General features: G+C 41.3%; 2 protein-coding genes and 2 pseudogenes across 10 annotated transcripts; all 4 read left to right on the forward strand.

Moving 5' to 3' along the window:
- Positions 1-1,444: 1,444 nt before the first annotated feature.
- On the forward strand, positions 1,445-2,638 carry LOC148804500 (pentatricopeptide repeat-containing protein At4g21065-like; annotated as a pseudogene).
- A 6-nt stretch (positions 2,639-2,644) lies between these two features.
- On the forward strand, positions 2,645-3,185 carry LOC148804501 (pentatricopeptide repeat-containing protein At5g08510-like; annotated as a pseudogene).
- A 1,472-nt stretch (positions 3,186-4,657) lies between these two features.
- On the forward strand, positions 4,658-21,700 carry LOC104604672 (DHHC-type zinc finger family protein). 6 transcript variants are annotated; one of them, XR_736444.3, is made up of 9 exons: positions 4,688-5,195; positions 6,022-6,265; positions 6,849-6,940; positions 18,999-19,125; positions 19,226-19,311; positions 19,434-19,499; positions 19,593-19,715; positions 20,657-20,779; positions 20,899-21,232. XR_736444.3 is itself a non-coding variant. In XM_010269123.3 (8 exons), exons 1-7 carry the CDS (start codon positions 5,007-5,009, stop codon positions 19,707-19,709), a joined length of 921 nt encoding a protein of 306 aa, XP_010267425.1. In that variant the 5' UTR covers positions 4,658-5,006; the 3' UTR covers positions 19,710-19,715; positions 21,239-21,700. The 6 variants fall into 6 exon arrangements, 5 of the variants coding, with proteins under 5 accessions (XP_010267425.1, XP_019054548.1, XP_010267427.1 ...); XM_010269123.3 differs by lacking the exons at positions 20,657-20,779; positions 20,899-21,232 and adding an exon at positions 21,239-21,700 and having other exon boundaries at positions 4,658-5,195; XM_019199003.2 differs by lacking the exons at positions 20,657-20,779; positions 20,899-21,232 and adding an exon at positions 21,239-21,700 and having other exon boundaries at positions 4,687-5,195; positions 18,999-19,095.
- A 10,244-nt stretch (positions 21,701-31,944) lies between these two features.
- LOC104604670 (beta-carotene isomerase D27) lies at positions 31,945-54,016 on the forward strand. 4 transcript variants are annotated; one of them, XR_016081085.1, is made up of 8 exons: positions 31,945-32,689; positions 33,131-33,223; positions 33,554-33,615; positions 36,843-36,949; positions 37,190-37,285; positions 37,377-37,523; positions 41,235-41,624; positions 41,709-42,347. XR_016081085.1 is itself a non-coding variant. In XM_010269121.3 (6 exons), the coding sequence occupies exons 1-6, from the start codon at positions 32,306-32,308 to the stop codon at positions 37,424-37,426; spliced, it is 792 nt and encodes a 263-aa protein (XP_010267423.1). In that variant the 5' UTR covers positions 31,945-32,305; the 3' UTR covers positions 37,427-37,713. The 4 variants fall into 4 exon arrangements, 1 of the variants encoding a protein (XP_010267423.1); XR_016081083.1 differs by lacking the exons at positions 41,235-41,624; positions 41,709-42,347 and adding an exon at positions 53,851-54,016; XR_016081084.1 differs by having other exon boundaries at positions 41,235-42,347.
- The last annotated feature ends 17,855 nt before the right edge of the window (positions 54,017-71,871 follow it).

The following is a 71,871-nucleotide window of genomic DNA, read 5'->3' on the forward strand; positions in this document are numbered from 1 at the left end:
AACTGATTCAATGGTTTTTGGCCAGGGACCGAAATTGGGATAAAATGGAACCGGTTGTCTGGATGGTTCCCAATTAAAAATAAAATAAAAAGAAGCCAAAAACCATTGAACGGATCAAAGGGTTAATGGTTTGACCATCCGGGTCAATGGGTTGTTGACCGATTCAACGGTTTTTGGCCAAGGACCGGGATTGGGGTAAAATGGAACCAGACTGAAGTGTCCGTCCATCTAGGTCAATGACGGTTCGAAAACCATGGTTTTTTATGCTTTTGGATTTTCACTATTCAAAGGTTTCTTCTGCTGTAGGCTTTATTCGAGCATGTGTGGTATGTTCCTTTTTTTTTCATTTTCTGCTTTTTCTTTTTTGTGTTTGGTCTTCTTCTTCAAGATCCTCTAAAGCGGTCTAAGTTTTACTGCCATTTTATTTCTTCCCTTTTATTTTTTCTTTGGGTTTTCTTGTGCAATGTTTTCTTTTTTTTTTTATTTTCTTACAAGATGATATGCTTTGCCTCTTTCTTTGATTGCATATATGTTTAACTCCGTCTCAAAGCAGAACTTTGGACTCGATTTTTTTATTTTTTTTCCTTGGTTTTTCCAATTTGATGGATTTACCACCAATTTTTTTCTCTGTTTAAGGTTACTTTGGATTTATCTTTCAAGGTTTTGGAATCCCTTGCAATGTCCACCCTTCCCATGACTATGACTACAAAGTTATTTCATTTAATTATATACATCTAGAAAAATCAACTCGGAAAACAGAATTGTTCTGACCACCGGTTTCTAGGTTGATAGTTCGACCGTTCGATTCAAACGAATGGCCTGTTCTGACAACAAAAATTAAAAAAATAAAAAATGGCCAAAAACCGTTGAACGGGTCGACGGGTCAATGGTTCGACCGCCCGAATCAACGGGTCGTTGACTGTTTCAATGATTTTTGGCCAAGTACTGGGTTTGGAGTAAAATGGAACCGATTGCTTGGATGGTTCCTGGGCTGAATGGTCCTACTATCTCAGTCAACTATGAGTTCTCGATGTGAAACAAAGGACAACTATGAAGTAGAACTTAGAACTATCACTGTACAATTGTGTTCTTTTATATGAGATGCTTTGTTGAAGCAATATTTAAAAAACAAGCACATGATGATCTCTTTTAAGTCTTTATATGAGTTTTAAGACATGAGTACATATAATTGCAAGTTTCTTATTAAGAAATCATCATCTCTTTTTAATGTAGCAAATAGCAATGTTACAATTCCATTCCAACCCCTGCGGATCAGGGGCCCCTTCGTTAGTCCATTTAAATTGATTTGAATACTTACTGTGATGAGCCCCATGATTTGTACAACTTCAGTAGGAACAACAATGTTGTTTAGCAGAAGGGGAGGCCTAGGGCTAGCATGCTCAAGTAGGGGAGGGCGTATATGTTGGAGATTTATCGTTTATCACTTTCTAATTAGTTCGGTTTTATTTTGAAAATTTGAAAAATAGTGGAGGGTAAATTTGATGTTTTGCTTTTTTATGTCAATATTTAACTATGATGACAATTGTTAAAAAACTTGGGGGTACTTTAAGACAATATGAAATTATAAGGGTAGAGTTGGTCAATTTCCTAAACCTTAGAGATACTTTAAGAAATTTGCACAAGTCGTTAATTTTGTATATTTTTTGGGGTGGAAAGTTAGTTTTTTATTTACTCTTTACTCTTTTTATTTTTATAATATAAATTATTTTAGGGAAAATTCCCGATAGGTACCCTGTACTTTAGGTCAAGTGCCAATTTAATACTTGAACTTTAAAATGCAACAATCTAGTACCCAAACTTTTAAAACGTGACAATCTGGTACTTGCCATTAATCAATCGTTAAATGGCACATGAAAAGACACAAATACCCTTGAAATATAATCTAATTTTCTTTATCAACCTATCTACTAAAATCAAAACCAAAGGCGCTTACAATTGCAAGCAATGCGATTGCAAACAAGAAGTCTATTAAGCTTTGCTTGATCGATTGTCGTCGTTGTTATACCAAAAGCAACAACCCGAGCTTCTTTCTCTTCTGCTTTACTGGAGCTGGATGGAAGTTATCACGTGGGTGTGTTCTCCTGCAACCAAATGATCGATAACTTGATCAAATGTGGCCGTCTTGATTCAGCCGTTGAGATATTTGAAGCAATGCCCGTCCGTGACATTGTCTCCTAGAACTTGGTAATAGTCGGTCACGCTCGCCATGGGTTTCCAGAGATGGCCCTTGATCTCTTCTAAGAAATGGTTTCTAAAGGCATTAGAGAAAGCCCGTCCACATGTTCTTCAGGTTTGGGCATTTTGCAGTGATGCTAGGTTCTACTAAGAAGGCCTTCAAGTTCATTGCAGAGTGGTTTTGCTTGGGTTCAATGCAAACTTGTTTGTTGGGTTCGCATTGATTGATCTGTACCTACAAGCTTCTTATCTTAACCCTGCTATGTGGTTGTTCAATGAATTGCTTGGTAGAAGTTTAACAACATGGAATTTGGTTCTTCGTGGGTTCTGTCAATTAGGTTGATCATATGAGGTGCTAGGATTCTACTTGAAGATGAAATCAAATGTTGGGGTTGATCCAAATGGTGTTACTTTCTGCTATTTGATATATGCCTGTGCTTGACATAGAATGGGTAGAGAAGGCCTCAAGATGCTTGAGACCATGATCCAGGAGGGCCTGATGCCAGATGTTGTAACATTCTTGTCTGTGTTAATGGGTTGCAGTCACTCAGGTTTGGTGGGAGAAGGGCAATTAATATTTGAATCAATGGAAACCATCCATGCTGTTTACCTAGATAAGAGGCTTGTTAGAGGAAGCAGAATCGTTGCTAAAATGCTCACCAGTTAAGGGTGATTCGGTAATGTAGGGCTCCCTATTACGTAGTTGTATAGTACACCGAAATGAGAAAGTAGGAAGAAGAGATGCAATAGCTTTGCTGGAGCTCGACCCAGACAATCCTGCAGTGTTGTTGCAAGCATCAAGCTTCTATTCTAAAATTGGTGATATAGAGATGCCCATGAAAATTAGAGAATACAAGGAAACAAGTGAAATGAGAAAGGGGACAAGTTACAACTTTATTGAGTCAATCAATCATGGTTACTCTTGGCATCATGTGCAACCACTTACTCTCAGTAGGTTCACATTATTTTGCTGCAGATATACTTATTAATCTGTACAGTCAATCACAACCCAAAAATCATACTAATGACGTACGGTATCGTTAGGGGGGACCCAAGGGAGCCATGCCCCCCCCCCCCCTATGGTTAAGAAAATCTTCATAGTAATACAAGTTTTTATGTAAAACTTCCCCTCCCCCCACTATCCACCTCAATGGTTGGCCCCCCCTATGGGTCCATCTATATTTCATTTAGGTTTTGGCCCCCCTTATAAAAATTTCCTGGCTCCGCCCTTAGGTATCGTCATATATCTGTGTTTTAGCTCATTCAACCTCAAGCAAAATCTAGATGACCCACCAGAACCATTTCCCTCTGCTGACCCAGAAGTTGGCGTTTACTGTGATGATAATGGAGTCGATGCCAACAAATAAGATATTCCAAAATCTATAACAAGGGAAGAATTTGTTGTGTTGCGATACAGAGGTGGGAGTTTGATAGACAATGGCCACCACACCAAAGGTCACCTTTTGTTCTTCAAGCCTTCATCATCTATGCAGAAAGGCACCACCTGCTCTCCCATCGAGATCTCTATATACCAATTCCTCGACGTGCTTCCAGTTCAGAACCTTAATGTCTATCTCTAATGGCCATCATTTCTTCATTCCGTGCCGGCGGTTTACAGTTCGGGCAGAGGATAGTGAGCGACAAGCAGACGCTTCGATTTTTGTCTGGACTTTTGAGAGCTTGAGAACTGTTTTATTTTTGTGAGAAAGAAGATAATGAACAATGTATTTTATTTTAAGGGTAATTTTGACATTTTAAAAATATTAAATCGCACATGAGGTCATGTGATATACATAACTAACAGTCCATTAACGGTAGGTACTAAATTGTTGCATTTCGAAAGTTCAGGTACTAGATTGTCGCATTATAAAGTTTGGGTACTAAATTGGCACTCGCCCTAAAGTACAGGGTACCTATCTGGAATTTTCCCATAATTTTATTATATATTTATAATTTAAATTCTAAAATACTTGATATATATGTATATAATATATAATATTATATTAATACAATTTACGGTTTGGTTCAGTTTGATTTTACGGTTTGAACCCTACAATGAACACCCTTAATTCTGCCTATCAGTGTTTTCAAAACTGGACCGGATGGTCAGACTGGAAAAAACAGGAATTGGTCACCTACCCGTTTCACACCAAAACCACTTTTTGGCCAAAACTGTTGGTTTGGTCAATGAACCACTGGCCGAGTGGTCAAACCATCAAACCATTGACCTGGACAATGATTTTTGTTTTTGTTTTTATTTTTTATTTTTTTGTCAAAGCAGGCCACCCATTCAGACCGGATAGTCGGACCATTCGACCCGGGAACCGGACCCAGAATGGTTCCCTGTCCGGTCCGGTTTTAAAAACCTTGCTGAGTTGCTGTCTATAGTTTGGTCCACACAAGTCAAGAAGTGAATTCCGTTAGTGAATAGTGATCCGACCGAGTTCAGGTGAGTTATCGAGTAAACGCCTTTCTTTTTCTTTTACCCTTCTTTTTTTAAGCGAGAATCAAATAAACGTTTCCATGAGTTTCCATGGTCGAGGTAATGAGGCAAATCGTTATGCCCTAATTTTTTTTCAAATTCAGCTCCAAGCAGTAAGAAGCAACCGCTTTCTCTATTTCTTGTTCCATCCGGTCGAACAAAGTTTGACATTATTTGTTCAATTATCATAATCCTAAGAAGAGATCGTGGTCTGTGGGTTCTGTTAAACCTGGCTTCGGATATCTGGAAACGGTTATTTCCGCCACGAAGCCGAAGGCCTGTTGGGGTTGCCCCTTACATCAGGTTCAATCGAGGAAGTAATTCTGGAATGGCTTTGAATCCGTTCAAGTACTGCTCTGGCCTTAGAGTTCTCGGTTATTTCATGATCCTCCTTGTCGCAGCGATAATCGCTGTGTCGTATTATGCAGTCGTTGTCCTCATTTGGGGGCCTCAGTTGCTTCATGGTGGCCTTCGATCGGTTCTCTCTATTTCCATAGTCACCACATTTCATCTTCTGGTAATTTTATGTTACACTTTCCTTCTTTGTTTTTCTTCTATAAACCATCTCCCCCCTTCAGTCTTTTAGTTCATGTACGTTAGAGCTCAATTAAAAAAAAGAAAAAAAAAATAAACTCATTTCACTGCAACCGAACTTAGATCATACGGTACCAAATGGAACTGATGTCTTTCATGCGAGTAAATTGCATTTGTACCGGGCTTAACAAGTGTTGGCTACTCCGTGTTACCAATTTAGGCATAAAATTCCTCCTGGAGTATGTACCTAATTGAATGATATCCATCATAAACTTTTACTCAGTTTTTCCATTATAAATTTTCTTGTCATGGAAATTTGGAGAATGATTATTTTCTCCACTGTTTCATCTAGACCAAGTCGTGCAATCAGAAGGCATGTCTTATCATATCATAGGGTCAGTGCATTGCCAGACTCATTCTGAGTAAATCCTCTATTCATCTTTATTTATAGACAATTGTACCAATCTTTGTATGCCTGCAAAGATCTTTTCTTTGTTAGGTGTGTCTAGTTGCGTTGGTTCCTTGAGTGGTTGACTTCTAGAATATTTGGATGCGCAAACCCGGGAAAGAGATCCTATGAATCCTTTATTTTGAATTGCCATCTCAAGCCCAGGCAAAGGAAAAAGGTTGTGTTAGGTTAGCTGCTAGTATATCCTTCCAGTAAACCATTTAAATATGATGCTGACCCATTCTTTCAAGCTCATACTTGGGGATCAAGAATTTTCCTTTATCTCCTCTTGGGTTTGGTTAATTTCTCTATGTTAGATCTCTTCTCATATTCTGCATTTCTTTTACCTTTGTCATTGCAGCTTATACTGTTAACTTGGAGCTACCTTATGGTAGTCTTTCAGGATCCTGGTTCTGTTCCAGAAAATTGGAGACCTGTGATGCAGGAAGAGAACATGGAAACTAGTTCTATGGCATTATCAGGATATGTTGATCCAGAATCTAGAAACTCCACAGCATCTCCATCGGAGGGGGGAAGGCAAGCTGTTGGATACTGTAGTCGCTGCCAGAATAGCAAGCCTCCACGCTGCCATCATTGTTCTGTTTGTAAGCTTATCCTGCTTTGTCTTTTTCTGTTTAGCTAATAGTTAAGTATTTTTCTTTGATTTCTATATTTTGTCAGTTAGTAATCATAACTATAAAATGATAAATCCATGTTTGGAGGAATGTGTTTTACCTATCTATTTTCTCCGAAATATTAACTGGAGTGGCTACTGAGATATGTTTGCCAACTTAAAGTATGGCTTTTTGAAGATAGAGATCACAAAAGTACCAAACTATGAAATGATCATGATATACAAAATAAAAGTAATTTTTAGTTCATTTTATCAATAATATATAATATTTTGATCATTTAAGGTTTATCAATAATATATATGTTTTGCCTTCACTATATCTTTGATCATTAATAAAATTCTATTCATTTATAAAAACAAAGTTTAATTTATTTATGCTATTCAATATCTGATTGCAATCCAATATAATCCAATGGATAAGAATCGATTTGAATCTGGATTTTAATGAATCAATTTTGAATTTAGGTATATCCATTCGATCCATTCTGTTTGAGTCCTAGATTTTAAGTCTACTTGATGGAGTAACTCTTTTACATGCATTGTGTTTCTTGTAGGCCAGAGATGTGTCCTTAAGATGGATCACCATTGCGTATGGGTTGTCAATTGCGTTGGGGCACAAAACTACAAATTCTTTCTTCTGTTTCTAGTATGTTCACTTTATTCTTTTTTGGCTTATATTTTGTAATTTGGTTATTCAAAAGATAGTGTACAGGGAATCTATTTTTACTTGGAGTTTATATGATTTCTAATGCTAGACTTGTGATATATTGTTTTCCATAAGAATTCATGTGGATGGTGTGACTAAAGATTACTTGCAATGTAACCTCCATATTTCTAACATTGCCAGAAATGGTACTTTCTTTTAAGATGGCTAACAATCCTAATCTTCTTTTCTTCCCCCTCGTTTTAAACACTTTCAAAAGCAGAGGTTTTACTTGTCCCATCCTTTTAGAAATGCATACAGATAATGTTAGGGTTATGCTAGATGTGTTTATTCCCTTGCTACTAGGTCATAATTATTTTTTCCATGAGGCTGTAAGCTATGTTCTATGTTCTATGAATCCTCTCTCTTGTCACAAGGATCATTCACCTAAGAGGCTAGCTGTTTGGAAGAAAATCCAAATTTCCTTGGGAGGTTGCATAACTCTGATAATCCGTCATAGCAAACCTAACTATTAGTCAGAGAAAGGTTAGAAAAGATGATGAGGGACGAATGGAAACCAGGGGAAAACCAAAAAAGACCACTGCAACAATTGAGTCATGGCAAGAGTAAGAAAGAGCAAGGGTTAGGATTAGATAGGTTGGTGGAAAGGAACTTTGCTTTGCTGGTCAAGTGACTATGGAGATATGTGAGGCACTTAGATAAGCTATGGCACAATGTAATTGTAAGCGTACATGACATGGCTTGATGGACAATGGTTGTGATGCTTGTTTGGCTGCAAGAGTCTCCTTAGCCTCTTGTTGGAAAGCCATATTGTGTTTGCTTCTAGTTTTTCTACTATACATTCATTATGATGTTTGTGCTAGCATTAAAATTAAACTTTTGGTGGGGGGACAAACCCTTGAAAGATCACTTTTCTCTTATATATTCCATCTCCTTATACAAGAATGAACCTACATCCGGTTTTATGGAGGTATATTTGTGAGCCAGGAAATTTATACCGCCATAAAACCGGATGTAGGTTCGTTCTTGTATAAGGAGATGGAATATATAAGAGAAAAGTGAGCCAGGTCTGGAAATTTGTGAGCCAGGTCAGGTTAATCTTCCAAGCTGGACTAGGAATGATCACCCTACCCCTTACTAATGTAGATCTCTTAAGCCATCACTTTTCTCATTACCAAAGAAAAAATGAGAACGTTTATGTGGAGATGTACAAGCGAAGCATTGTGTATGTTGATGAATAACACATCCGAGATAGTCATGTTGAAACAATTTTTGGCTACAAAATTTGAAATCAAGGATTTGGGATGGATATTGGGTTTGCTAAAGGATATTGGTAGGGGTGAGCAAAAAAAACCGAAAAACCGAAAAACCGAAAAACCGAACCGACCGAAACCAAACTGAAAAATTGGTTAACCAAACCGATCAGTTCAGTGTTTTTAAAAAACCAAAGGTACCGATTCGGTTTCGGTTAACCAATATAGGAAACTGGCAGTTAACTGAACTGACCGGTATACATATATTTCTTTATATTATATATATTTATGTATATTATATATTATAAATTAATAAATATGCATTATATATAAAATATATATTTATAATATATCATATATTATTTATTATTTAAAATATAATGTTTTGTATATATTTATATTTATAATTTTTTATTATATTTTTATAATATATATTGTAAAAATTAGAAAACCGAAAAACCAATGAACCGAACCAACGGTTAGCTGAATTAGTCAATTGGTTAACCAATTGCCTTCGATTCGGTTTTGGTTACCAGTTTTCCAAAAACCGGTAGTACAGGTTCGGTTACAAGAAAAGGCCCACGGTTCGGTTAACCGAACTGTGAGCACCCCTAGATATTGGGAAATCAAAAGTCTTGTTTCATTTTCCAGGAAGTGGGGGCATGTAAGTTGGTGGGTCCCATGGAAAAGAAATAAACCCATGTTTGTATTTTGATATTAGTGGGCCCCATGGAAAAGAATGATTCCTGAGCAGCTCATTTACCTGGGCAAGTAATATCCTCCTGAAACTTGCGTAAATCACTTACCCATCCACACAGAAAATTGCTAATACGTGATGGGACAATACTGCCCCTTCAATAATGTCACTTTTTGGATAAAATGGTCATTGCACAACTTTACTTGTGGAATAAAAGAACATTGGTAAGTGCACTTATCCGAGTAAATGACTTGTCGAGACGCGATCGAGGTCTTATTCATTCTATTAAAGACAAATTAATGAAGCTTTGATTCTATGGTTCCAAGTTGATACATGGATTACTAGGGGTGATCATTTCAGCCCGGCCCGGAATTTTCGGGCTTGGGCCTGGGTTTTGTGTTCAAGCCCGGCCCAGGCCCGGGCCCACATCAGGCTCGCAAATTTTAGGGCCGGGCTTGGGCTTAATACTTCAAATCCAGCCCGGGCCCAGCCCGACCCACATATTTAAACGTACACATTTTGTGTATAATGTATACATATGTATACAAGTTATTTTACATTATATTATATATTTTATATTATAAATATTATAACATGACATGTATAATTTATATTGTATGTATATTTTATATTATATAATGTATAAAATAAGTTTATATGCATGTTATGTCATTTAATATAAAATATTATAGATATGTAATGCTTCATATATATGAAAGACATTGTCCTAGAATCAGGCCCGGGCCCGTGTAGACCTGGGCTAGGGCTTATGTTTCAGGCCCAGAACCCCGGGCCGGGCCGGGCCCGGGCCTAAGCTATAGCCCTTATCATAAGTGCAAAGCCCGGCCCGGCCCGGCCCATGATCACCCCTATGATTTACCTCTCTCTTTCTCTAAACTTCTTTTCTTCAATACTCTCTTCTTGTTGAAAGGCCTTCTTTGTGGAATATTCCTATGCTCTTTATTCTTTTTTCTATAAAAATATCTGTCCATCAATCCCCTTCCATTTTGGCCTCTTTAGTCAATGCAAATATTTAAAGCAACAGAATGAAATAACAAAAATGCAATCATATTCTATATTACATCAAATAGTTTTTTTTTATCGATAACAACAGATTTCATTAAATAGTAGTAAATTTACAAAGAAGAGGAGCTAAGGTATATTACATTAAATAGTTGGACATATAAACATAAAAAGTAAAGCTGTAAAATTACTTTGTGGTTGACTAGTCAAACTTTTTTTTATTGGAAACGGTAACTTCATTAATACAAATTAAGAATAACTTTCCAGAATTAAGTACAGCTGTCAACTCCTAAAACAGGTGTTGAGCCTCAGTAATCTTTCTTACAAAACTGCCCAAAACATTCTCTCCCTCACAGTCCCTTGTTTAGCCAACGTGTTAGCTAAACCATTAGCTGATCTCCTTGTCCATTTGAAGCATGCACCGATCTCCCTTGTTGTGTTGAGCATTTCCCTTATGGGCTGTCTATAAATCCAGGCTCCCAACTTTCCAGATTGCAGCCACTCAATCAACAATTTAGAGTCTCCCTCTATCTCAATTTGGTGTAACCCCAATTGTTTTGCATATCTTACACCTTGAAGCAAGGCCATCACCTTCCCTCTCAATGAGTCCCCCACTTCTATTGGTCCTGAAAACATAGCCACAATTCTGCCATTTTCATCTCTGAATACTCCTATACCTGAAGGGCCCGGATTACCTCTAGAACTCTCGTCAAAGTTCAATTTCACTTTGTGTTGTATTGGTGGGGACCACAATTCCTGTATAATAGGTTTTATGGAAGTTGTAGATGCCACCCCTTCCCAAATCCTGTAAATATCTTCAGCTAAGAAGTCTTCAAACAGATCCAAAGTTTTCAACCATTGAATAGTCATAATGATTATCCTTTCTACAACTTCCTTCTTGGATTTCTCCACTCCTTTAAATATTCTATTGTTCCTTTCTTCCCAAACTGACCATAAGATAGCTACTCTTGTGGCTCTCCACATTAATCTTCCACGTCTCTTCGGTTGTCTGAAAAGGCTTGGGTCAAAAAGGCTTGCCATATCTGGGGGAGGTGTCCACCTGCAACCAAAGATAGAAGAGAACCAGGCCCAAAAAAGCACACAAATGGACAAGAAATTAATAGGTGTGTGATCGTCTCACTAGAGCCCAAACAGAGGCTACAAACATGGGGTGATAGGCATACATTCGGCCTTTTTCTTTGCAACATATTTAGAGTATTGATTTTTTGGAGAACACCTCACAACAAAAAGCTCGAATTTTTGGGGGTACAAGCTGACACAAAATCTCCTTAGAAGGAAATCTCCTTGTAGGGTTTGATGATTGAATGAGTACATCAAAGAAGGAGGAACAAGTGAACACGCCAGGTGGGGAAGGTTTCCAAATTCTACTGTCCAAACAAGATTGATCCAGGTAGGTTGACCCTAGAAGGTTAATTAATTCATCCACCATTGTCATTTCTGACTCCCTTGGACCTCTCCTCAAACCCAAGTCCCAAGAGTTATTAGTAAAAACTGAAGATATCACTTTTTTTTTTTTTTTTTTTCTGATAGTGAATAAATAGAAGGGAACCTTTCATCAAGGGGAATGTCTCCAACCCAAACATTTTCCAAGACTAACACTTTATTTCCTGCACAAGCATCAAATTTGACGTAAGGAAGGAATGAAGGTAAAATACCAAGAATAGCTTTCCAGGGAGAGCATCGGGAAGCCCTGGGGTCAACTCCTACATCCCACCCATTGTTTGCCAATCCATGAATGCTAATAAACACTCTATGCCAAAGTCTGTCCTGTTCCAATGTTAATCACCATAACCATTTCCCCAATAATGCTATGTTTCTTAGCCTAAGATTTCTTACCCTTAGGCCCCCTTCATCTCTACTTCTAGAAACCACCTCCCACTTCACTAGGTGGTATTTTTTGGTGTCTCCTAGTTCCCAAAGGAAGTTCCTCATAATTTTCTCTAGCTGGTTTGCCACTTTCACCGGTATCCTAAAGGTAGATAGGAAGTACATTGGTAAGTTAGCCAAAGTTGACTTTATTAGGGTTATCCTACCTCCCAAAGAAATGTAGCTTCTCTTCCAATTCACAAGTCTCTTTGTAAATCTCTCAATCACTAGATACCAAAAACTATCTATATTAGGATTTCCCTCCAATGGTAGTTCCAAATAGTGTAATGGCCAATCCCCTACTTCACACCCCAAAATTCCATTTAGCCAAATCACCTCTTCACTCCCTAAATTTACTCCTACCACAGCACTTGCTCCAATTAATCTTAAGTTTGGAGATCCTCTCAAATTTAAGGACCATCCTTTTTAGGTTCATAAGTTCTTTTGTTTTCCCTTCACAAAACAAAATAATATCATCTGCAAATTGTAGGTGTGTAACCACCACTTCATCCTTTCCAACTCTCAATCCTCTAATCATATTGTTGGCATTTGCCCTTATGATCAACTTACTTAACACATCAGTTACCAAAGTAAAAAGGAAGAGGGATAGGGGATCTCTCATTGTCTAAGGCCCCTTTTGGCAGGAAAAAATCTCTTGCTATTCCATTTACCAAAATTGAATAATGACATGAAAAAAATGCAACCCTTCACCCACTTACACCATCTCTCTCCAAAACCCCTACACTTAAGGATTTCCAACAGAAACTCCCAATCCACCATGTCATAAGCTTTCTCTAAGTCCAACTTGCAAACTAGTCTCTTTTTCTTTTTCCTTCTTCTAAACTCTATGCATTCATTGGCAATGAGAATTTGATCCACTATTTGTCTCCCAAACACAAAAGCCCCTTGATTTGGAAAAATCATCGAGGGCAGAACATATTTTATTCTTAGGGCTAAAACCTTGGAAATGATTTTGTACATGCTTCCTATCAAACTTATGGGTCTAAAATCCTTTGGCTGGATTGCATCCACTTTCTTTGGTATCAAAATGATGAAAGTTGCATTTGCACCTAAGTTAAATTTGCCCCTCTCATATGTTATGAACACACCGCCCGACAGTACACTACGGCGCAGTCATAGGCAGCGGCACGCACAGCAGGCCGCACATCAGCACGCACCGCCCGGCAGCGCGCAACACGCACCGCCCGGCAGCGCGCAACACGCACCGCCCGGCAGCGCGCAACACGCACCGCCCGGCAGCGCGCAACACGCACCGCCTGGCAGCGCGCAGCACGCACCGCACGGCAGCAGCACGCGCCACACGGCAGCAGCACGCACCGCACGGCAGCAGCACGCGCCACACGGCAGCAGCACGCGCCGCACGGCAGTAGCACGCGCCGCACGGCAGCAGCACGCGCCGCACGGCAGCAGCACACACCGCACGGCAGCAGCACTGTGAGACGTGCGTGCCGCCGGCAGCAGCAGTAGGGCGGGACCCACACGACAGCTCATCAGGGTGGGTCCGCACTTATCTTACCACATCAGCTCTGCTCGCCAACTCGCCGCTAGCTACTCCATTCCTCATCCCTTATCCTTATCTTATCTTAAGTAAGAGTTGTGTTACCATTAGGAGTAGGTAATTAGGAGTTTGAGTTAAGTTGGATTACCTAGCCTAGCCGAATCCAACAAGGAGTTTCCTTCTGTAATCTCCTATTTAAGGAGCTACGAATTGAAGTAAAGGCATTAAGCTTTCAACCAAGAAAGGTGTTAGGAGAGTTCGGGTGATCTCTTGGACAAATCACCCACGCGATTGCCACAATAGGGTCTGTACGCAAGGGCAAGGGCAAGGGAAGACAGGAGTCTCTCCCGGTGGACCGACCCGTGACGAGATCCTACGCGCGGGCCCATAACATTCTGGTATCAAAGCCTACCGTCATGGGGGAACAAGAGCCACTGTCTTCCAAGGTCCACGAACTGGAGCACAAACTTGCAGAGACCAGCATGGAGGTACGTGAGGTCAAGGATGATGTCCGAGAGCTTCGACGCTTGTTGGAGACATTCTTAGCCAATAGGGAAAGAAACTCAGAAGGAACCGCCACCAACAACAGCCGCAGATCGAACTGGGCAGAAACGTCTGGCAAACATCAGACGGCCACTCCGACTGCCGCTGTTATCCCCAAATACAGTCGGCTAGAATTTCCGTCCTACAACAGCGCTGGAGACCCACTGGGATGGTTGCACCGCTGCGAACAGTTCTTCTGCAACCAGCGCACCGATGACAGAGACAAGGTCAGTTTGGCCGCTTTCCACCTCACAGAAGAGGCACAACTCTGGTTCTACCGTCTAGAGCAGGAAGAACCCGGGCTTAGTTGGGAACAATTCAAATCCTGTTGCCTCCTCTAGTTTGGACCCCCGTTGACAAGCAACCCGCTGGGCAAACTGATCAACCTCAAGCAGACCGGGACTGTGGCAGATTATCAGCGCCAGTTCCAAACTCTTCTCGCCAGAGCAGCCTCGGTACGCCCAGACCAGCAAGTCGATATGTTCACAGCAGGGCTAGTGGAACCCCTAAGGGTGGACGTCGAGATGTAGCACCCCCCTAATCTAGTCACAGCTATGAACCTCGCACGCGCCTTCGAAAGGAAGATGCAAATCTCCCACGGGGGCTTCAGTATAGGACAGCCGAGAACCAAGGCTGCCTGCGGGCAACCCCTCCAGATCAGCGTCAAGCATAGGAAGCAGCAGGTCTGCACCCCCCATTAGGCGGCTGTCCCGAGCCGAGATGGCGGAACGGCGCGCAAGGGGGCAATGCTTCAATTGCTATGACCTGTACTCTGCCGGCCACAAGTGTAAGAAGTTGTTCTGTCTTCTAGTAGTAGAACCCGAAGAGGAAGAGGACGAACCTGCAACGTCAGAACCAGAAATCTCCCTCCATGCCATTACAGGGGTCAAGACCTCCCAAACCATGCAACTGAGAGCATTGATAGCAGAGCGGCCAGTCCGTATTCTGGTAGACTCGGGTAGCACCCACAATTTCATCAGCGAACAGGCGGCCCGCAAGTTAGAACTGCCCATGGAAAGAAGACCACAATTACAGGTGGCCGTGGCAAACGAGGAAAGAGTTCACAGCCCCGGAATTTGCAAAGACACCAGAATTCAGGTCGGAACAGAGTCCTTCCAAGCAGATTTATTCGTACTATCCTTGGACGAATTTGACATCGTCCTAGGTGTTAAATGGCTGATCATGCTTGGACCAATTCTATGGGACTTCGCCGCCCTGACCATGACCTTCCACTTGGATGGCAAGCCAGTCACATGGCGGGGAACCAGAATAAGAACAAGGGCGCAACTACATACACTCCAAGGTGGGGACTCACGCGCAACAGATATGGAAAGGCTCCTTACGGACTTCTCTGCAGTATTCAAGGAGCCCAAGGGGCTTCCCCCTCCCAGAGCTTGCGACCACCGAATCCCTTTGATAACCGGATCAGATCCCGTTGTTGTCAGGCCCTACCGCTACCCACATCGGCAGAAAGATGAAATAGAAAGGCAGTGCGCAGACATGTTACAGCAAGGGATCATCCACCCCAACCGCTCCCCCTTCTTCTCCCCAGTTCTCTTGGTGCCCAAGCAAGACGGGACTTGGAGATTCTGTGTGGATTACAGAGAGCTTAACAGCCGGACGGTCAAAGATAGGTTTCCCATCCCAGTCGTAGATGAGTTGTTAGACGAACTCCATGGAGCGCAGTACTTCTCCAAGCTAGACCTCCGATCAGGATACTTCCAGGTCCGAATGACCCCAGAAGATGTAGAGAAAACGACCTTCAGAACACACCATGGTCACTTCGAGTTCTTGGTCATGCCCTTCGGTCTTAGCAACGCGCCATCCACATTCCAGGCCCTGATGAACGAGGTGTTTCACTCCCATCTCCGCAGATTTGTCTTGGTATTTTTCGATGACATCCTAGTCTATAGCAAATCTTGGGTAGAGCACGTGCAGCATCTGCGAATTGTTCTTGAACTCCTGCAGCAACATCAGCTCTTCCTCAAACGGTCAAAATGCTCCTTTGGGGAATGCAGGGTCCTTTACTTAGGACATGTGATTAGCGGTCAAGGGGTCACTGTGGATGACTCCAAGATTCAGACCATCAAAGAATGGCCCAGACCGCAATCCGCCAAGGCCCTCCGTGGTTTCCTAGGGCTGACCGGCTACTACCGCAAGTTCGTTCACAATTACGGACTGCTGGCAGCCCCGCTAACAAGTCTGCTCAAGAAAAACGCCTTCCTCTAGGACGGTACAACTGAAGCAGCCTTTGTAAAATTAAGAGAAGCCCTCTCCTCCACACCAGTTCTACAGTTGTCAAACTTTGATCTTGAGTTCACAGTGGAGTGTGATGCCACTCTTACTGTGAGACGTGCGCGCCACCGGCAGCAGCAGTAGGGCGGGACCCACACGACAGCTCATCAGGGTGGGTCCGCACTTATCTTACCACATCAGCTCTGCTCGCCAACTCGCCGCCAGCTACTCCATTCCTCATCCCTTATCCTTATCTTATCTTATCTTAAGTAAGAGTTGTGTTACCATTAGGAGTAGGTAATTAGGAGTTTGAGTTAAGTTGGATTACCTAGCCTAGCTGAATCCAACAAGGAGTTTCCTTCTGTAATCTCCTATTTAAGGAGCTACGAATTGAAGTAAAGGCATTAAGTTTTCAACCAAGAAAGGTGTTAGGAGAGTTCGGGTGATCTCTTGGACAAATCACCCACGCGATTGCCACAATAGGGTCTGTATGCAAGGGCAAGGGAAGACAAGAGTCTCTCCCGGTGGACCGACCCGTGACAAGATCCTACGCGCGGGCCCATAACATCATAGCACTCATCAAAAACCTCCATTAAGTCACCCCTAATTATTTCCCAACAATCTTGATAGAAAGCCATTGTAAAACCATTAGGTCCTGGGACTTTAGATCTCTCCATCGAGAAGATTGCATTTTTCACTTCTTGAACCTCAAATTTCTTTTCCAAGGAATCCAACAACTCTCTATTTCCATCCCTCCAGTCCAGGCCCTGTAAGTTTTCTATTGACCTCCTTGGGCCCTCATAGAGTGTTTTGAAGTGATTCACCAAGGCTTGGGCTATGTCCTCATCTCTTGTCAATACTTGCCCATTCCATTCCAATTTCAATACTGAGTTTTTCCTCTTTCTCCCATTTGCCAATATATGGAAAAAACTGGTATTGCCATCCCCTTCCCTGAGCCATTGACATCTACATTTTTGTCTCCAAGTAACCTTCTCTTTTCTTAGAATGTCTTCCAGAGATCCTTTTCAACCCCCATCTCTCTTTCCTCTCTTCTGAACTCAAACTTCTCTAAGCTTCCTCAGCATCTAGCTCCTCTATTATTCTAAGAATTTCCTGTTTTCTTTCTTCAATCTTTCCAAAAATCTCTTTATTCCACATCTTAATTCTTGCTTTCAGCAATTGCAATTTCTTATAGAATCTATAACCCTTCCATTTGAAATCCACTTGATCTTCCTCCCACCACTCCTTCACCTCTGGCAAGAATTTAGGGTGTAGAAGCCACATATTCTCAAATCTAAAAGGGCAGGGGCCACCCCCCAATCTCTCTTGGGTCAAACTTATTGAGCAGTGGTCTGAAACAGGTCTTGGCAGAGCTATAACTACCAATCCCCGCCAAGCCACTTCCCAATCAACTGTGAATAGGAATCTGTCTAACTTACAGCAAGTGGAAGCCTCTTGAAAATTTGACCAAGTATAATTTGCCCTCTGAATAGGTAAGTCCCGCAACTCAAAGGTCTCTATGAAGAGGTTAAACTTCCTCATACTTGTTGTAACCCAGTGATTTTGGTTGTTCGATTCACTAAAAAATATTATAACATTAAAATCTCCTCCCAAACACCGGGGACCCTCCAATAGACCTTTCACTGCTGCTAACTCCTCCCAAAGTCCCTCCCTTTCCTTATAAGAGGTGGGCCCATACACATTAGTTAAAACCCATTCCCAGTCATCCATTCTCCTCTTCAACTTAATGGACACTGAATACTTCCCAATTAATTCCTTAGTAAATTCCATCTCTGCATTTTTCCACAAAGTTATAATTCCCCCTGAAGCTCCCCAAGATTGTGCGTATGCCCAGCTTATGTCTCTCGCTGGCCGCATACTTCTTACCCAATTCTTATCTAACTCAGACAACTTAGATTCTGGAATCAGCACAATATCTGGTTTTTCTCTTTTCAACAGATCCCTAATCACTCCTCTTTTTCTTGAGCTTCCTAACCCTCTTACATTCCAGCTTATCAATTTCATGGAGATTGCAACAGAATACCCCTTAAACAAACAAACCACTCACTGCTTCTTCTCCTTTTTTCCAACATTCCCTTTGTTGCTTAATTGATGACTCCAATGCTTTGAGTATTGACCAACTAATTAGTGATACAGTTGCTTAATTGATGACTCCATCGTGAATATTGACCAACTAATTAGTGATACAGTTGCTTAATTGATGACTCCAGTACTTTGATAATACTGCTGTCTAGCCCATACTTTATATCTATAAAACTAATTGATTTGGATATATTTGAATGTGGGATCTAATCTTCTTTTGTTCTAATATTCCATCTATTCTTTCTGAAACACTTTGTTGCATATCCCTGCTTTTTATTCCTTTTATCTAAAATATCTCTTGCTACTGCTCATCAACTCTCTTCCCTTTCACAAGAGATCAGCTCAACGCAAATATTATTTCAGCAGACATTCTACCATGCTACAAAAGCCATGCATTTGCATGGATAAATATGTTAATGTTTCTCCATCTGGCATACCTTGCTATTTTCTCCATGCGTCATAGGAGTTATTTTCCCATACTAACAGAGCATGTTCAGAAACTCATTTAGATATTGGACTATCCTATAAGTCAGTAAAATGATAGAGGCAGCCCTTGTGTGTGTGTGCTCTATTTTCTTTGCTAGGAGAGTATGTAGTGTTTATTATTAGTATCTTCCTTCAAAAGTTCAAAACATTGATCAAAGTTGAGCTGAACTTTTGTGGTTCCAAGATGTCACACAGGAACAGGCTATAACTTTGAATGCTTATCTAGCCCTTTCAACTATGCATCAAAAAGATCATATTTTAATTGCAATTGGATTCTTTCGATTTTGTTGTTAGCTGTATACATTTCTGGAGACCACTTTGGATACTCTTGTATTGCTGCCACATTTCATTAAATTCTTCGGAGATGCCAAGAGTCGTTCCACCTCGCCAGGCAATCTTGCTCTTACCTTTTTAGCTTTTGGTAATTCTGTCTTGCCCAAATGGGTTGTAGTCATATCTGTAGCATCTGCAATCATATATGTTCCTCATGTCTGACATTCCAATTATTCATCTTTATGCAGTTATTAACCTGGCTTTTGCACTAAGCCTTATTTGTTTCTTGATCATGCATGCATCTCTCTTGTCAAGCAACACCACTACAATAGAGGTAATAAATGTACAAGTTTCTTCTCTTATAAAATTATGGTAGCTCTTGCCATTGGTCCCTCTTTAAGAACTTGTATTGTAGTATTTCCTTTAAACATTGGCATTTTCTTAACCATATCTTAGGTTAATGAGAAGAAGAAGGCAGTCAGGTGGAAGTATGACTTGGGATGGAAGAAGAATTTTGAGCAGGTGAAGGCAACAGTGCAGCTCTCACCATTGTCTTATATCTTGTGCTTTTATTTCCAGTGTCACTCATCTTTTTTTTTTCTCTCTCTATTGAAGGTTTTTGGTACCAAAAAAGTATTTTGGTTCTTCCCATTGTTCTCGAAGGAGGATTTAGAGAAGATAACTGCACTTCATGGTCTAGATTTCCCTACACGTTCTGATGTGGAGGCTTGATGCATGGTGAGTTGAAATCTTCCATACATGCCCTTTGTATTATAATGTGTTTGAGCTTATTGTGTTGTATTTGAATGGTAGCATCCCTGTAAAGATGTATATTCAACTGTTTTAACCAAAAACAAATATAATTTTGTCAGGATTGTTGTTCCGTGATATTGATGGTTATTGAAACTCCTCGCATGCTTTTAGTTATTAGTCCAATCTGTGAAGCCTCTCATTTTTTCAGGGGCCAAATTTCATAATTCCCATGTCAAAATTGCATCACCATTTAAAAGAACCAAGTGATGAACGGAAATTATTTCCAAACACCCTTGTTTTTGATAAGTTCAGCATGCCATGGTATAGAAGATAATTAATAAGAATTATAGGATGTACCTGAATCACCACCCTAGATAAACTGTGGTAGGGAACTTTACTCATGCTGTCTTTTTCCTCCTTTGTTTTAGTTTCTTGTGCATGTTCATCTACATAGGTGGAGTGGGGGCATATCATGTATTAAGAAGTGGGCCAGTGAGTACATGACATCCCTTCTGATAGGTGAATCCACAATGCTTTTACAGAGAGACCTTTGATGATAAATTCATTTCCAGCTAATTAATTTCCTTCATAGGCACATCTATGTTAAGCTTTGCCCATCTCCTAAGGGAGGACTAATCATCTAGGATCCAGCTCAATTGGGGTGGATTCGAGCCAAGCCAAGCCAAATATCTGGCTATTCAAGCTCAACTCAGAGGTTCATATGTCTGAGCTTGGCTCAGCTTGAGCTCAACAGTGAGCCAAGCTCCATAAAAATAAAAATAAAAAATGTTATACATAACATAAGTTTGATCTTCATTAGACTCGAGCTCGACTCAAAGCTTGGTTTAGACCGAGTTCGAATGGCTCGTGAAAAGTTTGGTTCATGTCCATCCCTACTCCCAATAGTTCTTCCATGATCTGTACAGGTCAGGCCTGTCTGGACTTTGCTGGGACCACTGAAGGCATGTTCCCATTCTTGAACCTGGGCTAGGTGATAGGTTATGGCCGACAAAGAGGCTCATCTGTGTTCCTATGTTCCCAGACCTGAGGTTTTTTCAATCCCAAATACTTATGATTTATCAAGTCTTTGTTTTCTCTTCAACTTTGCTTCGAATCCTTATATCTTAATCATTTATTCTTTTCCAATGCATATGATTATGTTCAAAAGGAAGTACTGAGATCTTGCTTGAACAAGTTGAAACCTGACAAATAGGGGTGACACCACAAATCTTAAATATGTAGAGATGTAATCAGATCTTATGCACCATCTTGTTTTGTTTTTGTCTTTCTTCCTTTCACCTTTACTGTAAGAGAAAGCGAAGAAAGTCATTAAAGAAGCTTCTCCTTCCCCCTTGTCCGGTGCAACATCGATGTTTTTCTTTGTAAACCTCTTTGAAGGAGTTGTCCAGTTTATTCTCTTGTTTGTTGTTAGCTTTTATGTCTCTTTGTTCATTTATTTCTCTTTAGTAAATTTGAATACATTCGTAAGCCTGTTTTATTGGAAAAAGTTGTCAGCTGTCTTGCCAAGAGTGCTTCAGCAAATTTTGCTGGGAAAGGTAATCCAGCAGGTGAGCTAGGGGCATTACCAAAACGACATGGGTTGAAATAGTGGGAAATGATTTAAGGGCCCATGGCTCAATAATGGATATGACACTAAACAGAGCAGAGTGGTGGAACAAGGTTCGTGTAACCAACCTCATACAGTTGGACCAAAGCTTAGTTGAGTTGAGTTGAGAAAGGTAATCCGGCAGATTCAAGCTTGTGTAGGGTGTTCTCCAACATGAATCATTTTTTTGTGAATTCAAGAAATATGACTTGTAAATGGTTTGAAAAACATGATCTGAAAACAAAACCACATGAAGCATTTTCTTTGCTATGTAGTGTTTCTTTTTTTGGAAGTGATTTTTTAGAATTGAAACCAGAAATATGTTTTTTCAATTTCTAGTTTTAAAAACATTAATTTCGTTAAAGGTTTGATATTTTGTTCTGTGAAGTACAAAATCTTAAGGTTGGGATTCAGATCGGATGGATGTTGGCTCACCTTATTTTCATTTTTCTATTACTTTACCCAAGTCGATATAGATGTGGGTTGGTACGATACAAAGAAGCTTTAAATCAGCATTTGTAAGACAGTTTCTAGGAGAATAAAAAAAAGAACAGTTTATAGGAGATTTTAGTGTATGTGCAACACACCAATTAGCTTACATCTGCCATAGGGAAATGAAAACATTTTGTTCTTGAAAGAAATGTTTTTTTGTTGGTTTTTGGAACAAGGTTTTTCCAAATCAAACTTAAAATAATTTATTTCTGTTTTGAGAAAACACACATCCAAGAATGTTTTCCCCCATGTGACATTATCTGGAAACAAGAAAATTAAAAACTTTAAAAACATTCATGTTGGAGAACACTCCCTTATTTTGTAAGAAAATAAATAGTTCTTTCCGGAGTTGAGAAACAAACTAGTTTCATTTTTTTAGGTGAAGTTCTCTTATCATTTGACATATGAGCAATGTTAATATACCTCCTAGGCTTGTAATGCCTCCATCGTTAACCATGATGAACAATCTGTGGTAGAACCTAGGTCAGTGACGTAGGCTCCTATGGTGGCAATTTTGTATGGATATGGGTCTGAAGAAAACCATTATCATGACCCTGAGAAAGCCAGCGGAGCAATTGATTTACGTTGATGAATGCAACAGTTACGCCCAGTTTGGAAAGAGTATAAATACAAATATGTACTGTGCAAAGCCTTATATTTTGTATTTCTAAACTTGTATTTGCATTGTATATATTTTTAGTTATACTCTTTCCAAACTAAGCCTTAGCATCACTATCCGCTATCCAGAGAGCCAAGGAGATCTTGAAATGGATATAAATTCAAAAGGAAATGTATAATTTAAACCCCAATAGAGAAACACAAAAGGATCCACTGAGGGGTATTTCGGTTGGTATGTTAGCTTGTTCGCAACCACAACTTTGGGGAAGGGGGGTTATTAGTATTTAGTGGTGTGCATCACCAAACACTAAATAAAAAATAGAGATGCAAAGGCGGTGAAGATGAGACAATGAAAGTTTTCCAGAGTTACAACTTAGAATTTGGCAGGTGGGAAGTTCTCACTTCTTTGGAATCTTATCTATTCTGTCTCCTTCCCTTTAAAATAACCAATGCAGTTCTCGTTGGCATTAGATGACCCTTGAGGATGAAGTCATCTGGCATGAATCTGTAAGACGCCCTTCCAAGTTCGCTATGAGATCGGCTTCAGTGTTCATACTGTTTGTACAGTTTTTGCAGCCTTGCATTGGGAATATCTTCGTACTTGTATGACTTTTTAATGGGGAGATATTTTTAATAGGAATGGCAATGGGGCGGGATCATATTCCCCGTCTCCGACCCCGATTATGAAATTAATCCCTGTCCCCATTCCTGATCCCTGTCGGGGATAAAATTTGTCTTCCACTCTTGGTCCCCGACAGGGATGGGTTTCCCGTGGGAACCCGAATCCCTATTTGAAAAATAAATTTACTTAAAATAAATAGAACTTTTAAATATGCTTTGATATATATAATATAAATAATATAATAATATATAATATAATAATATATATACATAATTGGGGTCGGGGTCGGGGTCGGGGTGGGGCGGGGCGGGGACTTCAATCCCCATCCCCATCCCCAACCCCGACCCCGGTCAGGGATTCCTATTAATCCCCATCCCCGTCCCCGCCCCGCCAAAACAATCCCCATCCTTTATCCCATAGGGTCGGGGAAGTCGGGTTCCCATGGGGGATGGGGAAAATTGCCATCTCTAATTCTCAATGTAAGGCTGCAAGGGACTGTGCAAATAATATGAGCATGATCTTGTGAGCACTAAAGCTGATTTCATTTGGAGTTCAGCTTTGGCCAGTGCAAGCCCGTTTGAACAGCCTCTTTCAAGGCTGTTCCCAATGGGTGTTGCATTGACCAAAGCCAATCTCTCTACTTGGTCAAATGAATCAAACGTCGAGAACCAGGCTGACATGCTGCTGATTACATTGGGAAAATGGTGGAATGAACCAAGGCTTAGTTTGGAAGGAGTACAAATGCAAATATATAGAGTATAAAACCTTATGTTTTGCATGTATTTACACTGTACATATTTGTATTTATACTCTTTCCAAACTGAGCCCAAGGTTTTCAGAATCCTCGTTAAAGATACGAATATCATCTTTCTGATAAGTTATATTCCTATATGCTGACTGCGAAGATGATGGCATGCACCCACCCGTTTCTTAGCCTTTCTCCTACCCCTTCTCGTCCCGTTTTGTGATGCACTGTTTCGCCTTAAAATCAGTAATTTCCAGGCGTGTAGCCTGAGCCCATACAAATAGGAATAACATCTTCTCTTTAGCTTTTGGGATATTTGATATGCAATTGAAAATAAATAAGTCTAGCCATACGAATTCAAGGTCATATGAGCATATTCATCTATCAGCGGAAAGTAAGGTTGTATTTGGTATCATTGCCATTTCTACTTTTCGCTTTTAGGCCCCGTTTGCTTTTCGGTAAGTTATTTACCTAGGTAAATGCAATTACTTAGGTAAGTTTTTCATGGGAAATACTTACTTGGTTAAGTGCATTACCCATGTTCTTTCATTTTTCATGTAAATAATGCAATGATCATTTTAGCCATAAAAATCCATTGTTAAAAAAGGGCATTTTTGTCCCATTCAAGTGTTGGCAACTTTCCCCCTAGGTGGGAAAGTTATTTACCCACCTAGGAGATGGGTACCACTTAGGGCTGTTCATAAGAATGCCCAACCCGACCAAACCGACCAACCCGGACCGACCCAACCCGAGTCGGCCGGGTTTTCATCATTACCGATCGGTTTCGGGTTGGGCAAATATATAAACCGATATATCGGGTCGGTTTCGGTTTTCTTGTGTGAAAACCGAAACCAACCCGACCCGAACCGAACTAGTCTTCTACTAGTTCGGTAGTTCTTAGTTTGAGTAGTTTCCTACTTAACTATAACTAGTCTTCTACTAGAACTAGAAGGCCCATCAGGTAATTACAATTAGAATAGGCAATCTATCATAGTTTCTAACTTTCTATAATCTTTTACACCAAATAGGCAACCCATTAGGCAATTACAATTAGAATTCAATTAAGTGTCCTTTTGTACAGAAGCAAAACCGAAACCGATCCAACCCGACTCAAACCGACCAGGTCAGTTTGGCCTTCAGTGGGTCGGTTTCGGTTTCCACCTCAGGTAACCCAACCAGGTCGGGTCAGTTGGGAAAACCCCAATAAACCGACCCAACCCGACCTGTGAACATTCCTAGTACCACTTACCTAGGAAAATAAACTTTCCCTAGTCCCCACATAAATATGAAAAAAGAACATGAGATTCTTGGTCAATGGGAACAAAAATCCCATTGACTAACTTTCAATCCTCTCAAAATCTGAAAAAAGAACGCCCTCTTAAGTTGGTCAATACAAAAGTTTAATAAGTTGTCTTATCACACCACATTAGATAACCATTTCTACTAAAAACATATAGGCATTAGATTGGGTGTTGGCATTTATAGTAGAAAAACTAAGTGGCTGTTTGGCATCATTGTTGTTTCTTGAAGCAATGGTGCCACATCAGTGCCACATAAGAAAAAACGGTGTTCCAAGAAACGAGCATTTGTTTGGAAACGCTTTTCCATAAAAAACGGTGCTCCAAGCCATGCCTTGGAAATCGGGAAGCCATGGCTTGGAGCAACGCCAAATTTGGCGTTTCCTGGAGCTGCAACTCGTTGCTATCAACAGGGCAGTGATGTGGCACAGGATAATAGGTACCAGTGCTGAAAACATTTCCTGGAGCAATGGTACCAAACAAAAAAAAGTTGCTATTGCTTCAAAAAACGTCCTACTTGGCAGCAACGTTTCCAAACAAAAATATAGGCACCATTTTCTAAGAAAACGATACTTCCAACCACACATCAGCAGTATCGTTTTCAAAACGGTGCTGCATTTGCAGCATCGATGCCAAACATATGCTAAATTTGATGTTTCCTCGAGAAACAACAATGGTACCAAATATTGTATTGATAACTAGGGGTGCAACTTGGGCGGGCCCAACTCAAAACCGAACCGGCCCAGCCTGAAATTTTACACGGACTGGGCTTGGATTTTTGGTTCTCGAACTGGGCCTGGGCCTAGCCCTTAGGTAGTCCAAACCCTGCCCGAGTCTGGCCCAACTATAATGCATACATATATACATAAATATATGTATACATATTTGCATAAATACATATATGTATACTTTTAGAGTGGGTACATTGACCAACCCAAGCCCGGCCCGGGCCTAAACCCAACCCGAATTCATCAAATTACAATGTGGGCTGGGCTCGGATTGGGAAAATCGGGTTTGACCTCAGACTTGGACTTTAAGCTCAAATTTTAGGGTCGAGCTCGGATTGACCATAATCCAAATCCGACCCAACCTACCCGACTTGCACCCCTATTGATAACTCAAAGCATTTGTGATATAAAAAGATATATTTTCATAAAACTTGTATTAACCAACCTAGAACCTACAAATAGAAATAGCAATGGTACTACCACCCAAAAAAATGAGCGCTTCTAAGTTCCATAGCCGCCCACAAAGAAGGAACCTGAGAAATCTAGCTGCTATGAGTCTATGACAATGCTTCTGAAACCTCAAGAAGCTGCCACTCGGCCCAACTCATTAACGTATGGGAAAATTTACAAAACATCAGGATTTTCTAGTGATGGAAAAGCCTTTGATACACGGCCTTTGTTATAAATTGATATTTATTGTGATGATTGGAGATATAAAAAAGTATAAATTAAGTTAAATAAAAGATAATTAAAATTAGTTAAATAAAGCTAATACATTAAATAAAATTAAGTGGAGTGAACTTAATTAACTTCGGTCAATTTATAAATATTTAAATTAAGATAAAAATTTTAAAATGCACATCATGTTCAAATTTATAAATTTTAAGTATTAAGATAATTGTTCTATTATTAATATTTTTATTTGTATAAATTTCTTGACATTAAAACCACTTTTGATATAAATGTGAATTTATAATTTATTCTATTAATTTACAAAGTAATAATTTTTAATATTATTTTTTTCATCTTTAGTTGAAGTTGTTGAATAGATATATTATTTATTTGAATTACATTTTATGTTTAGATAAAAGTTATTGTATTTCATTATTTGTTACAAAACAAAAGTTGGCTTGACGGCTTTAGAGTAGCGTTTAGGGTGCATTTTTCAGAAAGCAATTAGCATCGTATTGTATCAACACGTATCGGCCGATACGATATACACACGATTTAGGGGATATGGATTTAGTTGTAACGTTTCCCGTATCCCCTTATCCGATACCAACACGATACATATCGATATTTAAATCCTTGCTTACCTGTATTCAAGCCTTGGAAAACGATACTTCCATTCCTTGCCTACCTGTATTCAGGCCTTGGAAAACAATGCTTCCATGGAGCCGAGCCGAGTCAAACCTAGCTAAGTCGAAATAATACTTCTAGACTGGATTCGAGCTGAGCCGATTTCATTAGAGCTCACTTCAAGTTATAAACATAAACTTGAATTTGGCTGGACTCAAAAGCTCATATATTTGAATTCAGTTTCGCTTAAACTTGAAGTGAGCCAAGATTCATATAAAAATAAAGAGTATACATATAAAAATTATTTATTATTATACATATAAAAACTAAAAAATACTACATGCATTTTAAGGTGGTTGCCCCTTCACCTCAAGTAAAGTTTGGGGCTATAAAAAAAAAGAATAAGCTCAATCAAGTTTCAAAATATAGATACGCCTGATACGTCGATAGGGGCATATCAAGCAACATCAGTAGCTTTTTTTTTTTTTTTAGCTTTTTTAATCTAGTTCAGATGAGACAGTTTAAGGTCTGTCTACCATCTAAACTGGTCGAGACCTCGAAACACCCCCTGTAGGGATGTATCAAGAAACCTCTGATATGGCTCGATACGTATCAATATTTTAAACCTTGAGCTCAATTAAACTTATAAGTTTCATTGGACTCAAGCTTGAATTGGCCAAAAGCCCAATTTAAACCAAGCTGAATCAAGGTTTTCATGAACCGACTTGATTAGCTCAATTTAAACCGAGATAAGTCCTTGAAAATAATTAATGACAAATGCAACCCATCTTGGACAGATGGTCAATGGCAGATCAAATAAGCATCATTTCTAAAAACCAGAAAGCTCACCAGAGGTTCAACTATCTATTCCGATCAAGTCTGACAAGATTGCTTAGAATTTTAACACTCCATTTTATCCATTAAATCCATGTGCACATAGAAAATGTAATTCTCCTCTAACAGGGTATTCTTGTTATATGTATTAGGGTCCGCTTGATGAGTCTGAATCTTCTACCAACACAACCTCAACCAACCACCTATTAACAACCTCAAATAAAGACACCTGTCCCCACACATGCTTTCTTTTCTCTCATATGTGAATTAATGGGACGGATGTTTGATCCATCCTATTAGTTCTTCAAACAAAATTTCATCTATCCCCATTTTAATCTCCCGCCTGAAACGTCCCCAAAACCCTTGTGCCTGTACTTTCCTCTTATCACTTTGCTGGCAGTGATCTTTCTCACCAGCAACGGCAACTACGACGATGACTTTAGCAATCGACGGTGATCCTCCTTGTTTGACTACTTCCCTTTTCTTTATTTCTTTCATTCCTCTCTGTTCTCTCATCTCTTCCCAGTACAGAGGATTCTAAAACCCACCAACAATTGCGCCAATCTCTTCTCATGCCTGCTCCCCTGATATTCCTCCCTGGTTGGCTCTCTGTTCTCTTATCTCAGGGCTACTTGTTATCTCGAAATTAGAAGTTATAGTCTTAGGACTACTTGTTATCTCATGGCTATTAAGAGAAATTGGCCATTCTATCAGCATTAATCCTTTGGAAGAGCTCCATACAACATTAATCCTTTCAACCTTTTTGGAACCTTTGAACTATACTATTTGGAACCTTTCAACCTTTTTGCCCTAATTGAAATGTTGGTCATGCTATTTTTTGGAGACACATTTGTCCTTGTGTTCTTGTTACATATGCTAAGCAAGTTTGGTTTGTATTTTAAAGTTTTTATTTTTTACTTTTATTACTATTTATGCTTTTTTTTTGTGATCTGAACATTTATGAAAAGGGCAAATTTCTTAACTAATTATACTCCTACTATTGTCTTAAAGTACCTCTATTGTTTCTAACAATTGACTAACTGTACCCTTACCATCAGTGTTCATTAACGGAAAGATTAAAAGGACTATTTTGCCCACCACTCAAAAAACTCAAACTCCTGGTTCAATAGAAGACATTGCCGGTGATCTTCAAGCTCTTTGGTTTTGATAAATGCTAAGGATCGATCAGCCTTGAAATCTCATGGGTCTGAAAAAATCTTCATTAATATTGGCTAATACTGGTATGCCCATGTCCTCGTCTTGCTCTTCACCATTAATACTGGTTGATACCGTTTTTGTCCATTTGTCTGGATGCCGTTGCTGCAAACACAAACAACTCTATCTTAGTATTGCACTTGAAACTAGAGCCAAGGAAAAATAAAATACAAGCCTTTACCGCTGACAATACTATTGCTTCTGGTAGCGGATCTTTTCAAGGAGATTGGCAATGATTTTTCCGATTTCCCCACCGACGGCATCTGCCAGTCTACTCTTACCAAACAATCCCCAAGCAAGCTCTATCATTGTAAATTCATTTTTTTGCTGCAGGAGAGACGCACACCTTCCCACTATAGAACTCAAGGAGATTGGTGTCGATTTTTCCAAGTTCCTCGCCGATAGCATCTGCTAGTCCACTCTCACCAAGCAAGCTCCACCACTATAAATTCAATTTTGCTACGGAAGACGTCCAATGGCATCCTACCGCCTGTGATTTCTTGAATTATAGGGAAACCCTTGCTCTAGCCAACGACGATAGATCTGAGTATCTCTCAGATCTCATATCTGGGTTCATTGTAGATCTGAGAGATACTCAACAGATCTGGGTACCCAATCTTCTGCCGATCTTGGAAAGCGCTTCAACCTCCCACAGATCTAAGCACTTTTTCCAAGTGAGTGAGAGAGGGGCCGAAGGTGGAGATGATGAAACAGGGGAAAGAGAACAAATGGGAAGGAGAGAGAGAGAGAAGGGTAAAATTGGGTTTTAGAAAAATTATACATCATGTGGTATTATGTGTATGGAATTTGATGAAAATATTAATGGATGATAACGGTAAAAGTACAGGTATTCAATTGTTAGAAACAATAGGGATACTTTAAGACAATATCAAAATAGTAGGAGTATAGTTAGTCAATTCCGGGATAGTTTAAGATATTTTCCCTTAGTCTCAGTTTGGAAGGAGTACAAATGCAAATTTGTAAGTGTAAAACCTTGTATTTTGTATTATTTTATATGTATTTACAATATAAATTTGCATTTGTATTCCTTTCAAACAGAGCCTTATGAAAATTACTTTGAGGCTTCAAAAAAAATCCTTAATTGATAATAAAATGTTACAGCCCAATAAATTATGTATTTAACAACTTAATTTGGGTTCTTGACCCGATGTGCTTAATTAATTTACCATCCAATATTTGCATGACATGGAGAACAGGGGAAGCTAAGAGTATGAGATAACAAAAGTCAGGTCGAATCAAATTTGGAAAGACTAAAACCACAAAACCAATTATAAACGGATCAAATTCGGGTCACCCTTAATGGGGATTCGTATCAGACAATCGCACAATGTTTGCGGCTCTTGTGGCCTTGTGGGAACTGGACTGCTGGAGAGAGGGTCAGTAAGTATTTTGTATTTGTTAAGGGGAGGGACAATTGACAAAGATCTCTCTGGTTATTACGAGTTGGAAGTAGGGAACCGAACAAAATGCTGGTCGGGGTCGTAGGTGCGGCAGCATCACCACCAGCAATACCTTGCTTTGTTGCTTCTATCGCCCTGAAAAAGAACTACAAGCTCATCAACTGGGGTGTCCTCGCGTCCACCAAGCAACAGCTGAGGATATGGCAAGGCTCCGCAGTTCATATTGGAGGTGTAGGCCAAGCAGCGTTCACTTCTCTTGGTTGTCGTGGTGATCCATCATCACCGTTTGCAATTTCTTCTTCGGATTCAAGACGACCACCTCAAGAAGAAGAGAGGAGGAGCGTGGGAGGACAGGGTAAAAGGGCTCTAAGCGGCTCAGATGTGTTGTTCGCTTTGCAGAGAGCTGCGATGGCTCAGAGTCAAAAAGGGAAAAGGGCTGGTACAGGAAGCAGGAGGCGCAAAGGATCAACATGGAACAATAGTGGAAGACAAGGAATGGCGGATGATACTACGGATTACAGCAACGTTCGACCGTTGCGCATAAATGGGGATTGGGGTGTTCGCTTGGATGACTTGGAAAGGCGTCTCCAAGAGCTTCAGCAAGGCGCTTCCGGCGGCATTTGACTCCAATAGTCCAAATACACACAATACGAGAAGATAAAGCAAGCTTCTAGGGTTTGTTACCTGGCTTGATCTTGAAACTTGGAAGGACTGATATTGATTCAATCTTATTCTTCACTGTTGCCTGTTGAAGGAATGGATTGTTCATTCATTTATTTATTTCTTATTAATAAAAATTATCTATTAAAATAAAATACGTTATGTTTATTTGTGAAAAATAAGGAGAATGAAAAAAAAAAAACAAAGTGCTCTGCTCTGCCGCTTGGTTTATTATCAGTAGATGGTAACGATAATTGATTTATCATTGTGTGTAATTTTTCTGAATGCGTGGTTCGTACAATCCAAGGCGACTACGATCTTTAATTTTATTTAATAATAATATGCAGCTATTAGTTTTTTTCCTTTCTGATAATCGTTTTTTTTTTCTGGCGGACGGCTGATAGCTTCATATGCTTTTTTGAAATTGATCCCCTGCTCCGTTATTTATTTATATACAAGCTTTTTGTGAAAAAAAAAAGAAAAGAGAAAAACTTTCATCCATTCATTACACGCTCTAACAGAGAGAGAAGGCGGGGAGAATCGTGGCATCTATTCGGCCTCAAAACCACCTGATGACTTGTGTGGTAGAAATCCATTCAGCAAGTATTATTTGGATGCATTAATGAGGTCCTGATAATTCAGTCTTTAGTTTGAAAGTTTCATAATTTAACCCTGGAAAATCGATACCGCAGAAGAATCTCCCATCTTCCAAGTTCGAACCTCAAAGAAGTAAAGGGTTATCTTTGCCATTTCTTGAATATGTAATAATGAAGATATTTAGAAAAGAAATATATGAAAATAAGAAAGCATAGAAGGAAAAAAAAGGCAAGCTATGGTCATAATTTGTCAGTGAGAAATTATGTAAGAGTGGAGCATGCATGGCAGTAGCTACACAACACAGATAGACAAAGCCAGAGCCAGTACCAGCAACTCATTCGCCTCTAACGAGCCTTTCTTCTCTGTTCTTTGTTGGGATTTGATTTTTTTTTTTTTTGAAAATTTTCTTTATAATCAACAATAAGAAAGAGAATTTATTCATGGTGGTACTGAGTCTGCAACCCCTTGTGTGTCCGCCTCATGGAAATGATAGTTTGATTCGTAGAGGGAGACGAAGCAGTGGTTACGTTCTCCGATGTGGAATTGCGGAACCATCGGGGGAGCCGGCTCCTCTGGGTCAGAAGACGCAATATAGAGATGGATTCTTGGAGAAGGCATTTATGGCCCTGTTCGCCCGCAAGATGGAGAAATTTGCTTCCTCTTCGTCTTCCAATCAAAGCAAAAGCAATGGCTTTTGGGATTACGACTACGAGAGCTTTGTAAACGTCTCGAAGAGGGTAATGCAAGGAAGGTCTCGTAAGCAACAGCAACAAGTGGTCAGGGAGGTTCTCTTGTCTATGCTCCCTCCCGGTGCCCCCGCTCAGGTTGGTTCTTCTGTTCTGTCTCTTTATTCTTGACACCTCTCCTCTCCTCTCCTCCCCTTCACTTCTTTCTTAATCTCTGCTCCAGACTCTGGAGTTCACTCTGTCTCACTGTTTGTTATACGCTCTGACTGTGCCCATCTGAGTTTCTTCGGAAGTTTACTGAAATGGGCAGGGCTGGTGTCGGTTGAACCGACTGATACGGTAATGGTATGTTAAGAATTAAATGCCAATCCCAACTTGAACCCAATTCAAAATTAGATAGACAAGACGAGGAGATGAGGTAGGGCTGAGCCCGGGAGAGGGTCCAGATTCCAGCCAGAGCCGGTTTGAAAACATAATCATCGACTTGGGGTTGGGAACTAAGAAGAAATTATGCCTAGCTTCATCCCTCCACAATGAACAAATAAATGACGAATGATATTGTGGTGGGTATTGTTGCAGTTTCGAAAATTATTTCCGCCAACCAAGTGGGCTGCTGAGTTCAATGCCGCATTGACAGTACCATTCTTTCACTGGTTAGTTGGGCCTTCTGAGGTACGTACTTAATTTTGCACTCAACGCATAATTTGACTAGTGCAGTTATCCTTAAACTATTCCTTTCATCTCTTACACTACTGATCGATTCACGATGTTCCACGGTCATATCAGCCTTCTCTCACATGCTCGTATTTTTCTTACTTGATCAACCCATTAAAAGCATATTGCCTCCTATTCACTTAATGTTTATTAGAGAAAACTTGAGGGAAAGACATAATTCAGAAGCTGGAAAGATATTGGCCTGGTCTAGACTTTTGGAGTAATTTTTGCTTCCATTTCTAATATTCATGGTTGTATACTATTTTTTAAGCTATAAATATCTTCTAGGTTGTGGAAGTGGAGGTAAATGGGGTGAAGCAAAGAAGCGGAGTCCATATAAAGAAATGCAGGTAGAATGATTTCTTCTCTGATAAGTTATAGAATGACCGGTATTGCAAGGGGGAACTATAATTGTTTGATTTTTTTTTTCTTTTGTTATTATTATAGGTTCTTTTCACTTGCACCATCATTGCTCAAAACTCACATGCAATCAAAATATGTCCATCTGATTGCGAGAGTCAATGAAAGTCGCGAATTCTCGTTTAATAAATTGCAGAGATTACTAGGTTTATATACAGAATTTAAAATTCAAAAATTAAATGTACAGATAAAATGATAATTACAACAGGATGATGATTATCATAAGTTGATAGCAAGATAATTGTTATCCAGGGTTGAAAAGTCCACAATAATGAATTATTGTTGTTATCTAACTGATGACATGGCCAGTGTGGATTTATCTCTAGCATCCCCCCTCAAGTTGGACAAGGATGGACCAATGGTCAGCTTGCTTTTGAGATGAAGAAACCGTGTAGAGGGAAGCGGTTTAGTGAGCAAGTCAGCGAGCTGATCACTGCTGGGCACGTAATGTATGGAGATCAGTTCTTCGCACTCATATTATCGCACCAGATAGTAGCAGGAGAGAGCTGAATGCCAAGTTCAAAGAGGAGCATGGTGATCCAAGAGAGTTCTGCAGCAGTTGAGGCAAGGCACCGATACTCTGCTTCTATACTTGACCTAGAGACAATAGATTGCTTCTTCGAGCTCCAACACACAAGATTGGGGCCCAAAAATATAGAATAACCACTTTGAGACCATCTATCAACGGGGTAGCTTGCCCAATCAGCATCAGCAAAGGCAGTGAGAGTGAGAGTTTTGGACAAAAGAAGAGATAGTCCATGTGTTATAGTACCCTTCAAATAGCGAAGCATTCGCTTGACTGCCGCCCAGTGAACGGTGGTGGAAGCTTTAAGGAACTGGCATACTTTGTTTACAGAAAAACAAATGTCTAGGCGAGTTAATGTCACATATTGGAGCGCACCAACAATGCTCCTGTAGAAAGAAGGGTCAGAGAGAGATTCACCCTGTGAGGAGTCGAGCCTAGTGTTGGCAAACATTAGGGTAGGGGCCAGTTTGGCTTCATGCATCTGAGCACGTATTAACAAATCTGATATATACTTATGCTGTGACAAATGAATACCAAAAGAAGAGCGGGTCAACTCAACTCCCAAGAAGTAGTGTACTGGGCCAAGATCCCTCAAGGCGAACTGAGATGATAAATCAGCAATAAGAGATGAAATAGAAGCAGAACTGGAGCCTGTAATCAGAATGTCGTCGACATAAACTAGGAGAATAAGAGTTTCTCCTTTGGTACGTCGAAGAAAAAGAGAGGAATCAGCCCATGATTCAATGAAACCCAAGGTGAGAAGATAATCTCGAAGCCTGGTGAACCAAGCCCACGGGCCAAACGCAAATGCCAAACATCCTTGGAGGTGCGCTCTCCAATCAAAGCTACAGGACTGCTAGAAGAAATTGATTGCACCTTGTATAAGCCATCTTTAATTGGTCCTTTGAAGAGAGTCTTCCCCGTCATCTGATCCTTTACAAGAAAACCACAAGCATCAAATATAAATACTACATCATTATCCTTGTAGAATTGGCTCACTGACAATAGATTCCTAGTGACCTAAGGTACATGCACTATATTATGTAAATCAAAGGATCTAGAGGATGTGTGAATAGTGGAAGAACCAATGTGAGAGATATGTAAATGCATACAATTACCAACAATTATTTCCTCAAAACCAGTGTATAGATTATGTAAAGACAAATTATTGAGATCTGCAATAAGGTGATTCGTGGCACTAGAATCCGGATACCAGATTGAGTTACAAGAAGACCCTATAGAAGAGGTAGTGTGAGAAGCTACATTGGCGTTCTTGTTGGAAATTTTCTTCATCCCTAGAAGCTCTAGATATTTCCTGCAAGTGGTAACAGTGTGTCCAACATATCCACAAATCTATCAAACAACAAAAGTATCCTTACCACTGGGTCATTTAGAACCATTGTTGGGATGTTTCTTGTTGTCCGAAGAAGAAAATTGTCGAGATTTATTTGAATAATGCTGCTATGAGTGTCCAGAGGTATTCCCCCTCTTTCTTTCTTGCAACATTAGTAGAGGAAAAATCAATAGAAATAGCATGACAAGCTAAGCACTTCTCAAAAGTAAGAAGTAAACTCTGCACATCTAGCATGGTCAAATAATCCAAACGAGCAGTAATTATGATAACAAAAGTGTCATATTCTGGCGGCAAACCACCGAGAAGATAATGAATAAGATCTAAATCTGATATAAAGTAATTAGAAGCAGCAAGAGCATTAGAAATCCCTTTGATTTTTTGAATGTAATATGCAACTGACAGGTCGCCTTTTTTAATATGTGCTAACTCCAACTTCAAATCATGGATCCTGGAAGTGGAAGAAAATAAACGGCTGAACTGGTCCCATACTTCCTTAGAAGTTTTGCATCCTACACTTGAGCAAGAACATGCTCTTTGAGAGAAGAAAGAAGTCAGCTCAATATGAGCTAATCCTGTTCATACCGGGAGATGAATTTGGGGTTGATCTGTTGATCATTGGTGCCAGGAAGAAATTTTGATGGACATGGTAGTGATCCATCGACATATCCAATGACCCATTGAGTGTAGGGAGAATTTGCACAGACCATAAGAGATAGTTGTATCTATCTAAGCGAACTGTGATAACATTCATGAAACTGGACAGAGTAATCAATCCATTATTTTTGGAAGAGGACCCACCTTGAAAGTTGATCGAAGAACTTTGAGCAGACATGACGTTAGTCTTCTAGGGCTCTGATACCATGCGAGAGTCAATGAAAATGGTGAATTCTCATTTAATAAATTACAGAGATTACAGAGGTTTATATAGGTGAAGATACAAAATTTAAAATTCAAAAAGTTAAATGTACAGATAAAATGATAAGCACAACAGGATAATGATTATCATAAATTGATAACAAGATAATTGTTATCTGGGGTTGATAAGTCCACGGATAACAAATCATTGTTGTTATCTAACTGATGACGTGACCAATGTGGATTTATCTCTAGCATTGATCCATGAAATAGCCACTTATGATTCAAATCTACTATAATTCCTTCCTCTAGTTGAGTTGGGAAATACTGTTCTTTTGCTTCTTAAATGATTTATGCTCCCTAATGAGTGTTATTATTATGCAAATATTGATTTTCTATCTCCCCTTTTATGTTGGTTTAAGGTACTTGGAGAATAGTGGTTGCGTCGGAATGTGTGTGAACATGTGCAAGGTTCCAACTCAAGATTTCTTCACCAATGAATTTGGGCTTCCCTTAACCATGAACCCAAGTATGCCCCTTTTTGTTTCCGCAGATTGCTTTGTATAAGATTTTTAGACATGAATTTCCAGAGATTAATTAGGTATATTCTCTCAATTGTTTTTTTTTTTTTTTTGTAAAATGTATTTCTTTCATGCTTTTATCTATTTTAGTTCATTTCTACTGATCAGATTTTGTTGTTTATATTTTATTTATTTTATTTTAGCCACCTTTAATAGGTATTCTCTAATCTGATCCTTTCTTTTGGTAGATTTTGAAGATATGAGCTGTGACATGGTGTATGGCCAAGTACCACCTCCTTTTGAAGAGGACCCAGTCTCAAAACAGCCTTGTTATGCAAACATATGTAAGTCCTAGTAAGGATAGTATACATTTAAATAATAATAATAATAATAGCCAGAAGGTTTTCAAAGTCTAACTATAAACCATCTCTGCAGGTTCTATGGCAAATCCTAGTAACACAGTTTGCCCTAAATTACAAGCATGAGAAGATTTTCATTTTTATAGAGGAATCTTGATGGCAACAAAAGCATTTTAAAATGGCAATTGACTCCACTCCAAGCTAAACGTTTTTCTTAACAAAGGTAAATTCCGCACTTCCTGTGAGAATCTGAAAAACGTTTTTTATTTTCTACTTCCTCTGTTAAAGATTGTAAAAAGAAAAAAAAAAAAATCCATTGTATTGGCATTGACGCATTTACTTTTCGAATGCTTGGCATGCCCTTTTTTTCGTGTATAAGTTATTGCTCCATCCTTGGAAGCATTTCTAATCCACCTGTAAACCGTATATGTGGGCTGTTCACATGTTAAATCCTGTGGTCTATTACTATATCATCCATATAAGCCACCTTGGGTCTTACAATTACTATTATTCATTCATAGTTGTATATGTTTTTCAAAAGGTCATTTAGGTAAATATTTGTTAAAAAATATTCATCTGGATAAATTTATCTATTCTATGTTCTTTTGATTCCTGAATAACTTCTATAATGACTTTTTTATTTATAAAAAGTCAATATTAGGATGGATAAATTTGTTCCATTATATTTTGTAAACTTTTTCTTATATAGAAAAATTATTTATCCATTTAAAAGATAGATATCACTTATTTCGGCAAGTGGTTCCCAAGAAAATTAACTTTACCGTGGAGTCTTGAACTTATCCAAAAAAAAAAAACATTGTAACCAGCTTTCGCCTCCAATTTCCCGAAAAATGAACTAAGCCTAAAGAGGGGAGGTTTTTGTCACTTAGGCAGGCCCGGTTGGTAAGAGAAAGGTTTATGTCATTATCATCCCGATGATGATAATTTGGTTGGAAAGCAAATTAAGGTCTTTTTTTTTTTGGAAATCTAATATCTAATATAGCAAATCCTTCATTAATTACTTGTTAAACAACCTAAAAGCAAAGTCGTGACAATAAGGCCTCTTTACTACTAAGTATGTGGGGATTTGTCAACGGGAAATGTATGATTTACTGAAAGTTAACCAATGTCGTGTTCTTTTATTGGTAGATGTAAGACCCAGGAAAACGAACTTTCCCCAAATAAGGTTTTTAGTAACAAAAAATCTTACCCTTCTCGCAAGAAGGAAAGTTATCAAAATTAATGAACAAAAATGTCCATTGAACAAGCTTTTTAAAAAAAAAAGTTATAAATATAAGTAACGGAAAAAAAATTATTTGGGTAAATTTCAATAGAAAAGAACAGTGGTAATTATACTTAACTAAGAAGCACTTATCCAGATAAGTAATTTATCAATAAAAATAACAAGGCCTATGATGGAGTCTAATCGGATCTACTAACAATAATACTAGATAGTAACATATATATATATATATATATATATATATATATATATATATATATATATTTATATATATATTTATATGCCTTATTTGACCAATGGTTGAATTGCTTACCCACTATCAGGAGGGAATAAAATGGTTTTATTTTCAAATTATTGATTTCTATGCTATTTAAATCAATGTTGTGGATTTAATTAATAGAATTTAATGATGAGAAAAATATATCTAAAATATAGGATTTAATGAGAGAATATGCCTCAAATATGAGACTCAATGAGAGAGAATAGGAAAATAATTTTATTCCCAATTGATTTTAAATTTCATATTCCATTTCCATCATTAATAAACTGATTTCTTATTTATCATACTTATTTTTGTCTAATATGATGAATATATGATATTAAAGATGTTCCCAAAATTTTCTTTCTTTTCTATATTTTTTGCATTTTATCAAGTTTAACTTTTTTTATTATTTAACTTTGGCAACAATGTGACATGGGTTGACCTATTTGACCCAAAATTGTTTAATTTCTTACCATTACATAAAAATACTACTTTTCCAAGTCAATTTCAAAAGTACAAGTTTTTATGTTATTAGAATTATTTATATATGGATTTGATTAGTTAGTGAGAGGATGGTGAATGGTCGGGTCGAGCAATGAGGGTGCTGGTCCGAGCAAAGTAACGGTATGGGTGCTACAAGTTGGGATCCCTTACCTTGAGCATGGAACACCTTTTTATAACTGGAGTTTCGTCTCCTAGTCGGATTAGGCTTTTGGGGAGATCAGGATGGAGCTCTCCACCGAGGTTACCGGGGTAGAGTCCTACTCCTCGGCGGAGTTGTCTTCCCACCCCCTTATCCGCGGTTGAGCTTATCTGTGGGGCATGTAGCTGACGTGGATGGAGGGATGAGACGGGGGGCCAAGGTAATAACATAGCTCGGCTGAGCCGACCCGTCGTGGCCGAGTTATGCCGACGTGGCTGGGTGATGACTGGGCACCACGTGTCTCTCAGGGCTAGCTCAACCATGACCCCAACACCACTCCCCCAGTTCTAAAGTTGAGGGACGAGGTTCTCCTAGTTCGTTACTCGGTTGAGGAACATCCGAGCTGTTGTCTGGTCCTTCCACTATCCACGCAATGTTGGTCATTTCCAAGGAATCCTCCGATCGTCGGCTGTAGAACTTAAGTAAGAACCAAAATTTCGGTTCCCAAACTACTCCCCCAATTCTGCTGTCAAGGAGGGGGAAAGCTCGGCCAGACTATTGCACAGCCGTGTAGCCTTGTCTGGCGTGGGGGCTCGGTTCCGATCAGTGTTAGGCATCCTAGCTGGGCCGGCATTCTTGGGCGGCCCCATCAGGGATCCGCGTTGGTGGTTGGACCAGCATTGAGGGTCGAGCCGGCGCATTTAATGGTCGTAACCATTGCATGTCAGGGTTGTCACTTCGGTTTTCGATGCTTCGCGCGTGCATTATCGGTCGCATCGATTAGTGGTGCTTCATCTATACCGTTGATCTCTCCTCAATTCGTGCTCCTAGTGGCTATAAAAGAAAAGGGGCCCCCCCTCTATGTCATTTGCGAGGAAGGTAAATTGCATTGCTTGGCGGAGTGTGGTGTGATTGCTTAGTAGTGGTTGCTCGGCGGTTTTTCCTTCCTCGGCTTGGTATGTCTTCCTTATCCCGTTGATCCTCTTCCTCTTCTGGGTCCTCTAGTAGTGGTTCCGATTCCAGCTCTTCCCATGGCTCCAACTATGAGCCTGAGCTGGGGGATTTCGTGACCGCCAAAGTCGAGGAGGCTGAGGCTGACCCTTTTGGGACGGAGGCAAAACTCCCCTGCGAGCAGGTCGTCGGTTTGGCACCATGCCCTGAGTCTTGGCACCCGGGGATATGGCTCGAATCCGAGCAAAATGGCCATTGATGCTCAGCCCGGTGAGATATGTGTGTACGAGCATAACTTTGAGGCTGGGCTAAGGTTCCCATTGAACGAGGGGGTCACCAAGGTATTAGGTTGGTATAGGGTGTTGCTGGTGCAGTTAATGCTGAACTCCTTCAGGTTCTTGCTCGGCCTCATGTCCTACTATGTAGTTCGTGATATCGAGCTGACCCTGGGGATGGTGAGCTTTATGCTTCAGCTGAAGCATCATCAGCAGGGCAACACTATTTTTCCAATAGGCGGAATGTTCGGTCATTGGTCGGGGCTCCTTTTTCTGTGAAGCACTAGAAGGAGTCGTTTTTCTTCGTGCGCATTCCCGGGGGTCTCCCTTTTCCGGCCGAACTATGGGAGTCGAGGACAACTGTGTCACAGCCCGAGTGGATGAAGATTATTTGGGAGGAGAGGTCGGCCCTGAGCATGATCCATGAGATAAATGTTATTGCGTACACATGCTTGCTGGGTTGATGGAGAGGGTGGTCGATCTGTTTCTTTTACTGTTTGTTTGCTAATTCACTATTCCCTTGTTTGCTTTCTACTTATCTTGGGCATTCTGTGTTGCAGGTATAAGGATGGCCAATGAAGAAGAGATTATTCGTCGAATGAGGGCACTTCAGCAGAGGCAGAGGCGAGCTAGTACGCAACTGGAGGCTTAGTCCGAGGCAGTGGACCAGCCACGATCCATGGATAGGGCGATTCATGCAAAGGAGAGTTCGACGGCGGGAGGCTGAGGAGGACGATGTTGTCGTGGTTGACCCTGAAGGGGTTCATCGTCCTACGGGTGCGTCGGGGACAGAAATGGGTGGCAGTAGCTCGGGCGTGCACATGTCGCGGTGGGTTGGTTCGTGTTGATGATGACTTGGAGATGCTTGGGGTTCCTGAGTAGTTGTTGCGAGGGATTATGACTATGTTGATGGCTCAGGCATCGGTCGGGGTCGGCTGCGGAGCCTTAGAGTGCGTGCTTCTGCGGTCTACTGCCCAAGTGAGTTCCTTTCTTTTTTTTTTTGGGCATATACTCATCATTCTCTTCTTGTGTAGCGGTCATGTTGGTCGATCACCTCCGGGACATTCGATCAATGTACGAGCGAGAACACTCCGAGTATCTACGGCAAAAGGCCCAACTGGCTGAGCTTCAGGCTGTCGGGGAGCGGACAACCGTGCTAGAAAGGGAGGTGGTCGAGCTAAAGGCGTAGATGGTCAAGCAAGCCAGTATTGTCCGGGGGCTGAAGCAAGAGATCGTTGAACTTAAGGCAGAGCGGGAAAGGCTTAGGCAAGAGGCTACCGAGGAGGCAGTTGACCGGTACAAGGTGTTGGAAGAGATGAAACTGCAAATGGACGAGTACGTCAAGGCCTCCTTCGAGATTGGATTTAACGTCTTCCGCTGAAGGGTCCTTCGCCACTACTCGGAGCTGACCGAGGTGTCGTAGGGCTTGTGATCCGGACACTCCCCCGGGTTCTGCCAAGGATGCCGACGAAGGGGTCGGGGACGAGGTTGACGCTACTGAAGGGGCTGCTAGCTTTGCCGCCGAGGATTGAGCGGCTATCTCTTCCAAGTTGTGTTTTTTCTTTATGTTGGGTTCTCTCCCTTCTTTTTTTTTATATCGGCTCAATATGCCGAGCCTTAAACAATGTAGCAGACCACTTTCATATTTGAATATAAGTTACTTTTGTTGACCATGTATGTGTGTCTTGTTGTTGTTGTGCGTTCTTTATACTTGTGCATTTCTTTTGCTGGGCGAGGCATGGTTGGTCGGGCTATCGCGTGCCGAGTTGGGCTATGCCTCTGCGTCCTCAACCTTCTGCCAACCGAGGTATGGTTGATCAAGATCTTTTGGTTCTCGAGCTCTTAGCCATGGGATGCTCAGTTTCTAGTCTCGGGAGCCTCTAGGGCTAGCCGTTTCCTAGCTAGCTCAGTCATTAAGCCGACGGTTGTGTGGAGTTCCGCGACCAGCCTCTGGCCTCGATAGGCGGGGGCATTCTTTCTCCACGTTTAGGCTCAGTCATGGTCAGCTGAGTCGGGTAGCTTAGTCAGCGATACGTTGCCAAGCTAGGCATTATGGGCTCGGCCGTTCTGGGATCGACAGAGTCAAATTGGTTAGTAGTGCAGCTTAGCTTGTGCATGTGTAGTGTGCGGTGAGCGTGTATGTGCCTGGTGGTCAGAGATGTAGCTTAAAAGAAAGGAAACTTGTATTGCTTGTAGATCTACTAGTAGTGCATCCTAAGATTTCCCAAGTTCCAACTTGGTGGGTGTCGAATCCAACCAAAGATAAATAGTCTTGCTCCAATTAAATAATTTGTAGATAGTGATGAGCAAGGTCGTCTCCACAGGGATTGGGTGGATTTATTTCCAAGTAGATGGACTAAGGGGTGTTTGTAAAGCTAAGGAAAATAAGAAAATAGCAGAAAGTAGCAGAAAACAAAGATTAAATCGATGGGAGATGGCTTCTGGTTGAAGGGACAAGTTCAGCCTTGATTCGTAGCATTGATCCTTGATGCAAAGATAGATTCATATGTTTATGAATAAATTGGTTATAGCTATTAACAAGCTTTAACAGCCAGCCTCTACTCTTATTATTCGACAACCAAAACAAGCTCTTTGATTGCTTCCCTTATTAATAGGCAGTCATAAACAAGCTCTTAGGATTTATCCTATTAATAGCATTAAGAAGGGAGAGACCCAATTTTGGTCAGCGATCTCACAAGCTCGGACCGTTTAAACCAGATCATACATTTTCCTAACATAGATCAAAAACTTTTTTGCAATCAATTTCTGTTAGTTGCCACTGATTGAACCTACCAATCATATACGAAACTGGAGGTTCAATCGGCCATAGATTATTTTCATTGAATGAGCAAGGGGCCCTTCTTGCTTAATCAATAAAAATAGTCCTCATAAAAATCAATTAGATCTCACAATGTTTAAAGAATCAAAGCTTCCCTAACCCTTCAACCAGAAATAAAAACTTACAGACACTCCATGATGAAATCGCAGCTTCCAGATGAGAAAGGGGGGCAAACTCTTGCTTCTTCCTCCTTGGTTGCTAGTTTCTCTCTCTGAAGATTGAAGCTCTCTTGGAGGAATTGATGCCTTGGGTGCTGGTCCACCCCCCTTTATATAGGTTTGGGGAGAGGGCTGCTCTCCAACTCCCTTAAGGAGATTATCCTCAAACTTGAAAGTCCTAGTCTAATTTGAACTTATCCTACCTAACTCTTATCTCTTATCTTTCTAGGACTACAATTTGAGAATTTAAATCTGATAAACTCGTTTATTGAGATTACATTCAACTTCTATTCTAATGGGACTCTTGGATCTTAAATTCGAACTGGGCTTCTTTAACAAGTCGGGCTTGCTTCAAGACTCTTCTGCGGAATGGGCTTCAACTTGTGAAATGGGCCTTGCTACGAAATTGCTCCAACTTTGGGCCCAAATTCATCTGCGATGCGTACCGATTCTGCCAAAACCCAAAACATAAAAGTTGTGGGTCTTTTCCTTATCTTTTCATTGATCCTTGAAATGTCCAAATCAGAGTCTGGAATTGAGAGTTATGCCCAGATCACTGATCGGTGCCGAAACTGTGCAAAATCATCCGATTAGCCTTGTTTTCTTCCAATCGCCTTCTTGCTTACCCTGAATCGAAATACAAGAGTAATGAGTCCAATTAGGTACTAATTAAGTGTAAAATACTGAATATTGAGGGATAAAGATATGACAAATTTTATTCTCATCACAACTCCTCGGTATTGGTCGGCCTTCGAGGTCTTCGAGTCTATAAGTACTCGGTCCGAAGACCATGGTGATTTTGTACGGCCCTTCCCAGTTTGGTCCGAGCTTGCCTTCTCTGGGTGCGGGGACTATGACTCTGCGTAGGACGAAGTCGTCTATTTTGAATTCGCATCTTCTGTCTTGAATTTATGTCGTCTGTGATGAGCACACGAGGGATGCCGAAGCAGCAGACAATACCTTGCCTAAAGAAGTTCTGGGCATTATGGGCGGTAATGCATGCCAAGGCTTTGGCTTCCACCCACTTCGTTAAGTAGTCTATTGCTACAAGAAGGAATTTCTTCTATGCAACCACGGTGGGAAAGGGGCCGAGGATGTCCATTCCCCATTGGGCGAACGGCCACGAGCTGGTGATTGGCTTCAGGGGGCCACAACCTGGTGATGTAGACTGGAGTGTCACTAGCAACTGTCACACTTCCGAACTAACTGGGTGGCCTCCTGGTTCATCGTCGGCCAGAAGTAGCCCTGCTGAAGTGCCTTATGGGTCAATGTGTGCGCGCCGAGGTGAATTCCGCAAATTCCCTCATGTATCTCCCAGAGGACGTAGTTTGCTTCGGCTGGGGGGAGACACTTCAGGTATGGGAGAGTGTGGGAGCAGCGGTAGAGTTGACCCTAGATAAGGCAGTACCGGGCTGCTCTGTGTTGGAGATTCTTCGCTTCCGCTCGGTCTTCTAAGAGAGCACCTTATCGAAGATACTCGGTTATGGGGTCCATCCAAGATGGGTCGTACTATACTGGGAGGACGAGAACGATCATTGGTGCGATGCTAAGCTAGGCTAGTGTATCCAGTCGTATAGTCGAGTTAAAGTCGGTCTGCGGCGAGCTGGCTAGCTTTGAAAGGGCGTCAGCTCGGGTGTTCTCAGCTCGAGGGATCTATTGAATATTGAAATGCTCAAGCTTCTAAGTGAGCTCCTGCACCTTTCATAGATAACTCGCCATGGAGGGGGTCCAAGCCTCGAACTGGCCGTGGATTTGATTAACCACTAGCTGCAAGTGTTAGCACCCGATTTTTGCTTGGTCCACCTTCTGAGCCTCCAATTCACCCCAAACACCCGATCAGACCCATTCGACTCTCTCTAAAACACTCAAAAACCTAGAAAACCCAAATTTTACCCCGAGAGCCCTAAGATCCACCGTTAAACCTGCCCGATACCTATCCAATGGCCCCGATCGACCCTCACTTACACACCTCAACCATTAGATCAGACACAACCATCAGACCTCGAACATCTCAAAACACCTTCATTTGCTCTCGATTACATAAAGATTCCATTTTGAGGTGCCAGATTGATCGGATTCCAAATCCACCTGGTTCGAGTCCAATTGGCCAATTTGACTCTACCAATCATCTCAAGATGTCTGAAAACCCCACCTTACAAAAATTCTAGCCAAAAATACCCTTGTTAACCCTTTCCATTTCGGCCAATCTTGTTAACCCTTTCCATTTCGGCCAATCTTGTTAACCCACACACAAAAATCCACTCTCTGTGGTCAGACCCATCTTAACCCTCCATTTTTTTTACCCAAAACCACCCATCATTGAACCAAGAACCCGGTTCAACCCCTGGACCAGGTTTAACCCAACTTATTGAAAGTTACAAAAATTTGCCCCTAAAATTACCAAAACACCCCCTGGCGCCATTTAAAGGAGACCTACCCCTTCATTTTCACCCTAAGCGGAGAACATTCGGATGGACTGTTTTCATCTCTCCCCGTTCAAACACAGACACAAGCGGCGATGACAAACCAGAAACCCCCTCTGATCTTCACTCTCTTCCTCTCTATTCTCTCTTCTTCTTGTTCTTCTTGTTCTTGTTCTTCTTCCTCTGTTCTATTTCCGCCGCTGCAATCAGTTGCAGCGATGGATTCGAAGTCAGTGACATCTCCTCTCCAACCTCCTCCCCACAGAGCTCTCTTCCTCTCTCTCTCTCTCTCTCTCTCTCTCTCTCTCTCTTTATCTTTCCTTCCCCCTTATTCCTTCTCCATCTTTAGTTGGCTCCCTCCCCTGTTTTCAATTAGTCTCTCTCCATCTTCTCTACTTCGTATTACCGCCGCCAACCACCGTCACTTTCAGCTCTCAACAACCTAAACAGATTGGCATCTTCCAACAACAACCCCATCAACAACGTCAACAATAACGTATGCGCTGATGGAATAGTCATAGGGGGGCATAACCAATATGCCATGCACACCAACGTCCCTTCTGTCACTATCGAGCAGTTCACCATGCCCCTGACCTTACCAGGCATCTCTGTCACGCAAAACCCTAAATGCCCTCTGCCCACTGTGAACGCAGCTCTTCCACCAGTCAAGCCCTCTATGGTTCCCATTGGAATCGTGGTCACTGGTTCAATGAGCCCATGCAGTTCATCCACATGATTGACCTGCATATGAGAATGTGGGATAGCCATTTTGTAGCACTAGTAAGGACGCAACGACAACAACAACACCAACTGCATCAGGCCACAAGGCAGAACGCTAACCAGAACCAACAGCCTGGAGACCAAAATCAGAACCAAAACCAAGTACTAGACCCACCTCGCCATCATGACGGCCAAAACCAACTTCCCGCTATAGAATCAACCCAAGTTGTGATGTTCGAGGCTACCAGCTTCACTAAAGGGTCCCGAAGAAGGTGTCGCAGACATGCATGCCACAACACAAGAAGGAATCATCTTGCTCTGAATGACAATGAGGAGGCAAAAACTAAAGAGAAAGAAAAGGAGAGGAGCTAGATCGGCACCTCGTCTACGCAAACAGTGACCCGAACCTGCTTCTCCGTGGCGACCTGCCATGTCGACTACGTCAGATGGCTGACTTGCCGACCATCTTCGTGTTCAGAGAAGTGTAGTTCCGGTTTCCCCTTCCATCCAAAACCACAACTACACTGCTCTAAATGTGAAGAGGGGAGAAATTTTGATGCAAATAAAGACAGTCGAGTACGTCAGATGGCCACCCAAGATGAGTGGAGACCCAACCAATAAGAACCCGAATAAGTACTACCACTTCCTTCGGGATATTGGCCATGATACAGAGAACTACCATAATCTCAAGGACAAGATAAAGGAGCGGATCCGGGGAGGTTACCTGAAGTAGTTCATATAGTATGAGAACCGCTACCAACTTGCCGACCAGCCCAAAGAAGCATCACAGTCGAGTAGGGATCAGAACAGGGACCAACCTCCCTGAGACCCACCACCACCAAAGCGGCCCATCCGTAGTGTGATCAGCATGATCATGGATGGGTCCATTATGGTAGGATGCATTACCTTAGTGGGAAAGAACTCAATCCGGGAGCTCGTGCATGAGGACGAGAACCCACCCGTGCCTTCGCATGGAGGAAGTCATTTACTTCATTGAGGATGACACTTACAGGATCCAATATCTGTATGATAACACCCTCATGGTCAAGTTAGTGATAAACAACTTTGAGGTAAAGAGGATGCTGGTTGACTCCGACAGTTTTGCAGACATCATCTTCTTGGATGTGTTCGAGTGGATGGAGCTAGAGAGGAACTACCTACAACTAGCCAACATTCCCCTAGTTACCTTTAGCAGAGAAGTGGTGCAACCTCTAGGCCACATAAGAGTGCCATTGACAACGGGCTCGCCACCAAACCAGGTGTACTTTGACCACAATTTCCAAGTGGTCGCGACTCCCTTGCCTTATAATGCCATCTTAAGTCGACCGATCCTACACACCGTTAGAGTCGTGGTGTCGACTTATCACAGGCCATCGACATCAACTTGGAGCCATCCCCAGAGAATAGCAACAAGAAAGATCGCCCCATGGCAGAAATCATCTTGGTGTTGATCTCAAACATTGAGCCCGTGAAGGCAGTGCAAATCGGAGTCCACCTCACGGAACCACTGTATTCTGAACATATAAGTTTTTTAATTAATAATTTAGATGTTTTTGCTTGGTTAACAGCAAAAATTCCCGACATAGACCCCTCTGTGGGAGTCCACCTCACGAAATCACTGTATTCTGAACAGATAAGCTTTTTAATTAATAATTTAGATGTTTTTGCTTGGTCAGCAGCAAAAATTCCCGACATAGACCCCTCTGTCATAAGTAATAGGCTTAATGTTGACCCTTTAATCAGACCGGTCCAGTAGAGGAAAAGGAACCTCACCCAAGAGCGGTGGAGAATAGTGGATGTTAGCACCCGATTTTTGATCGGTCCATTGCCTAAACCTGCAATTTGCCCCAAACACCCTTTTAGATCCATTTGACCTCTCTGAAACACCTAAAATCCCAAAAAGCCTAACTTTCACCCCCAAAGCCCTCAATTCCACCGTTAAACCTGTTTGATACCTATCCGATAGCCCCGATCGCCCTCCACTTACACCTCAATTATTAGATCAGACACAACCATCAGACCCCAAACCTCCCAAAACACCTACCCATGAAATTTGAACTTAAAATTCCTCCGTTCACCCATCCATTAAGCGAAGATTCCTTTTTGACTTCTCTCGTACCCTCAATTCATATCCACTTGATCCGGACACATCTAAACTAATCAAACCCCACCAGTCAACTTAGAATGTCTAAAAACCCACCCTGCGAGATTTCAGCCTAAATACCTTCATTTACCCTTCCATTTATAAAGATTCCATTTCAATCAATCTCATTGGCCCGCACATGCACGATTCTGCGGTTAAACCCATCTCAACCCTCTATTTGATGGTTGAAAAATTCCAACCATTGAACCAGAAGACCTAGTTTGACCCACCTAGACTAGACCTGATTTGACCCATTTCCTCAAAATTACCAAAATACCCCTAATTAAATTCTTAAGTTACCCCTCTTGCACCAAATTACCAAAATACCCTTGACCAAAATATCCAAATTCCCAAATTACCCCTTGCACTAAATTCCCAGAATACCCCTTAGACCCATTACCAAAATATCCCCTGACCAAAATCCCAAATTACCCCTCCCACCAAATTCCCAACTTACCCCTTGCACCAAAAATTCCTAAAATACCCCTTAAACTAATTACCAAAGTATACCCTTCATTCTCCAAATTACCCAAATACCCCTCTAAACCTTCTTGTTCAAACCCTAGATTACCCCAATCACCCTCTTGGCACCTAATTTACCAAATTCCCCTTCTTAGCCCAAATTCCCAAAATACCCTTCAGACCTTAAATTACCAAAATACCCTTTTTGAACCCAAATTACCTGATACCGCCTCTAAACCTATATCACCCCCTCCAAACCCTAACTTGTCAAATCAGCCCCTTCATTTTACTCAAGGTTTATTAGCCCCCCAGCTTCTCATTATAAGAAGTGGCTCAAGCAAGTGAAAAGGGGAGCTCTCAGTGGGTCTCCATAGAAAGGCTATCAAACTGAGAGTAGAGGGGTTTTTTCAAAGTGAAAGGAAAGCAAAGAGAAGGGTTCTTCAAGGACTGAAAGAATAGAGAGAAAAATAGGGTGCTTGCACGAGAGGGTTTGTGAGAGAGAAAATAGAGACTTCAGCTAAAAGAAGAAGAAGATAGGGAGAAGGGAGAGAGAGAGTTTGAGAGGAAGTTTGACTGAAAGAAAAAATAGAGGGAGACCGAAAGAAAGTAAGAGGGTTTGAGAAAGAGCTCAAGTGAGAGAAGAAAATAATAGAGGATTTCTTCAAGAGAGGAAGAGAAAGAAAGAAAACAAAGAATAGGGAAGATTTGAGAGTGAGTCCGTGCGAAAGTAGAGAGGATTCAGAGAAAGGAGGTTCTTTGAAGAGAATATTTGGGAGATGATAGAGAGGGTTCTAAGAGAGAGTTTGAAAGTAAGGATACAGTGTTTCAGGGTAGAACCAAACGATCACCACCCTCATTCCCATGTTGTTATGTAGAGAATCGGTCCAAAAAACCCTCTCCAATTCATGGTCTTTGACCTCCAACTAAATTTTTCTTAAAGTCTTAACTCATCATTGCTCTGCCCTCGACCTACTCCCACTACCAACATCGGCGAAGGACTTCATAACAACAATCTCAAGGTCCTATTCCAGTAAAGTCATCCAAACAGACACTTTTGGGTTTGCTAGTTCAACCAATATCAATAACAACATTGTTTGGTTGTTTTAAGGCTACATTGTGGTAATACGCTTACCTCATACTTGGTTCTTTAGATTCGAGTTTCACATTTGTTATATTCTTTTCCTTTATATCAGTTTCTGTTATAAGTTTTGTTTTTCTTTTTCTTGTGTTTGTTCTATTTTTTTCTTTTTAGTTATGTTTTTGTGAGTTTGAGGACTGTTATGTTTTCTAGAAATTTGGATGGGATTGATGTGCTCTTTCAACCTCTCTGATTGACCAACCGAGTTTGAAACTGGGGGTTCTGATAGAAAAGGGGTAGGGTTTCCTATCCTTTTGCTCAGGCCCCTGCGTCCAAAAGGGGCCTAGACTGGAGGATAAGGGAGCGGGGTCCTTAGCTTAACTTCAAATGTAAACAAAGAGGGAATTTTGGCATTCTTACTGACCAGAGAGAGAGTGCCTAACCCCTTCCCTCTCTCTCCATCAAATTACCCAGAATAGCCTTGTCACTATCAGTTCCGAAATGTTTTACCGAATACAATTCCAAGAGGCCCATCACTCCTAGTTATTTGTTTTTGATGGGTGACAACTTCATAGATTTGGCCAAGAAGTGAATAGCCAGGGGCATTTTCCCGACATTCATAGTGGGTGATGTAGGGAAGCTCCTTGCAGCAAATTTCGTTAGAGAGATCCAATATCCAAACTAAATTGCAAACCTAGTCCTCGTGAAGAAAGCCAACGACAAATGGCACGTGTGCATCGACTACACCAACCTCAACAGAGCCTGCCCAAAGGACACCATCCCACTCCCTAGGATAGACCATCTGGTATACGCAATCTCAGGGTTCGAGCTATTGAACTTCATGGATACTTACTCAGGCTAAAACTAAATTCAAATGGATCCAGTCGACTAGGAGAAAACTGTTTTCGTAACTAAAATGGGCTTGTACTTCTATAAAGTTATGCCCTTTGGTTTAAAAAATGTTGGAGCGACCTACCAGCACCTTGTAAACAAATTGTGTTCTAATTTAATTGTACACAAATTGTGTTCTAATTTAATTGGGCAATCGAGCTCATTGAGTATGACATCTAGTTTGAGTTGTGGTGCCTGTAACCACCTTGAAGGCTACTACCAAGAGCTTCAACACGCCAACCCCTGAGGTTGTGGTGCCTATAACCACCTTGAAGGCTACTACCAATGTGGCATCAACCTCTGAGGTTGTGTTCCAGGCAGACTTCATCGTCGAATGTATGTTTAGCATGTCAACCCCTGAGGTTGTAGTGCCTGTAACCACCCTTGAAGGCTACTACCAATGTGGCACCTGACCCGACATAGGATGAGGAGTCCTGGATTCTCCATGTGGACGGCTCTTCCAACCAATGTAAAAGTGGAGCTAGACTAATCCTCTACGGACCTAGCAAAGTGAAACTGGAGTACGCTCTCCAATTCGCGTTTGAGTTTCGAACAACGAAGCTAAGTACAAGGCACTGATAGCCGGGCTATCGATGGCAAAGGAGGTCGATGTGAAACATCTTGTAGTATGCAGTGACTCTTAATTGGTGGTGAACCAAGTGAATGAACAGTATGAGGCTCGGGAGCCCGTCATGTTGACCTACTTGGCCAAGGTTAGAGAGCTCCTACTTGACTTCCACTCTTGGTGTAGGTAAGGTGGTGGCGAGGCTAGGGAGGTGGTCTCTTTGAAGGATAGAGGAAGGCCGAGAATTGGGAATCAACAAGGAGGCTAAAGCGAAAGGGAAGTAATGAGGCGGTTGAATGAGGAGATCAGGGACAAGGGTAATTAGTGATTGAATATGGATCACCATCATTATGAGAAGGATCTCTATTTATAGGGAAAATCCCGAGATCCTGAAAGGAATGACCTAAAGGTGTTTGTTTTTCTACTAGGGAAGGGAATATTAGATCCGCTGTCAATCATTAAGGAGCATTGTTGGGGTTTCACCACGTGTCCCTATGGGAATCTTTCCAAGGATTGACTTTCCTTTCACTCAGAAATCCTCATAACCCACGTGTGATACTACCCTTTGTGCCTTACTTAATTGATGTGGCACTAGTGACGTCATTGTTTGGGGGATGACGTCTTATTAGACCCACGTGGCGTCTTGTCGCATTCGTCACTTCGAAATACACAGGTAGGTAATATCCAGGCCCGGTTCTTAACGAATCGGGATCCCATAGCGATTGAGGGTTTATCGTAGGGCCATGTGCATGTGAACCTCATCACAGGTTCAACCTGAGTTTGCTTTGGGCTAGCGCCGAGAATAAATTCGTCGCAAGTATGATGAACCGCGAGTTCATCACAGACCTGCGATTCACTGTAGGTTCATCGCAGTGGAAAGATGGGCTGCAGGCTAATCACAAGCATCCATGTGGTATCAATCTAGTGTTTACTGTTCTCTGAGGGACTGAGCGAATAGAGTTACGAGTATTTTAGACCTTAGACTGACTAACCTATACCCTTTTTCCGATTAAATTCAATGTTGTGACCTCTGAGGGTCCCTATGCAAATTCTGGGTAAAAACTGAGAAATTTATAGAGTTTTTTGTAGATTTGGGGAAACTAGGGAGAATTCCAACTAAAAGAGAGGGTTTTTCTGTGCAAAACTGAGCACAGGAGGACGCCTCCTATCTGCAAAACCCATAAAGGCACCCCTCCTACTGTATTAGCATACTCCCCTCTCCTTAGCAAACCCCAGGGCACCTCCCCACTCATTCTTTTCACCTCTAACAAACCCTAGCCACCCCTAACTGCTAAATCTTCACCTTCCAATCCTCCCTAACATCTAATCTCAACCATACAAGCCTTACCAACCTCTCATACCCTTAGATCTTCACCTTGCAATCTCCACCCTCCATTCTAGGGTGCCTCTTTAGCATTCTAAGCGCCCAAATCTACACCATTCAATCCTATGAGCTTAAATACCAGCCCTCCATACTTATAGACGCCCTCTCCTTTTCACTCTAGCCGTATGATCCCTCTAGTTGAATCCTAACCCTCCATTCCTAAACCCTAGGAGCGCCCATTTTTTGCATAAACCCACTAGCTGCCCCTCTTTTTCTCTCTAATCCCAGTTTTGTCCACTCTTCTCTATAAAAAAGACCCCAAGGGCCCTGGAGAAGGGGTTGGTCAATTCACCCAGTTCACAAGACTAAGGTTTCTTTAGGAGTTCAAGGGTTGTAGAAAGGAAGGACGCCCAAATCATGTCAGGAGGGGTTCCAAAAAACAGTCCAACCAATCTACAACTATCGCTATTGGATTTGATCAGCCATCCCTTTCATTTTCTTTATTGTCTTTTATGTTATTTTTATTCTAGCAATCTTTTAGATTTAATTTATGTTTGTTTGTGTGTTTTACAGATCCGAATTCGTCCGGTTCAAGGCTTAGGTGTCTCAAGGGGTTCGAGGGTTAAACGGAGGAAGTATTTCGTCTTCCCAGACAGCTACCGCCACTTGATCCGAATTTTGGATCATTTTTTTGTTGATTTCAGTGTTCCATAATTTCTGAATTTTAATTATTGCCTTGTTCAACTCAGAATATTTAATTTCAGCATTAATAAATTTTATGTTCTTACTTTCTGCAAATCCCAGGTCTATTTTCCTTTTATTTGTCCAGAACGAAAATAATAATTTTTATTCCTGCTTTCCTATGGGTTTAACCCCTTCCTCACCACATACTACGTTGGTTGTTTAAGGTTATCTGAGGATTGGAAAAATTTATAAATCTCTAAACTGCTGCCATGGGTGTTTGACGACGCATCTCGGGTGCACCAGGTTCCATACCTGCGCCTGTTCATCTTCCCCAGTGCCATTTGTCATTCCCGACATGTGAGAGCTCTCTATAAGAGTGCGGAGGGAGGCCACATCAGTTCCCCACTTTATCATCCTACTATCAGTTCTACCTTCTATCGTCTATGTTCATCTTTCCCAACGCCTTTTCTGTTTCCTTTCTTGCTTCTTGTTTTCTATCCTACCTCTATCTACTCCTCATGGCTCCTCGCCAAGAGAAATTGGATTGTCCTTTAGTCGATTTCATTTCAACATAGCTAAGCTATTAATGGAGAGAGAGATTGCCATGGTAGCCAATGGTGGAAAGTGTAGGTTTGTTATCTTTTATTGATATACTACCTTAGCATGTTCAGGTCTATCGCGCTGACTGCTTGTGTTTTACCTCATCGCAGGCATCATTCCATACGGGTCTTTCCACTATGCCAATCACGCCTGTCATTAGGCAACTAGTGGAGGAGCTGAGATCATCATAGCCCCCAAGTCAAGTTTGTGAGGCTATTGAGGATGCGGGTGTTGGTGATACCGCTCCCAATGCTGTGATGCGAGAGGAAGAGGGTCAGGTGGCCGCGGAGCCCGAGCCAGCGATTTGTCGTGAAGAGGTCTCCGCTCCTTCCCCAACTATCGAGGTGGAGGCCCCTCTAGATTCTGAGGTTAGGGCTCCTGCTGAGCCAGAGATCCCCGTTTAAGGAGTTGGGGCTTCAAAGGACATAGAAGACTAGCTTGGGGACAAGGGTGCAGGGTCTGGGATTGTCTTGCCAACTGAGGAGCTAACGTATGAGGAGCTAGCTCAGATATGGCAAGAACTCGAGGACTACTGTGATAAGCATGACATCCCTCCCTTGGGTTATGTAGCCATAGACCATGTTCAAGTTTAGGGTCGTCACAGCAGCGATAAGTACTCTATCTCCCGTTCGGTGGTGAAGTTTGCCTCAACTATCATATGGGTTCGTTGGTTGCCATCTGCGAACCTTCATCCGATGGTTGTGGGGCATGCTTTGAATACCATTACAACCATGATGGACTGCATAATGAACCGTCCAGTTGAAGAACTTTCGTGGTCAGACTTCGCTTGCCGGCTGGAAGCCTGTAGGTCTTTCTCCGCCATGGGCTTCGACATGTGTCAAATCGAGGAACAAGTTATTATGTTAGCCCATGCGTTTTGGAAGGCAAGTCTTAGGGTGTCACAGTCCGTTTTATTTCGCTCAAGGAAAGATGTTCGCCTTCGCCGAAAAGTGGTCAAGGCTAGCATTGCAAAGGTGACAAGGAAGCTCAAGGCTCTGATGGACTGCATAATGAACCGTCCAGTTGAAGAACTTTCGTGGTCAGACATCGCTTGCCGGTTGGAAGCCTGTAGGTCTTTCTCCGCCATGGGCTTCGACATGTGTCAAATCGAGGAACAAGTTATTATGTTAGCCCATGCGTTTTGGAAGGCCTGTCTTAGGGTGTCACAGTCCATTTTATTTCGCTCAATGAAAGATGTTCGCCTTCGCCGAAAAGTGGTCAAGGCTAGCATTGCAAAGGTGATGAGGAAGCTCAAGGCTCTGATGGACGAATGTGCTAGGCAAAGGAAGATCCTTACTGAATATGAAGCGGAAGTGGAAGACCTGAAGAGTTTTGGAGAATGTAGTCAGGCCTTGGAGACCATTACCGCTATAAGGAAGGAGTGGGCCAATGTATAAATACATGTATTCATTGTAAAAAAAAAAATTGAACTAATGAATTTTGTGTTATGTTGTTGCCTCACAATACTTTGATTGTTTTACTCCTGGGTGACTTTATCACGATGACCCCTGGCAATGTTGCCTCTACGCGTTGTTATTAATCACTAGTACATTGGAGTCAATTGTTTCGAGGGAATTTCTCAGTGTTGTTCCCTTTTAGAAAGCCCTTATGACGAATGTTCACTGTAATTTTGTTGCACTTTTTTGAGTTTTACCATAAACAAGCATTGGTCCTCAACTTTTTTGTCTACAAAAAAGTTCATGGAATCATGGTACTCTTCTCAAATTCCCTAAAAAATGTGATAGTAAAAACATTTGAAGTTTGTTGAAGAATTGACACTTGTATGTTCAAATAGAGCTTGCTTTGGATCATTTTGAAATCCATCTCCATTTCTTTTTGGTGTCTATCTTTCACAACTCTTTCAAAATGGTTCAAGAGTCGAGATATATTTAGCGATGATTTCAAATAACCCCTTAATAAACTATTTATGCTTTCACTCCTTTGAGTGCTTTTCAAGTTTGTAGAAAAGTGGTTCCTTCCATAAACCAATGCCCACTACAAACAACCTTTCAACCATGTGTTCACATTCATATTATAATTACAAAGCATTTCTTCCCAAGCTGTGAGAAAGTCATCCTCTTCCTCATAACCATATATCAATCTGATAAAATCTTTCTCAAATGTCTTGGAAATACAAAACATGCACAAATGTTTAATCACATTCTGATAAATGTACCAAATACAAAGGCGATGGTTAACCTATGGGAAGACATATTATATGGCTGTTGCCATTGCTACACACTGATCTATTAAGATTGTTATTGGCTTTTACCCACCCACCGCATTCAAGAAATATTTAAAAACCCATTTAAAGGATTCGACAATCACATCATACATTAATGTGGCCCTAAATATAATTGTTTGTCTATGGTGATTAACACCAACAAATGGTGCAAATGGTCGTTGATTTCGATTGGTTTTGAAGGTGGTGTGAAAGCAAACTACATCCAAAAAAAAAACCGATAGTCAAAGACCATTCTTTTATCAGCCTAAAAGACATTTGTAATCTAACTTTTGTTGTCAAGTCCTATTATCCGCTTCGATCTACCTCTATAGAGTCGAAGACCCAGTATATACGAGACTTCTCCAAGGTCTTTCATGGAGAATTGCTGTGATAGCCATACTTTTATCGTAATTAACATTACCACATCATTCCCAATGAGCAGAATGTCATCTACATATAGAACCAGAAACGTAACCTTGTCACCACTGGTCTTTCTGTAAACACAGGGTTCATCCGGATTTTGCTCAAAATCAAACTTTTTAACCGTAGAGTCAAATCGGATGTTCCAACTTCTAAAAGCTTGCTTGAGTCCATATATGGATCTATTCAACTTACAGACCATGTGTTCCTGACCCGTAGCTACAAAACCTTGCGGTTGTTGCATATAGATATATTCAGTAAGATCTCCATTCAGGAACGCAGTTTTGATATCCATCTGCCAAATCTCATAGTCATAGTAAGCTGCTACAGCTAGCAGGATCCTAATGGATTTAAGCATTGCCACGGGCGAAAAGGTTACCTCATAATCGATGCCTTCTTTCTGAGTGTATCCTTTTGCCACCAGATGAGCTTTGTAGGTCTCAACCCTGTCATCGGGTCCCTTCTTCCTCTTGTAGATCCATTTGCAACCAATTGCTTTTACCCTGGAGGGCGGATCCACCAGAGTCCAGACTCCATTGGTCTCTATTGAGTCCATCTCAGCTCTCATGGCATCTACCCATTTAAGGGAGTCTATGTCCAACATAACTTTCGTATAAGTTACGGGATCCTCTTCACTAGTCAAGGTTTCGACCAGGTAACTATCCTGCTCGTAACCAAAACGGACCGGTGGCCTGGACACCCGGGTAGATCTTCTAGGTTGGTCACTACTTGGAACTTGTAGGACACCTCCCACTACATCTGAGCTCTCCTCATCAAGAACAATTTCCTGACAAAGATTGTCCAGGATGTAGTCATTTTCCAAGAATTGTGCATTCCGACTGCAGAACACCTTCTGCTCACTTGGATCATAGAATAGGTAGCCCACTGAGCCCTTTGGGTAGCCTACGAATAGGCAACGGCTGGTCTTGGATTCCAATTTGTCCGGATTCATTCTTTTAACGTGAGCCAGACAACCCCAAATCTTCAAGTGTCGTACACTTGGTTTCTTTCCGGTCCAAAGCTCATAGGGAGTCTTAGGATCCGATTTGGTTGGAACCCGGTTCAGCACGTATATCGCAGTCTCTAATGCGTATCCCCAAAAGGATGTGGGTAACTCTGAATGAATGAGAAGTGACCGGACCATATCTAATAGGGTCCTATTCCTCCTCTCTGAAACACCGTTAAGTTGTGGTGTAGTAGGAGGAGCCAACTGTGATACTATCCTGTTTACCTTTAAGTAGTCCCTGAATTCGTCAGAGAGATATTCATCGCCTCGATCTGATCGAAGGGACTTAATTTCTCTCCCTAACTATTTCTCGACCTCTTGTCTGAACTCTCTGAGCTTTTCAAAGGATTCAGACTTATGTCTCATTAGGTACACGTAACCATACCGAGAATAGTCATCGGTGAATGTAATGAAATACACGTGTTGGTTACGAGTCCTAACACTCAGGGGACCACATACATCAGTATGTATAAGGTCAAGCGTGCTTGTACATCTTTCAGGCTTACCATTAAATGGCCTCTTTGTCATCTTACCCTGAAGGCAAAGCTCACAAGTGGAAAGATCTTCTACAGTTAGAAAATCCAAAGGACCATCCTTTACCAGTCTTGTGATTCGGTCAATACCGATATGGCCAAGTCGGTAATGCCACAGGCAGGTGGGATTAACTGTATCACGTGCTCTTTTCTTGGGGATTTCGGCCGACGTAGTTTCGGCTATGTTACTTTCTAGAGAATGATGTAGAACATAGAGATTGTTCTCCAGTTCCCCGTATGCGATGAATTTATTGTTTCTTTTAATAGTAATCGTATTACTGAAAGAGACAGAATATCCATCCGCACACAGTTTTGAGACAGAAATCAAATTTCTTCTTAGATTTTGCACAAAAAGACAATCCTTAAGTACAATATTTCCTTCTCTAAATTTTAATTCTACGGTGCCTATTTCCGTAGCTGCAACGCTTGCAGAAGTCCCCAAGTAGAGCACCACTTTTCCATCATTCAGCCTTCTGCTTACCTTGAACCCCTGTAGTGAGTTACACACATGAGTTGAAGCCCCGGAGTTAATACACCAGGACGCAGAAGCCACCAATAAGTTAGTTTCTATGACACAAGATTCGAAATTACCTTTCTTGGATTCCAAGTACTGAGGACAGTTCCTCTTCTAGTGGTTGGTTTGTTTGCAGAAGTGACATGCATCTGTTATCCTGTCCTTCTTCTGCTTCTTGGGCTTGGTAGTCTTCTTCTGAGGCTTCTTTGCCTTCATCTTTTTCTTGCCCATTTTGTTAGCTTCAACAAGCATCACCATAGGCTCATCCTTCTTAAGTAAGTCCTTGGCCCTTTGCAACATATTGCTCAGCTCTTGGACGCTGACACTCAGGTTGTTCATATTGTAGTTTAAAATGAACCCATCGAAGGAAGAGGGCAAGGAGTTCAGAATGGCATCTACTTGAGTGCCAAGATCTAGCCCGGATCCAAGGGCTTCCATCTCGTTAATGTATCCCATCATCCGAAGACAATGGTCGTGAACTTTCTGCCCCTTGGACATCTGAGCAGTCATGAACATTTTCAAGACCTTCTGCCGAGTAGAACGGTTCTGCTCTTCGTACATTGTTTTCAGACTGTCCAATATGTCCTTAGCGAGTTCGATCTGATCGAACTACCTCTGTATTGAATTGTCCAAAGAAGCAACGACATAGCAGCGGGCTAGGGAGTTTTTATCCTCCCAATCTTGGAATTCTCTCCTACGGGCTTCAAAAGCCCTATCACCCGGACGTTCTGGGGCAGGAGACTTGACTACCTTGTCCAATTTTTCAGATGTTAAAACCAGCATTAGGTTACGGTACCAGTCGGCATAGTTTGGGCCCTTAAGCTTGTTATCGTCAAGAAGCTTTGCAAATTGTTCGTTTGCCATTTTCTGATAAAACAGCAAATATCAGTCCACAACCTTACTTGATTCATGTTCAAATCATAGACATGGATTTTAATCTATGTTCCATTCCCATTTGTTCATCTCTGAGTTTTCCCTCCTACTCAGGGACGGAGACAGCGACTTGTCTCTAGAAATGTGGGAAACCACGTAAGGTGCATGGAGCCAACGGTTTCAGCTGCAAAACCCCACCACCTTTCTGTGAAGGATCACACTCACTCATCATATGAGTTTTCCCTTTGGCCTCTGTCAGACAAGGTTCAGAGCCGTTTTCAGGTAAACCTTTCTGTCCAGTGAGTGCTCACCCATCATATTCATGAACGCCAAGGTACCGTGAGAGAGTTCCCATTTTTTGGTGAAGCCCCTCCCGCATCGGTCTATGACGCCCCTATCATCTTATGAAACACTTAGACAAGCCCCAACAGCAAATGGATAGCCCATTTTCTGGTGCGTTTTCTCATCACTAAAGAACTCATCCTCATGCTAATGATGGAAGGCCTTTAGAGAGTTCATCACATGAATCTTCCTATCACGTGCATTCATATTTACTGGAGGGAACAAGAATTATGCCCTAGTTTATTTTAGGTCAAACCAAAGTGGCTCCCACTAACTTTCATAAAGCCAGATTTCGGTGGGCCTAAATCAGCTAGGGTTCCGCACGTAACCTCTTTAGGAGGTGTGGAGCCCACCATTGAGGGAGGTCATCCAATGACCAAGAGGGACACCATGGCAATGATGTGCATTCAGCCATTGTGTGCGCAAGAGCCACTATCGATTCTGCATGGGCCAAGCACTTATGGGCCATCAACGTAGCACATCACACATCCATACATCACATGCAGGGAGGAATTCCATAATATTAACAATTAATATCATCTAGGTATATGGGCTGAATTAGGGTTACCCAGTTCGGCCCATATAGCTTGTTCTTTTGAAATGGGCTTTTGGCAGTTTTAACAATTTAAAACTGGGCCTTACAGGTTGGGCCGAATTAAATATCCAATTAATTATCAATCCTTAGGCCCATTAAACAAAAATTAGGGCTGATATACAGCCTTAATCGAACCCCAGATTCGGTCCAAACAATTTGAACCAATCTTGGTTCGAATGGGTCTAGGGTTTGATTTTTAATTAAATCTTTAATTCAAGAAAATAATCTAAAATTAAAGAACTGATAAAAGGAAACAAGAATCAGTCAATCCAGGGCTGTTCGTACAATCCATCCTGCAAAACAGAGGTTAGATCACAGAATGCAGTTTCATAAACTGCAAATCGCAGGTAGCGAATGTCCCATCTGTGAAATCTCCTTCCTTGCGCTGCCATCTTCGATCCAAAAATAAAATAAATAGAAAACCTAATTTCTATTATATTACATCAGATCGAATACCTAATACATTGAGTCTAAAAATAAATAAAAAAAATTATTTACAGACCAAATGTAATGAATAAATCAAGAAACTGCAATTCTTGCAGGTTCCCTGCGCAAACCAAGAATTCGATCTCCTCTTGTACGAACAACCCATAAATCAAGAAAATCATAAAGAACTATTCTAAACAATAATCAGATTTATATAAAATTAATTTCAGATTATTCGCCCATTAATTTTGGGAACAAATTTCCCAAAACCCATATCTGCGCAAATCGGGTAGAACACCTTCTGCCCATTTGCGCAGGTTCAGATCTGAATTAAATTGATTCAAGATTTGAACCATGGCTCTGATACCACTGAAGGGATGGGATATCCATCACATGGACGCCCAAGTCTTGCGGAATGGATAGGGCAAATTTCAAAAATTTCTCCCATCTTTGCAGGGAATCGAATTCCCTATATTTAGGAAAACATGTTTTTCAATTATCAATCTTGAATCAAGAACCAAACCAGATCTGAACCAAAAGGAGTAGGAGGGAGGATGTACCTAATACAGAGAAGCAATATCTCCCAATGGAGGTGTTCACGCCCAAAGAAGGATCCAAAATCTGCTCCCACTGAAGATGGCGTAGTGCAGGATGGAGCAGAATCAACAATGTTCTTCCAAAAGAACTTGGCCCTTCGCAAGAATCAACTGGACAGCTTGTGAGTACAGCTCCAACCAATCTTTTCCCAAAAGATTGGAATCAAGATCAGATCTTTATTTCTCCCAAGAACTAGAGATCGAACTGAAGGTGATGGCGGCGACAGGAAGGAGGCGGCAAGAGAGAATTCGCAGGGTGCAGAAATTTCTCTTCTTGTGATTTTCAGCTCTGAAGAAAATTGAACATCAACCACTAACTGTTGCCGCCCCTTTCTTCTTTTATAATCTTAAAGGGATCAGCTCCTAATCCCATTAGGAGTTGCTAATCCAAATCATATTTGGATTAGAAGTCCCATTAAGTGATAAGGGATAACCCTTATCTTATCTGCAGATCAGATCAGCCATCTCCTAATCTAATTAGGAGGCTTCCAGATCTAAATCTCATTTAGATCTTGGACTCTCTAAGTGGATAGGGTCTAGGCCCAATCCTATCAGCTGATCCATCTCAGAATTCGCCCTTTTTAATTGATTGATCAAATCAGCCCAATTCGAAATGGGCTTAAGGCCCATTTAAGGTTATGTACTCACTTAGCCTTCCAAATTGCTGCCCAGTTGGGCTTCCTTGTATGGTATGGGACCCAAACATTGATCTACACATCAGCCACATGGATTCAGCCCAGCCTTTGTTACAAGGCCTGGCCGAATACACTGTTATGGACAGTGCAGCCCCTGAAACCCATCTTATGGGCTCTATGGACCCAACACTTACCCTAAGTGGTCCCTGGGCCAAGCCACCTTGTAACACCCAAGGACTTGTGGGCAGATGCAAGATTAGCCCATCAGGTATTATCCTCAATGGTCTTACACTTAACCTCTCAGCCCATAATGATCAAACACTGCCCAACAAGGGATGACCTCTCCCTCGACTGCAAGGAACAGTGTTGCACTCTCCGCTTACATGGATACTGGGAATTAAAACCTTTTGCAAATCATTTCGAAACCATAACATATATATATATACATATATATATATCTTTATATAAATATATTTTGCAAAACAAAATCTCAACAATCGAAATCGGCTGCCAGCAGTCTTGGTTTCCATCAGAGAGAGTGCATCCCCGATCATTACCTTTGTCCGACAAAGGGGCTGATCCTGTCACTATGATCACCCACTCAGATGAATTCTCGGACTGTCCCAACATACCTAGGTTTTGACCCCCACTAAGGATCTCACTGATTGGTACATCAAAGATAGCCCAATCTGACACCTAGTGTAGTATCATAATCGAGTCTAGGGGTTAGGTGTAACTTTCTAGTTTTGCCCATCTATCTCCAAGGTCCAGGGCAATACTAGAAATCTGGTCCGGTTCAAAGGTTCTATAGGAGGCTTCTCCAAGGTCTTTCATGGAGAATTGCTGTGATAGCCATACTTTTATCGTAGTTAACATTCCCACATCATTCCCAATGAGCAGAATGTCATCTACATACAGAACCAGAAACGTAACCTTGTCACCACTGGTCTTCCTGTAAACACAGGGTTCATCCGGATTTTGCTCAAAATCAAACTTTTTGACCGTAGAGTCAAATCGGATGTTCCAACTTCTAAAAGCTTGCTTGAGTCCATATATGGATCTATTCAACTTACAGACCATGTGTTCCTGACCGCAGCTACAAAACCTTGCGGTTGCTGCATATAGATATCTTCAGTAAGATCTCCATTTAGGAACGCAGTTTTGACATCCATCTGCCAAATCTCATAGTCATAGTAAGCTGCTACAGCTAGCAGGATCCTAATGGATTTAAGCATTGCCACGGGCGAAAAGGTTTCCTTATAATCGATGCCTTCTTTCTGAGTGTATCCTTTTGCCACCAGACGAGCTTTGTAGGTCTCAACCCTACCATCGGGGCCCTTCTTCCTCTTGTAGATCCATTTGCAACCAATATCTTTTACCCCGGAGGGCGGATCCACCAGAGTCCAGACTCCATTGGTTTCCATTGAGTCCATCTCAGCTCTCATGGCATCTACCCATTTAAGGGAGTCTATGTCCAACATAACTTTCGTATAAGTTACGGGATCCTCTTCACTAGTCAAGGTTTCGACCAGGTAACTATCCTGATCGTAACCAAAACGGACCGGTGGCCTGGACACCCGAGTAGATCTTCTAGGTTGGTCACTACCTGGAACTTGTGGGACACCTCCCACTACATCTGAGCTCTCCTCATCAAGAACAATTTCCTGACGAAGATTGTCCAGGATGTAGTCATTTTCCAAGAATTGTGCATTCCGACTGCAGAACACCTTCTGCTCACTTGGATCATAGAATAGGTAGCCCACTGAGCCCTTTGGGTAGCCTACGAATAGGCAACGGCTGGTCTTGGATTCCAATTTGTCCGGATTCGTTCTTTTAACGTGAGCCGAACAACCCCAAATCTTCAAGTGTCGTACACTTGGTTTCTTTCCGGTCCAAAGCTCATAGGGAGTCTTAGGAACCGATTTGGTTGGAACCCGGTTCAACACGTATATCGCAGTCTCTAATGCGTATCCCCAGAGGTTATTTTCTTGTCACCAATTGAATGCAAGCCATTGGGGCTCGGGTGAAACAGTGAGGACGACGCGAGTGGTCGATAGAGAGAAAGAAGATAATATCTAAGAAGAATAACAGGGTTCCAAGAAAAGGAGAAGGAGAAGAAGCTTACTAGAGGTTATTTTCTTGTTGCCAGTTGAATCCAAGCAATTGGGGCTCAATGAAACATTGAGGACGCCACCGATGGTCTGCAGAGAGAAAGAAGATAGTATCTGAGAAGAATAGCATGGTTCCAAGAAAAGGAGAAGGAGAAGAAGCTTACCAAAGGTTATTTTCTTGTCGTCAGTTGAATGTTCATCGTCAAAGCTCGGTAAAACAATGAGGATGCCACCGGTGGTCTTGCAGCTAGGGCTCGGGTGAAAATGGGGGAGAATGGGAGTTCAAATGAAGCGGGAAGGAATGGGAGCTGGGGTTTCGAATGATTTTCTTTTCTCTAAACCGGTTGAACTGGGCTGACAAGGAAAATTGAGAGTTTAATGTTATTTTGAGTAATGGAATAGAGGAGTCTAAAATAGGTAACATGCGCACCTCCCATTGAAGGGTTCACATGCCCCGTAAACCTAAGGGTCCACTAAATCCTGGTCGACCCGGGTCATCATCGCAACGGTGCACGCCAAACTCTTTAGCTTGGCCAGGTTGAAGTCGGGGCACACCGAGGCCACTAGCATCCGGCATAGCTTGAAGCCCTGACGAAAGGTGCCTGTCCCAAACTCCTCTCTTTCCTTCAAAAAGTCGGGTGAAGTCTTGAAGTCCTCGACAGCACGGACGTCGTCAAGAAGTTTCCCTTGAAGCTCAGCAAATTTGGCCTCCTCTCATAACTCGCAACCTTTGGGTTCTGATGAAGGATGATTTGACCCGACCTATGAAATGGCGACACGTGGACGCCGACTCAGCGTAAGCGACAGCTCAGCATCATGTTCCGATACGGTTAAGTGATAGGCCCATAAAGCAGCCCGCTACGTGGTAGCGAGGTAAAGGAGGGACTCACCACAATGCGAGCTCCGAGTTCCCCGAGCTACCTCAAGGGATATTCCGAGGACCAATTCTACTAAAGGTACTTCTGAAGTATTCAAAGTTTGTTACAGAGTAGCTCGCGAACGGGCCGCACAAGCTTCCCTCAGGAAGCTTCTAGTTAATAAGCCGTACCTGTCAGACTAGGCCACGTCCCTAACTGACGGTGCAGTCCCTGTCCTTTCGATAGTCTGCGCCCACGTCTCTCAGTAGGCGGAGGCGTGCCTGTCACTTTGGGGATGTGTCACTCGCCCGAGTAAGGAGTACGTCCCAATGGCCACCTACGCAGCCCTGGCAAGTAACGGGTGTGGCAGGGACCCAGTGGCGGTTATGCCCGATCTCGCAAGAGCACTCCTATAAGAGCCCCCCATGGCAGAAGAGAAAGTCTCTCTTGAGACCTCTAATCTCGGAAATATAGTGATAAAGCGCGACCTCCACTCTTAGCTTTTGTTTCTATCTTTACTCCCCATACACAGTACTAACTTAAGCATCAGAGTATTCCCATCGGGCAAATCCTCGGGAATCCTTCCTTTCATCTTCTCAGGTGTCGATCGTTGCCAGCGAGAAGCCAGTCAGCTGCCAGCTAGGAGTGCCCGGATCGCGCCACATCAGGTTCTATCTCGTCGGTCAACTTCTTAATGGTGCTCGCCAAGTCAGCACTATGACTTCGCTCCTAGACAATCTCAGTCTTCAGGTCATGGACGAGATAGCTAGCTAGTTCCAGGCAAGATCGGTACTGCATCACCTCCTCCTCAAGAACTTGGGCTCTAGCAACTTCCCTCTCGGCATGACCCAACAATGTGTGGGCCATAGTGTTCGCCTAAAAAAATGATGTATCACCATTAAGCAAAAATTTTGCTAAGTATGAAGGAAGAGGTCAGGTACATACCACCAAGAGGCAGCACATAAGCTTCCCACATAGTTCGCTAGGACACAAATCATTGAGCTCTACGACCTCCTCTGGAAATATGACCTCCTTGCTCTTTAACAGGGTTGTCTGGAAGTCCATGATGGTGCACTTATCCATGAAAGTGGCCCTAGTGTCCAAAGTAGTGGTCGCATTGGCCTCGAGCTGTGGAAGGAGCTCTTTAACAGGGCTTTCAATGCCTCCTCGAAGATAGTGAACTTGTCATCGGCATGCTCCCACGGGAACTAGCCAAGGGGAAGGAAATATCTAAACCAGTCTGGAATCCTATATCGGTCTACAAGCTCGTAAACATCCTTGGCAGTCAGTTCAGTTGGACTGAACTCGAATTTATTTTTTGGGTTGACGATGGGAAGATGAGGCTCCCTAATTGGAACCTCGTCATTCCTGGGCCAAGGACCCCTCCTTGGCCTAGCAGGATGGACCCCTCTGGTGTGCCCGGAATGCGTCATCAAACACCCGGAACACCAATTTAATAATTTGTAAATTTTCCAATCCTCAAAACTAAATAAAGAACGTAGTGGTAAGGAAGGGGTCGAATCCTCAGGGAAGCAAGGTTAAAATTTATTATTTTGTTCCGGACAAATAAGAAAAAGAAAATAGATTTGGGATTTGTAGAAAATAAGAAAATAAAATTTACTAAAGCTGAAATTAAATATTCAGAATTGAAAAAGACAAGAAATAAAATTCAAAAATTAAATAATACTAAAATTAACAAGAAAATAAATAAAAATATGCTGAAATTCGGATCCAATGGCGGTAGATTTCTGGGAAGACAAAGTGTAAGTCATTCCTCCTCCGTTCAGCCCTCAAACCCCTCGAGACACCTTATCCTTGAATTGGGCGAATTCAGATCTACAAAAGACAAAGAAAAATAGAAATTAAATCAACCCAAAATCAAAATTCCAAAAATTAAATTGCTAGAAAAACTGAATAACAAAAAGAAATAAAATAAAATAAAATAAAATAAAAATGGTGGATCAGCTCTAGTGGCAGTAGTTGTAGATTAGATGAACTACTTGTAGGAACCCCTCCTGACAAGAACTAGGCGTCCTCCTTCCTATAACCCTTGAACCCCTCAAGAAGCCTTGGCCTTGTGAAATTTATCAGATTTGGACAAGATAAGTCTTATCCATTTAAGAGTCCAGATCCAAATATCAAATTTGGATCAAGAAACTCTCTCCTAATTAGATTAGGAGGCTAATCCAAAGAAGACTATAAATAGGGGGTGAATTCCTTAGTTTTACACACAGCAATATGCAGAATTCTCTCATATTCTTGCCATCTCTACCTAGTTCGATCTCCTCTTGTGGAATTGATCAAGAAAGGTTCTTGATATTGTTTCTTGGTTGAACAAACAATCTAAAATCGTGCTCACCAGCCCCTATTTGGTTCTTGCTGAAGAATCTTGGTTCTTGCTGAAAAGCCATCCCGCTGATCCTGCTTCATCACACACTGTGTCATCTTCAGTGGAAGCGGGTTTTGGTCTTCTCCTTGGGCGTGAACACCTTCATTGAGAGTTACTGCTACTTTGTATCAAGTATATCCCTCTCCTCCCTTTTGGTTTCAGATCTGGTCCAGTTTGAATTCAAGAACGAACCTTGAAAGTGTAGTTTTCTAAATTAGAATGCAATTCTCGGATGGGAGAAAAGAAATTTTTGAAATTTCACCCAACCTTCCAATAGGGTTCAGCCATCCATATGATGGATCTCCCATCCCTTCAAATAGATGGATGGTATTTCTAGGACTGTGTTAGGTTGATGTGTCCTCCAAGAAAAGTTAGGGTGATTTCTCCACCCAAGGTTGTAAGTATTTGAAAATGGGTCATTATTAGGCCTCGAGAAACTCTGGGTTGCCTGAACATGTTCTTGGATAAATGGCGGAAGTTGGGCCGTCGTTCGACAATCATCAACTTGGTGGGTCGGGCTGGCACAAATGGAACAAACTTCAGGATAAGGTGTAAATGGGCCCGCTGCAGGGCACTGGCTAACATGATGGATTGGGCTTGCGCAGATGGAACATGTTGGATAGGATGACAAGGTTGGGTATGGGCCAATTTGTTAACGAAATGCAAGGACTTGATCAAGTCTTTGGGCCCCCCCATTAATCCTATCCAGTTGTTGAGACACATGGTTCCAATCTATCTGTGGCTTAGGTTGGAGGTAGTTTTTCATTCCACAAACTCCGGTCATTGAATTCATTTTATTTTGTTTTAATTTTTTTTTTTTTTTTGATTAAGCACAAACAAGTAAAACACACGACCTAGGGGCTAAACTAAGGTTTCCTAAACTAGTGGTTCAACCAATGTGAATCCTCTTAGGTTCACTTGGAATTACACCACTTCCTTTGGTTAGCCAGGTAAGAGGTGGGGATGTGGGAGGCTCCCCTTGCCCTCGCAAGGACCTAATTAAGTAACCACAAAACCTGCTTAGGCTTAGTCGGTTAACCTCTTTCCTTAGACACCAACCGTCGGTTATGGAAAGTAATTAGAAGTTTCCCTAAAATTCAGAACACTTTTGAACCAAAAGTGTGGGGCCTCCTAAAGGATCTTGCTATCCAAATTTTAAATTAAGGTTTAGGGTGAACCGCACGCGAAAGGGTAGTGGTTTTTGGGCCAAGGAAGGGTGATGAAATCCCCACCTTATCTTATTTAAATTGGACTGCCCTTAAATGGATTAACGGAAAAACACAATAAACAAAATAAATGCAACTAATTACAATGCATGAACAGTTATCTCTAATATGCAATTCAGAAATAAAATAATAAAACAAATTAATTCAGCAAAGAGAGCAATTAAAAAAATGAAAAACCCTAACACATTAATAACAAACAAGACGATTTCAGCAATTAAATAATCCTATATGATGCATGCTCTAGAATATATCAAACCTTAAATGTTGGAATGCAAATGCAAAAAAAAAAAATTAAAATATTAATTTTTTTAATTCGAAATTTGAAATTTAAATTTTGAAATTTAAATTCAAATTCAAATTCAAATTTTGAAATTTAAACTCAAATTCAAAATTTTGAATAATTTCCTAATTAACAATTAATTACTCAATTAAATAACTAATTAGATCTAAAGATGAAACAAAAGAAAAAAAAAATAATCCTAAAAAAATAAAGTTGAATCTATTAAGAAATAAAAATAAAAATAAATAACCAAATATTCGAAAACACTAATCTACCAGGATAAGTTCGAAAATAAAAAGAAAAATCAGAAATAAGTTGGGACGACCACACCTGAATCGCCACCTAATATTTTTCTTTTTTTTTTTTTGTGCACAGTTCAGCAGTGTTATGGCACCCCACCTTCGACTGCTATGTTTTACGAAAACAAAGAAGAATTATGAGAGTTTTATTTCCAAAGATAAAAAAACTAACGAAATAAAAAAATAATGAAAACAGATCTGAAACAAAGAAATAAAAATTTTCAATCCGTTGCTTCCCCGGCAACGGTGCCAAAAACTTGGTGCACCCGGAATGCGTTGTCAAACACCCGGGACACCAATTTAATAATTTGTAAATTTCCAAATCCTCAAAACTAAATAAAGAACGTAGTTTAGTGGTGAGGAAGGGATCGAATCCTCAGGGAAGCAAGGTTAAAAATTATTATTTTGTTCCGAACAAATAAGAAAAAGAAAACAGATTTGGGATTTAAAGAAAATAAGAAAATAAACTTTATTAAAGCTGAAAAAATATTCAAAATTGAAAAAAGACAAGAAATTAAATAAAATTGAAACTAACAAGTAAATAAATAAAATATGTTGAAATTCGGATCTAGTGGCGATAGATTTCCAGGAAGACAAATTGCAAGTTGTTCCTCCTTCGTTCAGCCCTCGAGACACCTTAGCCTTGAACTGGGCGAATTCAGATCTGCAAAAGATAAAGAAAAATAGAAATTAAACCAACCCAAAATCGAAAATTCCAAAAATTAAATTGCTAGAAAAACGGAATAACAAAAAGAAAGAAAATAAAACAAAATAAAAATGGTGGATCAGCTCCAATGGCAACAGTTGCAGGTTGGACGAACTGCTTGCAAGAACCCCTCCTAACAAGAATTGGGCGTCCTCCTTCATGTAACCCTTGAACCCCTCAAGAAGTCTTGGCCTTGTGAACTGGGCTAACCAACCCCTTCTCTAGGGCCCTTGGGGTCCTTTTTATAGAGAAGGGTGGACAAAACTGGAATTAGAAAGAAAGAAAGGGGCAACTAGTGGGTTTATGCAGAAAAAGGGCGCCCCTAGGGTTTAGGAATGGAGGGTTAGGAATAAACTAGAGGGATCCTACGACTATAGGGAAAAGGAGAGGCCGCCTATAAGTATGGAGGGCTGGGATTTAAGCTCCTAGGATTGAATGGTGGAGATTAGAAGTTAGGTGGCACCCTAGGGTTAAATTACTAAAGAGACGGCACCCTAGAATGGTGGGTGAAAATTGCAAGGTGAAGATCTAAGGGTATGAGAGGTTGAAGATTTAGCAGTTAGGGGCAGTTAGGGTTTGTTAAAGGTGAAAAGAATGAGTGGGGAGGTGCCCTAGGGTTTGTTAAGGAGAGAGGAGTATGCTAATATAGTAGGAGGGGCGTCTTTCTGGGTTTAGCATATAGGAGTTACCCTCCTATGCTCAGTTTTTCACAGAAACACCCCCTCTCTCAGAAGGAATTCTCACTAACTTCCCAAAATTTATAGAAAACTTTATAAATTCCCTAGTTTTTACCCAGAATTTACACAATGACCTTCAGAGGTCACAACATTGAATTTAACCAGAAAATGGTATAGGTTAGTTAATCTAAGGTCTAAAATACCCCTAAAATGATGCCCTTAAGGCATCAAAATACAGAGTTATCACCCTCTCTTCCCCGGACTTGACCCGACATGATAAAAGCAAAGAACAGATCAAGGGGGAAATGACTCACCTAGAATGAAAATACTGACCTCGCCAACTACACCGATGACTTCAACAACGTCGAGCTTCACAACCTCACTATGCACTAGAACTCCAAGGTTGGAGACCAGTGAATTGGGCCCTTAAGGGTCCTATTTATAGACAGATGGACCAAACTATGAATGGTTAAGATTAGTTGGATCCAACGGTTCACAAGGACACGACGATTCGTATTCCAAGGCGAAATTAATTTAGCGTGTTTTTTACGTCCGCGCTACCTAATGGTTGCATGGTGTCCGTGCATCCTCAATACGGTAC

The sequence above is a fragment of the Nelumbo nucifera genome, chromosome 1 (genome assembly GCF_055504915.1).
Source record: "Nelumbo nucifera cultivar China Antique chromosome 1, China Antique-T2T, whole genome shotgun sequence".
NCBI classification, from domain to species: Eukaryota; Viridiplantae; Streptophyta; class Magnoliopsida; order Proteales; family Nelumbonaceae; genus Nelumbo; species Nelumbo nucifera.

Bases quoted from the DNA above. Each gene is read 5' to 3' on its own strand.
- LOC104604672 (XM_010269123.3), top strand. From the start codon at position 5,007: ATGGCTTTGAATCCGTTCAAGTACTGCTCTGGCCTTAGAGTTCTCGGT. The intron at 5,196-6,021 runs GTAATTTTATGT...TTGTCATTGCAG, and splicing joins TCACCACATTTCATCTTCTG to CTTATACTGTTAACTTGGAG. The intron at 19,500-19,592 runs GTGAAGGCAACA...TCTCTATTGAAG, and splicing joins GGAAGAAGAATTTTGAGCAG to GTTTTTGGTACCAAAAAAGT.
- LOC104604670 (XM_010269121.3), top strand. From the start codon at position 32,306: ATGGTGGTACTGAGTCTGCAACCCCTTGTGTGTCCGCCTCATGGAAAT. The intron at 33,224-33,553 runs GTACGTACTTAA...AATATCTTCTAG, and splicing joins GGTTAGTTGGGCCTTCTGAG to GTTGTGGAAGTGGAGGTAAA. The intron at 33,616-36,842 runs GTAGAATGATTT...TGTTGGTTTAAG, and splicing joins GTCCATATAAAGAAATGCAG to GTACTTGGAGAATAGTGGTT.